Raw genomic sequence first — 72,089 nt, forward strand, 5'->3', positions numbered from 1 at the left:
ACTTCAATTTTACTGGATTCAAATTAAGCTTAGGTCTCAAAAAGCACATCTTTTTATCCGTTACAACACTGTATTTTTGCAGAAAACATAAATGAAATGCAAGAGGGTAATGAAGGTTACAGGTAGCTACTTTATACTACTTCCATAATATCTCACCTGTTTGAGAGGTCTAGAATCTTTCGTTGTGTGCGACACATAAAAATGTGTGGACAGTGACTATGAAGAACTTGCTTGCTCATTGTTGATTTGCTGCATATAAGTTACACATGCAAATGTCACTGTCCTCCCCACATAACGACATTCCATCGATACTAAGACTTTGTGTATGAGTCGAACATCGATCCTTGATACTGTAATTTCATGACAACATGGATGATACTAATCTTCGACAGTGCTAAGTGATTAACAAGTTGTTACGTGACTCTTATAGAAAATGTTTTCACTTTGGTTCTGCAGTTTGGTTTTTCAAGAATTAGTTAGCATAGTGTGCAAAACAACAAACGCTCACTCATATTTTAAAATTGAAGCGCTCGGACGCAGTAGTGGTCTTGACAACTTATACTGTATTAGAACTCAAAAGATCTGAAGATAGTCAATAACAGCCGAAACCTGCTATAGACCACAATACCCCAACTGTAACTTACAAATTTAATCAGCTATTAACACTGAACCCTCAAATATATTTCCGAGTTAATATGAAGACGTTTTAACTGTAACCTTCACCAAATGCCACTATATTATATTCTACTTTTCATTTGTCTATTTTTTGTCACTTACATGTTGCATCAATAATTTGAACAATTTATAGTATGCCTTACTTTAGCTGTTTCTGCATACCAATAAGTGCGCATAATAAATAGCATCTTGTTGAATAACAGGGATATGCTATGCTCTGTCACTACAAAAAAAGAAACTTTCTGAATTCTTTTGTGTAATAAAAGTTGCCAATAGAAAAGTTATTTTGCTAATCTAGATGATCTGCTGCAGAATATAATTCCATATAGTACTCAATGATAATAACCAGAGTTTGTTCACATTCTGGTGTGTTTGTTATAACACTTGCAATGATACAAAGTGCAAACGGGCCTACACAGGTGTACTTAAGAACTTTCAGAATCTTTTAGTACCTTAATTAAATTTTCATCGGTATGCAGTCCTAAATTGTTTGGATTATTGTGATATTCTTTAACTATTACTCACGTTCAAAATTTAGCGTTGGTGTTGTACACTATTATGTGCAGAATTATATTGCTGTAGTGAAATATAATATTAGTTTATTATTTTATTCATGGCTGTAATTTTCAGCTGTTTTATATATTTCTCAGAATAAAACTCACTCGTCAGAGACAAACATATCTTAACATGCCTTATCAGTTTTGAGAAATTAATTTATGATCTTCAGAAGCTTAGTATGGTTCTGGTAGATGTCAATTTCTTCTTCATAGAAGCATGATGCTACTCTGAAATGTACATAATCTATGACAGTATTGCAAACGCAGATTGACGATTTACCTGACCTGGATCACATACAAACTTGACATATTCATAGACGTGATTCAGTTATTGCACACTGTCAATACGAGTTTACAGTAATCATATACAAAATGCGAAGCTTGACGTACACATAAACGTGATCCAGTTACTGTAAATTGTAGTGTTTACAATAATGACATACAGTATTTAGATTTTTTGAGATATCATGGAATTATGGTTCTATGAAGAAGATATTGACATTTGCTGAACAAATACTAAGCTTTTGAACATGAAAAATTAGTTTTTCAAAACCGATTAGGTACACTAAAAGTAAATTTGCTACTGATGAATGAATTTTAATCTGAGAAATAGGATAATAGTCTTTTTAAAATCTTTCTGCTGTCGAAAACCACGATTTATTTTCTGGAAGAGTTTGAGAAAGATTGCATATGCTTACGTTAAGCGAGAAACACTTAGCAAAAAGAGAAAAATTGATCACGATACTTAGCAATTAGTAACAGAACTCATGGTTGTATCATTTATATGTAGTGGCACTTACATATATACACAACATTAAAAACTTATACTGAAGTAATTTCTTCATAAAGCAAATGGGTTTTTGTGTTAAACACTGATATATTACACATAAGTTACACGACACACAAGGTATTGGACCAAGATTATTGTCTCATTTATTTTCAGAAAGTCGATATCATTACCTACTATAGAACTGGGTGTACGTACATGTGTATGTTCCACGTTTCTCCTAAATAACTGGGTTGAATTCTACCAAGCTTGGTACACATATCCCTTACTGTCAGGCAACAACTGCTGTGGAGGTAAGAAACACCTATCTAACATATTTCAGGTGATATGACATCATAAACACTGAGATGTGAAAAAAGTAAGCCCATCGTACATGACATTTACATTTGTTACTTATGTGCTACTAACTGCGTTGGGAATAAGTTTCTCAGACAGTATCCACATTCCTTCACAAATGCACCTACAAAATTCTATTACAGTACCACACATGGTTCGGGCGATATCACGTCTTAAACAATGAGATGCGTGAAAAACTAATGCAGTGGCAAGACGTTTAATTTTATTACCCCTTTGCTGCTAACAGTGTTTGCAACATATTTCGGCAACACTATCCACACGCGCCGTTGAATATAGGTTCACATACATGTCACTGAATGACACGCTCTTCAAGAGATAGGACGTCATATGCAGTGAGATGCGCGAAAGAAATCCGCATCATGGATGAAGCTTTAATACATTTATTCTATAATACCGAGACACTCCTGCTGTCGAGTCAGCTTAACAAAATCCCTGGCACCTGACCGCGCTTTTGACAGCTTTCAGCTGCGAAGCATAAACGGCTGTGGGTGAAAAGAACATAATTGTCTGTGGAGCTATGAAGAGGAGTGGCCATAGGGAAGTTTAGAGAATCGCGCTGTAAAACGCGAAGCTGCTGCATCCAGCTTCATGGAAATGTCACTAGAATTATTGTTTATGATCAGGTTGTGAGATAAACAAACAATACAGAGAATTTATATTTTGCATACTATGTTTCTTAATTTGGATACTGTACTTATAGATTGGTACATTATGCTCATTTCCTTGTACGATTGTTCCATAAATTCATAGAAGTTATCATGAATAGATGGAAATGAAATCTTTTAGATATTAAGCTACAAACACAGTTCATTTTTTGTTTTCGTTTCTAGCAAAAAATTAGCAAATTGGATACCTTAGCAATGCCGGGCCTGTCAGTTGATAAGCAATAAATTTATGTATTATGAGGGCGAGTGACTTTTATTCTCTTTCACCGCTCGTGTCGTTTCACACGCTGTTTTTGATCTTGATATGTGTCTGTGAGCTGCTGATGATACACATATTTATTTCTAACGAGTCTCAGTGTTCTCTTCTGGTGGCACGTCTTTTACATTGTGAGTAGAACAGATAACAATTCAAGAAACCCTAATTAAATTTTCATTAGTTTTAATAATCAGCACTAGCGGCTGTAGTCATCCTGAATAACAAGTCACCCTGGTTCTGCCAACGGCCTTGGCAAAAAAGGCGGAAGAGCGCACAGAGATTCTGGGCACTATCTTGTCCTAAGGGTGGGAAACTGCCCCTAAAGGGGAAAGAATCAACGGCATAAGAATACAGAAGGGAATGGAAACCACTGCATTAAAGACACGTAACGTGTATCCACAGGAAATGTGGCTTGTAATTGAAAAAGTGTATTGTCGATCTCTCCATTGGCAAAAGATTCCGGAATAGTTCTCCGGGATGGGACCGCTAAGAGGAGGTGACCATGAAAGAAAGATTGAATAACTAAGAAAATGATAACGTCCTACAAGCATAACGTCCTACTAGCCAGGGAGTGGAATGTCAAAAACTTGAACTTGAGAGAGAAACTAGGAAAACTGAAAAGGGAAATGCAAAGGCTCAATCTAGGTATATTTGGGATCAGTGAAGTGAAATGAAGAGAAGATAAGGACTTCTGGTCAGCTGCAGAAAATGGTAGAATGGCAGTAGGATTCGTCATAAATAGGAAGGTAGGGCAAAGAGTGTATTACTGCGAACAGATCAGTGATAGCGTTGTTCTTATCAGAATCGAAAACGAAGGCAGCGACAGTAATGAGAAGTAGCAGAAATGAGGACAGCGGGAAACTTAACATTGATGTTCACGAAGTGCTTGGATTAAAAATGGTGTAAAAGGGGAATGCAATCTTTCGACTGTACTCTTCAATCTGTATACTGAAGAAGCAATGACGGAAATAAAAGAAAGTTCGGGAGTGGGATTAAAATTCAGGGTGAAAGTATTTCAGTAATACGATCCTATGATGACATTCATATCCTGGGTGAAATTGAAGAAGAATTAAACGATATGGTATGCTGAATGAACAGTTTAATGAGTACAGAATATAGCGTGAGAGTAAATCGAAGGAAGACGAAGGTAATGACAAGAAGCGGAAATGAGAACAGCGAGAAACTTAACATCACGATTGATGGTCCAGAAATAGATGAAGTTAAGGAATTCTGCTACCTAAGTAGAAACATAATCAATGACGTACGGAGTAAGAAGGAGATCAAAAGCAGACTAGGTATGGCAAAAAGGGTAATCCTGGCGAAGAGATGTGTACTACTATCAAACATAGCCCTTAATCTGGGGAAGAAATTTCTGAGAATGTACGTTTGGAATACAGCTTCGTACTGTAGTGATACATGGACTGTGGGAAAACGGGAACAGTAAAAAATCAAAGCATTTGAGATGTGGTACAGCAGCGAATGCTGAAAGTTAGGTTGCCTGGTAAGGTAAGGAATGAGGAGGTTCTGCTCAGAATCGGAGAAGAAAGAGAAGAAAGGAATGTATGGAAAGCGCTGACAAGGAGAAAGGACAGGATGATACGACATCTGTTAAGACATCAGGGAACGCCTTCCATGATACTAGAGGGAGCTGTAGAGGGCAAAAACTGTAAACGAAGACAGAGATTCGAATACATCGTGCAGATAACTGAGAACATAGATTGCAAGTGCTACTCTGAGGAGAAAAAATAGGAGATAGAGAAAGAGAGAGAGAGAGACAGAGAGAATGTCCACTTGGGGATTGCGGATGTAGAGTCATTGTCGGGGAAAATAAAACTCACACGAATAAATGTTTCAGTTTGGCTTTTATGTCAAAAGCAGTCGCGGCTTCCAAATGACAGTGAAGATACAAGTTTGAGAAACTGGTCCGATTTCCAGTCGCCCCAAATTGTTCCAGTAGGTCGTGGCGCAGCTGCCAGCACGTGCGCGGCAGAGAAGTGTGAGTCCCTCAGGCAGGGGCGGCCTAGTCGCCCATGTGGCCGTACAGCAGCACGTCGACGAGGGAGAGCGGGCAGGCCGGGTACAGCAGCTCGCAGTCGACGGCCTGCGTGGAGCGGCCGCGCCGCTGGGCACGCTCGTACGCGTGGTGCTCCTCCGGCTCCCAGGAGGCGGTGCGCGCTCCAGGCCACCTGTCGACAGCGACGCGCTGGTTACTTGCTGAACCTCCTGTCTAGAAACTACATTATAATGGTCAAGTGAGGTGCTTGTTTAACGCTTGTTGATTCTATAAAATTAAGAGGTGAATGCACCTTCTTCCTTAACCTTTTCGTGAGCCGTGGGAAACATGCTTCCACTACAATGAACTCGCTCTTAGACCCGTGGGATTCACAGTTCCCACCTCTGTACGATGCTACCACCTAGTGAGCAGTATAGGGTACTACTTCCAATCGGAAGTTCCCGCCGTTTTTGCTGTACCTTCGCGCAGAGGCATTGTATACCTGAGTGTTGCTCAGTAGAGGAGCGTTTCAGTGCTGTTTGCGTGACATTTTATGATTTTTTCCTCAAACCTATAGTGTCAGGTAAATACTTTTGATTTACCCAAATTTATGAAGGAAAACGTAAAATTGGATCCAGGAGAATTCCAGTTTGAAACAAAAGGAGCCATTGCTGCAGTAAAATGAATGGATAACAGTCCAGTCACTTTCCTGTCCTCAACTCATGACCCATGAGAAACAGCCACAGTGAAAAGGAAAAACAAGGATGGTACTAGTACAGAGATTTCTTGTCCTGAAGTTGTGGCAGAATACAACAAATTAATGGGTGGCGTCAAAAAGTTTGATCAATTACGAGAAAGGTATGCTATTGGCAGACGTTCTGTAAAATGGTGGCAGAGAAAATTTTATTTCCTGGTGGACGTTGCTGCAGTGAACAGTTTTATACTGTGGAAAATATGCAAAAGAGAAAGTGGACAGCATGATCAGCTCCCATACAGGATCCATCTAGCCAGACAATTGATCGCTGTCTTCTCATCCCAAAAAAGGCGTGGACAAAAACCTGTCTTTCTGGAAAAAAGGGGTAAAGGACCTGAAGATTTTCGCCATGTGGCTGCAGGGGAGCACCAACCCATTTTAGGAGAAACCTACTGGGCGTGCCGTTATTGTAGTACCAAAGCTGCGGAAAAGAGCACTCGCTGTGTTTGTACATATTGTCAAATACCACTTTGCATAGACCCATGTTTCCGAAAATTTCATGGCAAGTAATTGTGAACAAGCATTGTAACAAGAGAAGTAAATTTATCAAATAAATATGACATATATTGAAAAAAGTTGTTTTTGTCATTTAACTCCAAGGAAGGGCAGTGGGAAGAATACTTCCCACCTTGTTGTGTGACCTCACTTGCACACTTGGAGCAAATTTGATATTCTGTATAATAAATATACCTATCTGCTCTCCATTCATTAAAAGGTACTGCTCAATAATTTTGCCCACGAAAGGGTCAAAAGTTGTGACTCCTTCACAGTAGTGTCTCCACAGCTCTAGCAATTCCATGAGGCAAAAATGAACGCAGCTTTCCCCAATCTGTTGGAGCGGTAAATGTTAACAGGTCACCAGGCTTTTAAGTTGATTACATATTTCGTATTCGATCGTATAAAATATAGGTCACTCTTTTACTTGCAAGATGACACTGATTTAGTGGGTATCAGGATAGTCGGGTGAACATCGCAAACTAATAGGAAAGAAATAACAAGTAATCCAAATATTGATATATTTCAAGCAAAAAATGATATTCGGCAGAGTAAAGCCTTTTTATCAAGTGTTATCTCATTTTATTTTATTTTATTTATTTCGGATCATCGGTCTTCTGACAGATTTGCTGCAGCTCGCCAGGAATTCCTCTCCTGTGCCAACCTTTCCATCTCGGAGTAGTAATTGCAACCTACGTCCTCAGTTATTTCCTGGATTTACTCCAGTCTCTGTCTTCCTCTGCAGTTCGTACCCTCTACAGCTCCCTCTAGTACAATGGAAGTTATTTCCTGTTTCCTGATGTCTTAGCAGATGTCCCATCATTCTGTCCCTCCTTCTAGTCAGTGTTTTCAATATACTCGTCTCCTGCCCGATTCTGCAAGAAGCTCCCCATTCCTTAACTTATCTGTCCACCTGTTTTTCAAAACACCTGTGTAGCATCAAATCTGAAATGCTGCGGTTCTCTCCTTTTCCGGTTTCCGCACAGTCATTCTTTCACTACCATACAATTCTATGCTCCAAACACACATTCATAGGAATTTATTCGTAAACTTAAGGCCTACGTTTAATGCTAGCAGACTTCTCTGGGCTAGAAATGCTTCCCTTGCCAGTGACAGTCAGCTTTTGATGTCCTCCTTGAATCGTCCGTCATTGATTATTTTGCTGCCTAGGTAACAGAATTTCTTAACCTTATATACCGGGTGATCAAAAAGTCTGTATAAATTTGAAAACTTAATAAACCACCCAATAATGTAGACAGAGAGTTACAAATTGACACACATGCTTGGAATGACATGGTTTGTTAATAGAACTAGTAAAATAAACAAAAAAAGCCGAAGTATTGCTAGATACGTGAATGATCTCTTGCGGGCGTCGTTTGGTGATGATCGTGTGCTCAGCCGTCACTTTCGTCATGTTTGGCCTCCCAGGACCCCGGACCTCAGTCCGTGTGATTATTGGCTTTGGGGATACCTGAAGCCGCAAGTGTATCGTGATCGACCGACACCTCTAGCTGAAAGACAACATCCGACGCCAATGCCTCACCATAACTCCGGACATGGTTCACAGCGCTGTTCACAACATTATTCCCCGAATACAGCTATTGTTGAGGAATGATGGTGGACATGTTGAGCATTTCCTGTAAAGTACATCATATTTGCATTGTCTTACTTTGTTATGCTAATTATTGCTATTCTGATCAGATAAAGCACCATCTGTCAGACATTTTTTGAACGTTTGTATTTTTGTGGTTCTAATAAAACCCCATGTCATTTCAAGCATGTGTGTCAATTTGTACCTCTCTATCTACATTATTCCGCGATTTATTCAGTTTTCAAATTTATAATGACTTTTTGATCACCCGGTACTTCGTCAACACCAATTACGATGTTAAATTTCTCGCTACTTTCTTTTCTGCTGCTTCACGTACTTTCAATCCAGATTCGGTACTCATTATACTATGCAGTCCATTTGACAGATTCTCTAATTTTTCTTCGCTTTAACTGAGTAAGGGAATGTCATCAGCTAAACTTACATCTGATGTCTTTTCACCTTGGATTTTATTTCCACTCTTAAACCTTTCTTTTATTTCCATCATTGCTGCTTCTTTGTATAGATTGAAGAGCAGGGACGAAAGACTACGGCCCTGTCCTACACCCATTTTAAGCTAAGCACTTCGTTCTTGTTCATCGAATTTGATTGTTCGTTCTTAGATCTTGTACATACTGTGCATTACTCGTCTTTCCCCGTAGCTTACACCTATTTTTCTCAGAATTTCGAACATCTTGCCCAATTTCACATTGTCAAATGCTTCTTCTAGGTCGACAAATCGTGTCTTGTATTTTCTTGAGTCTTGCCTCCTTTATCAAGCGCAAGGTCAAATCCCACTTGCTGGTGCTTTTACCTTTCCTGAAGCTAAGCTGATCGTCATTTAACAGATCCTCAGTTTTATTTTCCATTCTTCTGTATTTTATTATTGACGACAGCTTGGATGAATAATCTGTTAAACATATTGTGCAGTAGTCATCGCACTAATTTGCCCTTACTATCTTCGGAATTGTGTGGATGGTAACTTTCAGAAATTGTGATGGTGCGTCGCCCGTCTCATATATAAAGCAAGCCAATTTGAATAGTCGTCCGTATAAACAGCAATTTCTTCTTCTGCCACGTCATTTGACAAGTCGCCTCCTTCTTAGAGACACCAATGTAATCTTTCCATCTGTTCGCTCGCTCCTCTTTGTTTAACAGTGGAATTCCCGTTGTACTCTTAATGTTACCGCCTTTGCCTTTCATTTCATCGAGAGTTTTTTTTGATTTTCTGTATGCTGAATCAGTACTTCGGACGATAATTCTTTTTCGATTTTTTTCATATTTTTCCTGCAGCTTCTGTGTAACTGGCGTTACACATTGATAAACGACACAGAGCACAGCATTTAAACCGCAGCTAGATATACGGAACTGCAATGAAGCCACAGAGAGATAGATAGTAATGAAATGAGATAGATCAAGGTGACAGATGGGAAGTGCCGGTAATCTTTACCACATGCTTGGTATTGTTGTTTTGCTGTCTCAGAGCAACATACCTCCGTTCGCTGCGTTAACATAGTGTGCGGGAGCGATATTGCTACGTACTGTTATAGGCAATAAGTAGCCAAACTGTTACTACCAGCGAGGGGCGTCTATGACGGTGACGAAAGAGCAGCTATTGATCTGTCTCGAAGCTCCAACTGATTGAGGATTAACTGATGACGACCAGACCTTCCACAGCATCACTGGTGGTACACTCCTGTTAGTTTACGACTTCGCAAATTAGAGTCGTTGAGAACTATGTGAGAGGGCAGGTGCCAAAGTATACTTTCTGAGACATAGCAGCTGGCCACGTCTTTTTTTGCCGACACAAATTTCCTGTTCCGCCTGAGACCCAGCAGTCAGAAAGACAGTTCTTACAATATTCCTACGCCTTCATCAGGAAGAAGAACGATTTTTTAAACCTGGAGTATTTTTTAACGGTTGCCGCCAATTTGAGTAAATTATAATCTCCTCTAAAAATGGTGGCACGCGAAATCTGTTTCCAGATTTCTGTTTCCTCATTTCTCGGAAATATCGTTAATGGCTTTACTTGCACCTGTATGTTCAAGGAAAGTAATATAAGTTAATTGTTTCAAATGGTTCAAATGGCTCTAAGCACTATGGGACTTAACATCTGAGGACATCAGTCCCCTAGACTTAGAATTACTTAAACCTAACTAACCTAAGGATATCATACACATCCATGCCCGATGTAGGAATCGAACCTGCGATCGTAGCAGCAGCGCGGTTCCGGACTGAAGATCCTAGAACCGCTCGGCCACAGCGGCCGGCAGTTAACTGGAAAATTATGGATACACAGGTGGGTTGTTCATTAGCAAAGGGTCCTTAATTCCTTAATGTGTAGCCTGGTTGATTGCTGATTAATTCCTACTGGACTCCTCCTTTCATTGTGGCGTTGTGAGACAGCCCACTTCTGCATCTCACGATGTGGCGACCCAGTTCAGTTACACAATGTACATTTTATCCTATTTTTGTTTATTGTATTGAAGTCATTTTATTTGAATTCTCTTGTTTGAGCCTTTCTTTCAAAACTATGGAGGCTGCAGAATAACGCCTGTTCGATTGATTTTTATGTTATTAAGTGGAATTTTATAGTTAATAACTATTTGCTAAACTGACGGCATGCATGCACAACCCTCAGCCTGATGCCGACCACCTAAATCCTATGCTACGATTAGTAGCAGAATGTGGTTGTCCGTTGTGTCGGCATGAGGGAATAGCCTGGTTGCGTTAGATTATGGATAAGAGATCATCTCTCGCTTTTCTGTGAGCTGTTCCTGTCATGACTTCTACGAACTTGTAGGGCGTGCCCTGTCTTCATGGGGAGTAGTTCATTTATGAGTTGTCAGTTCACTGCTAGGTTTCTGCAACTGCAGTAAAGAGCTATCCCAGGAGCTTAGACAGGCAATGAGTGAACCAGCGCTGTTGATGGTGGGAGAGCGCAACGACACAGCTAGTAAGACTTATTCTATTAGGTTAGTCACCCTTGATGGGGAGTTAGTGTTGCTATTCCTGTAAGGTGGAGTGCCTTGTCAGGACCTGGTTTGTATGTCGCTGGTTAGGGCCACTCAGTATGCGTTTTGCTATAAGGTTTTGAGGGTAGTTGCTGTCAGGAGAACGAAGCTTGTACCCTTAGTGAGATTGATTAGGATAGAGGTTTTTATTAGTAGTGAGTAAGTGCATCTTTAGTGTTGGCTAGCGAGATAGACCTTCCTAGGTATATGGTCAGGATTTGTTTCGTGCAGTGTGGCACCGTTTTCAGAGCTAGTTTCTTCAGGTATTCCTAATTGTTGCACGGTCACTGGTAAAATCGTTTTAAAGTACTTGTTTGTCAGTGGCTGTTGTTGCCATAGTATGTTTGGGTGGGCAGGGTACTGTTGGTGCCTGCATGATGGCATGACATTCTGTTGCCATGCTTGTTTGTCATTACTCTTGTTTCAACTGCAGTCTATATGAGTGTGTTGTCCTCATCAGCTGGAGGGCTGGAGACTGGTTTTGCGGGGAGGGTGGGCGGGAGGAGATATAAGCTTGAATTTGTAATATGTGTAGTTTCCTGACCCACCCGCCTGGCAGCTTCTTGCTGCTATAGCACTAGCGTTGGGTCATGGCGTGCTGCTGGCGGCGTTTTTCGTACTTCTGGAACCAATACGGGCCTTGGTGGAACAGTGAAATACAAGAAGAAGCAGTCACCTTCTCCCCTTCAAGCGTGATATATCTCCTGGAAGCCATCATCGTGAGTGTGGTTGGATAGCATGCAGTGCTTCGTCATCAGTTAGTGCAGGGTGGAATGTACTGAGGCCGGTGACCTGGATCTGGGGCTCAGACTGCACTTACTAGTGGACAGCAGAGTGGGAGTCTGGGGCTTTTGTAGCACATGGGGCGGAAGTAGCAGCTATGGACGAAGTGTTATTCAGCTGGTGGAAGGCTGTGCATAAGGATTTATCTGAAGAACCATGTATGGGAAGCCTTTACCAGCTGATGGTGCAGTCGATGGGACATCACTACCAGTCAGCATGGGGGATGGTTGCTGAGTGGATGCAAAAACCTAGTGGAGCAGTTGGTGTCATTGCCTGGGAAAGAGGGCAATGATCTCAGTGGTGGCGGACACAGAGGCTTCCGCTTGTCAAGAGGAGCACTACCTGTGTACTTCAGTAACAAATTTTTCAATGCTGGTTGGCTGAGTCATACAGTGCAGTGTAAAGTGCTAAGTACAAGCAGTGTTTTGCATGGATGTCCGTGGTTGGCGTGGTTCGAAGTGTGTCTGTAGTTTAGTGGCACACTATGCATCTGGGCTTTTTTTTTGTGGAATTAAGAGGCATTTTGATTTTGTTAAATTACGTGCCATGACAGCAATTTATACGTATTACGCTATTCAGCATGGCTGTATCCTTGATGGCCTTTCGGACAAAGGAAGTCACTCTATAATTTGTTTCGTGTTACTGATCAATTTGTTCCTTTTATTGTCCAAGAGTTTATCGTGATATAAGTGTGTGTTTGTGTGTGGGTATTTTTATAGGGTGCTTGATATGTAACTTGTCGTAATAACTAGTTGGTGATGTCAGTAGCTGTTGACCAATATTCAGTTATATGCTACATTGATGTTCTTCACAATGTCTGAGATTTGCTTTAGTGTGTCATGGATAATTGCAAAATCTATATATATTGTAGCCCCTGTCTGTGGCATAGGGCCATTAGCAGCAGTTATTAAGGTTGTTGGCCGATTTTGTGTGCTGAGAAAAGGTATGGTGTAGTGTCGCAGAATAGTAAAGAGTTGGAAAAGTGGAATATTGTCAAAGTCTCGTTGCCTATGCCGAGAGCCAGAGGCAGTAGGTAAGCCAAGAGGTAACAGGATTGCACATGTATCGGAATGTGTCGTCACGCAGGGACAGTGTCCTGGTTACACACAACAGGCGTGAGAGGATTGCTTAGCATGCACGTTTGTGTTTGATGGAGAGTTTCGTAGAGTGTAAGACAGAGGTATAGCGTCAGCTGTACTGCATTTCATAACTTCGCGTAAGTCTGCCGTAACAACATGTAACTGTGTCACAAGAACACCTAAGGGGCGAGTACGACAGATAAATCAGCAGTGTAAGTGGAACGAATGCGTTCATTACAAACGAGCATGACGTCAGGACGTTGCTCGTGCTTCCTTTAAATACGCCAGCTTTGATAGCAACAAGGCACTCACAGTTAGACTTGCAGATAGATGTGTACTGGGATGCTGCATAGCCCTCAGCTCGGTGGTCGACATGTTAATCTTTATTAAGGAGATGTTGCAGTAAGGGCGGCCCATCCAGCAGCAGACGTGAGGGGACAGTACCAGCTCTGGTCCTCTCTGCTGCCGCTGTCAGTCATCAACCCAGGATTAGCAGACATCGCGGCAGACTCGCTCGCCGCCAATGCTGACCACATCAGTGAGCCGTCGACGAGATCGTGTGGGGCCTAGGCCCTGTGCATCCGCTGTCACAACCGGGTGAGCCGACGGCGCTGGGGAACTGCAGCCCGTTCCGCCCGTCCACCGCGGACGAGCCACCAGGAGGAGCAGGGAAGAAGCCGGGGTGGGATAGCGTACACTCGGCACCACGAGTACGCTTCTCGTGCCGACAGCGACGGGACTCCAACCTGGAGCCTCCTATGCGCAGCGGCCTGCTGTCCGCCGCCGAGCCGGCTGGCCAGCTGGACGCCGCCAGCCACGTGCGGCCGAAGTAAGGGCATTCCACCACTACGTCACAGCACGAGGCGCTGCGCTAGTAAGACTGGAGCGGCCTGGAGCTGGTGTCATAGCTCCGAGTCAGCGAGGACTTGGGGAAGGTCGTTGATATCACCAAGCTCTGCCAGCCTGTGTTATGCGGGCCACATTGTACTCGGCAGGAATAAAGGTGTCATGAATTAATAATGTTTCTTTGGCATTTCTGACGCGTCCACAGTCATTTCCTAGGATCCTGACAACTGGAGAGGTCACTGCTCGGCTTCCAGTCCACCGTAGGCGACCGGGACCGCCATGGCGCCTACAATGGTACTAATCCTTTTTTTTTGTATTGTAGGCATTTTATTTGTATTCTCTCATTTGATTCCTGCTTTTAAAAACTGTATGAAGCTGCAGCTTAATTTCTATACTACTGTTGTTGTATTATTGATTCGCTAGTAGACATAATTGTATGTTTAGTAAATTAATGTTATTAAACTGAGCCCATGTCTGCTCAACCTCCAGGCTGACCCCACTTAATCCACATCCGGCGCAACAAGTCGCTATTTCTTCTCATGACTAATCAGACCAATGCATGGTGAACTCCATCTCCACAAACAAAATTTGGTACATTATTCGGAAAACTTTTATGTTTCATTTGCTATGTGGGACCTCTGGCCTTCATTGACTTGTTATGGATTACCTGAATTTTGTTTTATTGATTTCCGTCATTTATCTTTACATACTAATTGCACAGATAAAATCTGGACAACACTGCAAAATTCGAACGTAGGTGATGCCAGCGACATTTCGAAAATAAACTTGCTCCATTCAAATATTACCATATTGGACGAGGAACAGAACACCAGTGATGTCACAGCCAACAGCGGGCCTATGCAGTGACAAGGCGACAAGGCCACGGCGACACGGCAGCCATCGACCACTAGGAAGCTCGAGGGATTTTAACTACCCGATGTGCCTGGAGCCCGAGAAGATTTTATGACTTTCTTTCACTCACAGTACTTGCTATTGGCAACATTAAGCCCACTTCACTCTTCGCCCACGAGACTGCATTCAGTAATGGTCGTCTACAGCTCCGGTATGCAGCTCTTCTTTTGGTTAAGTGAATGCAGCTTCAATACTATGGTGAGTTATTGTCGCAGCGATAGCAACCACATTGTAGTACTTTTGGTTCCTTAACAAATTTGCGTTACTTTGAATTTTGTATTGTAAGTTTTAGTGATAGCATGTCACAGCCTTTTCCATTCCTGAGGAGGGTTTCCAGAGAAACAGCTGTAATTCGAATATAAAACCGGGTAATCTGTAATTGCCCGCCCGGTTTTCAGTGTGGTCTAATGCACGGCTTTCCGTTTTGGGAAGGAGCGCCTGGTCCACGGCACGAATCCGCCCGACGGGCTTGTGTCGAGGTCCGTTGAGCCGGCCGGTCTGTGGATGGTTTTTAGGCGGTTTTCCATTTGCCTCTGCGAATGCGGGCTGGTTCCCCTTCTTCCGCCTCAGCTACACTATGTCGGCGATCGTTGCGCAAACAAGTTCTGCACGTACGCCTACGCCACCATTACTCTACCACGCAAACATATGGGTTAGACTCGTCTAGTGTGAGACTTTCCCCAGGGGGAGGGGGGATCCACCGGGTGCCGAACCGCACAATAAACCTGAAATAATGGTTCGGTGTGGGGCGACGGAGGGGTGAAGTGGACTGCGTTGGTCGTCGTGGGGTTATGGACCACAGCGGCTATGGCGGGGACGGAGCCTCTCCGTCGTTTCTAGGCCCACGGTGAACATACAATACAAACTATAAATACATTACTACCCTACAAAGAGCTACCGGAGACGACAGGTCATTAAAACCACTATATTCAGCAAATATGTACGAGAAAGCTCCGAAATAATGTCGGTGGTATTGCCCGCTATATGGGTACAGACGGTTTTTAGTCAATGGATGCAGAAGATAGGTAACTGACTACAGAAAACAATATCAATCTGGATTTAAAATTCTTACGAACGAAGCAGGAATTTGTCCATTATTCCAAGTGTTTCAAGAAGTTTTGACTGGTCTATATGATTGAACTGTATGCACAAAATTGGTTCAAATGGCTCTGAGCACTATGGAACATAACATCTGTGGTCATCAGTCCCATAGAACGTAGAACTACTTAAACCTAACTAACCTAAGGACATCCCACACACCCATGCCCGAGGCAGGATTCGAACCTGCGACCGTAGCGGTTACGCGGTTCCAGACTGAAGCGCCTAGGACCGCACGGCCACAACGGCTGGCTGAACTGTATGGAACTGACTGTGTTACTCACCTGAAAATGGTGCTGACGATCTCCTCGCCAATAGTGTTCTCGCCCGGCACAAACCTCTGAGCGGCCTCACAGAGAGCTCGCAGCACGCATGAGTGTCCGTCGATACCGGCGCTGAAACCACATGCGTCGTGACTGTAGCTCTCAAGGTTGTGTCTATACGAAAGTCTCTCTCACTAACATATAACTACTGGTAACGAACTATGCATTTCATCCTTATCATAAACAGTATAGATGTCCTTCGTCGGTTGAAGTGTAGTCTACATCTGAGTTTTCCTCTGTTTTCTCTTAGCGTAGGCCATTTTCTGAAGATATTGTTCTCATCCTTTGTATGGCCGCTTTGCGACCTACATATTTACTAACTTTTGCTCTTTCTCTCTCCTCCTACATTCATTTTTCCTGTATTATTCCAGTCTTGATTCACAATATTTAACGGGGCTGAAGTCATGGAAGATCATCGTCTCTCACCTCTCTTGTCAAAAACATCTTCTGAATGTTCCTTTTGCAATATCACGACAACTCTGTTACCTCATTAACTATATAATAAAAATTAGAATTTTTTATTGTGAACGATATAAATGATTTTCCCCGAAACAGGAAATGTTATTATTCACGTGATTGTGATATCTAGGTCACAGCCCATCTGCACGCGTCTCTTTTCATGATTGAATTGCAGGAGGGTTACCGTTGCAGTAAATAAATGATGAAATATGACAGAAACTATGAATAAATTCATTGGAAGCAAAATATATCAACTATGGAAATTACTGGAGAGAGCATATTGATAGAACGCGAAAGAAGAAGGTCCAAAGAATAGTGTTCTACTATAGCCCTTAGGGAAAAAGTTGTCCGAAAGGAACAAGGATACGAGGGACAGATACGTTTTGAAGCCGGAAGAGGCAAAACTGCATCACCAATGGAGTGCAGAATATGAAGAATGAAGAGAAGAAGTTTGACTCTTACGTCGGCAGTCGGGTTGCGTTGTGTAAATTGCGCAACATTTCTTCGAGACTACGACTCGACGTCGTCACTGTTGGTCACCACCAGCAAGTGGGTAGGAAGCAGCAGTGGGCACCAGCAGTCAGGAGGTGATGAGCAACCACCACCTAACGAAGTAGAGCAATTGTCTCCAAGAAATATTGTGCAAATATATACAGCGCGTTCCGGCTGCGCACCCGAGACGTGTTCAACGAACAGGTCTAGATCTACGTATATACTACAAAAGCTGACGGTGACTTTGCCCCTAACCGTCATTTCCTTTCCTGTTCCACTTACAAATAGAGCGACGGAATATCGACTGCCTGTATCGCTCTGTAAGAGCCTTATTTTCTTTTATCTTCGTGCTCCTTACCCGAAATGTACATTGGCGGCGATGGAATCTTTTTACAGCCAGCTTCTAATGCTGCTTCTGTAAGGTTTCCCAATACTGTTCCTCGGAAAGAAAGTCGCCTTCCCTCCAGGTATTCGCATTGAGCTTCCGAAGCATCCATGTAGTACTTGCTTGTTGTTCGAGCCTATCCCTCAGAACCCCTTCGATGTCTTCCTTCAATATTGCCTGATGTGTACCTCAGATACTCGAACAATAGTATCCTATGTGCTGTCTACTTTACATATGAATCAGACTTTCCTAAAATTCTCCTAGCATAGCGAAGTCGACCATTCACCTTCTCGCTACAATCCCTAAATGCTTGTTCCATTTCATATCTCTTTGTAACGTTTCACCTACATATCTAATCGATGTGGCTGTGTAGAGCAGCACACTAATAATGCTGTATCCGAACATTACGCTTTAGTTTTTCTACTCACCCGCATTTACATAGGGTTTCTTACTTCAAACTTAGCTGCCAATCATCACACCAACTAGAAATTTTATCTAAGTCGTCTTGTACCCTCCTGCAGTCGTCTCAATGATGCCATCTTCCAGTACATCACAGCATCATTAGGAAACAGCCGCAGTTTACTGGCCACCCTGTCCGCCAGAACGTTCATGTATATAGAAAATGTAGATGCTTCAGTTGAGCTATAAGAATCACAACTATATTTTTTTCTGAAAACTCCCTACATACAGTAAGAAACAGGATGCAACCGGCCCTTCATCTACGTATTCATCTTTCTTTCATTCCTCTCAATTATTACTCGCTTCAACAAGATCTTCTTCTTCCTAAAGCCAGACATCTGTTTTCGCGATCACTTGCCTCCTCTGGAGAGCGAACAGCGATATTCACTTTTTTCCGATGACGCCCTAAAAATCAATATTTACGTTCTTAATAGGCTTGTCTAAAAAGTGATCAAGAAGTAAAATTGCGTAAAGCAACGGCGCATTCACATTCACGTGGCGAATACTGAATGTCATATATTTCTGTGACAGTCTTCTAAATCTTTGCCTTCACTCTGCCCTTTCATTGTTTGTCCTCCAATTTCCATCATCCCTTGAATGACAGCTCTTCCACCATTTCTCTGTATTCGGACCCAATGTATCTGAAAATTTCCATCTCATCTAGATTTTGTTGCTCAATTGTGGAACATTCCAAGCATGGACACTAATTGATAACTGTTTTTACTACATTCACGCCTTGTGTAAATGAACTGTGATATGCCCTACCTGAAAAGAGTGGTGCATATTCCGTATTGTACAAGAAGAAATCATAATATTATCAGCGTAGGATAAAGTCAAAGGTAAGATTTGACATTTTCGTTTGTTTGGCTTAGTGTATGCTGCTGTAAATATTTGTGGCAAGCTAACGTTTTGCAGTACCAGACACTGCTTACGAAAAACGACAAATCACTAATAAAGAACAGTCTTCTGCTTTCTCGTATTATAACATATGTAGTGTGAGCTGTACACATATTACATGCAATACCGAAAAGAAAAGAAAATTACCATTCTTCTACGAAACGAACTCTAGCATTTCTTATCTTTCCCAATTATAGGCGATAATACGTGCACCCGATAAAAATTAGAACCACTAGAGGCGATTAGATGTTGAGGAAGTGTTGGTGGCGAAAGAGAAACACGAAACAAGTGTAACAGGTTCATTTTCTGTGTCTACCGATTGTTCCCATAACCACATACATTCTTAAAAAAATAACAGCGCACTTCTAAGGAATTCTGGAGTTATCCGAGTGGAACCGAAATCAATAGATATGATGCAGATGTACAGACAGACAACCGTTAAAATTTCAGAATAAAAAATGAATAATTTATTGAAGAGAAAGAGCATAATAAACTCAGCGGATCAATAACAAGGTGGTCAACCTCTGGTCCTTATGCAAGCAGTTATTCGCCTTGGCATTGATTGCTAGTGTTGTTGAATGTCCTCCTGAGAGATATTGTGCCATATTGATCCAATTTGAGTGATACATCGTGGACATGCAGAGATGATTGAAGGGCCTTGCTCATAATGTTCCAAATGTTCTCAGCAGGGAAGAGATGCGGGCACCTTGTTGACTAATGTTGGGTGTAGGAAGCACGAATACAAGCGGTAGAAACTTTGGCGTGCGCAGGATGTTCATTATCTTGCTGAAATATAAGCCCATAGCCTTGAAGAGCAATAGAAAGGGACGTAAAATATCGACGACATACTGCTGTGCTGTATGAATACCGCTGATGACAGCCAAGGAATGACACCTCAGACCATCGCTCATGGTGGTCGGGCCTTGGAGTGAAGGACTGTTTGGTATCCCGCATCGCTGGATACCTGCGCGGTCTAGGGCGCCTTTTCACGGTTCGCGAGGCTCTTCTGGTCGGAGGTTCGAGTCCTTCCTCGGGCATAGGGGTGTGTGTGTTGTGCGTAACGTAAGTTAGTTTAGGTTAGATTAAGTAGTGTGTAAGCTAAGGGATCGATGACATCAACAGTTTGGTCCCATAAGACCTTACCAAAAAATTTTAAATTTGGTATCTACATCTACATCTACATACATACTCCGCAATCCACCATACGGTGCGTGGCGGAGGGTACCTCGTACCACAACTAGCATCATCTCTCCCTGTTCCACTCCCAAACAGAACGAAGGAAAAATGACTGCCCATATGCCTCTGTACGAGCCCTAATCTCTCTTACCTTATCTTTGTGGTCTTTCAGCGAAATTTAAGTTGGCGGCAGTAAAACTGTAATGCAGTCAGCCTCAAATGCTGGTTCTCTCAATTTCCTCAGTAACGATTCACGAAAAGAACGCCTCCTTTCCTCTAGAGACTCCCACCCGAGTTCCTGAAGCATTTGCGTAACACTCGCGTATTGATCAAACCTACCAGTAACAAATCTAGCACCCCCGCCTCTGAATTGCTTCTATGTCCTCCCTCAATCCGACCTGATAGGGATCCCAAACGCTCGAGCAGTACTCAAGAATAGGTCGTATTACTGTTTTATAAGCGGTCTCGTTTACAGATGAACCACATCTTCCCAAAATTCTACCAACGAACCGAAGACCCACTGTTGCTTCGCGCTTCTCGAGACACGTCTTCAGCCTGGAATCTCATTGACTGGAGTAGTGTTGCCTTCAGTGATGAGTCCCAGTGGGAACCGGTGAGCAGCGAAGATGTGTGTTAAGGCGTCCCAGACAGTGCTTGGATACCACTCTGACTTTCCCCCAACATAGCGCTCGACAACAAGGAGTGACAGTCTGGGATGCAGTTTCGTATCGTAGCAGAACCTCTTTGATTGTCATCCACAGCACCCTTACGGCGCAGCGGTACGTCGACGATATTCTAGGCCCCGTTTCATTGTCCTTAACAGGAAGCCATCCTGGCCTTACACTTGAATAATATAAAGCCCGACCACATACGGCGAGATTTTCTACTGCTTGTCTTCGTGCTTGCCAAACCGTACCTTGTCCAGTAAGGCTGCCGGATCCCTCCCCAATTAGGAACGTTCGGGTCATTATGGGCAGTGCCCTCGATACGTCTGGGGGTTTTGACGATCTAACGAACAGATGGACAGAATTTCGCACGATATCCCTCAGCAATACATACAGCAGATCTGTCAATTAATTCCATCCGAATAATTGCTCGCGTAAGAGCCAAAGGTGTACCAACGCGTTACTGACTTGCTCAATTTGAAAAGTTCCCCCTCTCTTTCTCTCTCTCTCCCTTGAATAAATCAACCAAGTTTTCTGAAATTGTAATCATTTGTTTGCCTGTACATGTAATGACATGACGAATTTCCGTCTAATTCAGGTGATTTTTATTTTGTATTTATACTAATATATTCACAAGGCCACTGCACAAAGCATGATTGATAATACGTCTTTCCTCTTTTCACTCTGTTCGTTTCATGGAATTCCCAAACTGAAATTAATGTAGAGTTATAATTATGTGAATATGTAGAAACTTGACAATAATGTAGAAACAGAGCTGCTGGTATTTCACAAAACACGAATTTATATTGTTTCAGTTTCACAGCCATCTGATATTCCTTCCGCTCTCTGTGTTATACGGAAGTAATGAATAAATATAAGTCACAGACGTAGCGCAAAGGTTAAACTGAAGTAAACTAACAATCAAGAAATTGGGTTTATGTGTAAAAATACGCTTTACATATGTCTTTGAGATACAGTGCCATTATTGATCTCTGTACCGTAAATATAACCCACTCACAGTTAAAATCTACAAATATTATTGCATAACCAGCTGCATTGATTATAAAATCTAAATCTTATATAGCGAAGGAGAGACTGTTGCATCTTGATAAGTTTTTCAGACTTCTGCCTCTAGCCAGTACTGTCGCAGCAGTTTAATATATTTTCTTATTCCATTTTGAGATAACAGTGTTCACTTCAGGTGTTCTGTAGTCTTATACAGCTTTTGCAAAAATCACACCGCATTAATAAATTAATAACTTTTTAACAAATGTGAAAAGTTTTCCAAAATACATCATGGAAAGGTAGCTATAAACAAAATATTCTGGTCAAATTTAAAAATGTTGCGGTCGAAATACTATATTGTATTCAGTGGTCTCAGTATTACTTCATTTTTGTGATACACGTCAGTAATCAGTAAGTGAAATAAAATTAAGCAGGAGTATTAGCAAAAACGAATTGGAAGTTAAAAACATTTTGAAAGAGGACTAACACAAATGTTCATTTTCGATACAAGGAAAATTATTAAGAGATTAAAAATCTCTGCTCAATTGCACAGATCACGTCTTCCACGGAAGAAAAGTTTTTCCGTTTCAAGGCACAAGATGCTGCACGACTGACGAATTATATACAGTATTTTAATCATCATGAAACTCTGTAACTGAAGAGCAAAATCCTCAAAACAGCTTCCATATATTGTACATCACTTAATAAGCAGAACTCGTAAAATTTACAAAGGGTGCACTAAACATAGCCTCACGTCTCACCACCACAAAGACAATAGAGAACGTCGGAAACTGCTAGTGGTGGTTCTACTGTGTGGTCCTTCATATGATTCTAAAATCAGCCAATGGATTGAAACACCGACCAGGTACACTATCTTTCAGGTACTACACTGTCCCCTAAAAATATTACATAATTAAGAACGAACCGTATCTCAAAGGAAAAGTTAGGAAACTTAAGGTTCACATTACCCTCAAGTGGAAAGTCACTCTGTTAAGGACAAGAAGTTAGTTTGAGTCTGGTCACATTCTTGATGTTTATTTCAAATCCGTTTGCAGTTCGAATCCACAGATAACCACAGTAAGCGATCGTGTTCTTGACAGAGGGGTAATTCAGATCCAAGCTGATGACAGATCTCAAGGCTTCACTCACAGGGCCATCACAGCAATGTGGGTCTGGTCCTCGGTCACTTCGTTATGCAGCTGTTACACACGTTAACCGGTATTTCCTTGTTGTTACATGTGGCATACTAAATTATTTCATCCCTGTGTTTGTTGTTTTCGACCCTGATTTCCTGCACATGTGCCGTAGCTAAGCAGCTGCATATGAACACAAAGGCCTCTTCACCGCTGTTTACAGTCAATGTTGTAATATGCCAATTCATGAATTGTAGTAGTTGCAGATTAGCTGTATATTCTAAGAGAATAATTAGATTTTTGTTTACCATCTCGGGTACTGACATTAAATAGAAGCAGAACAAGTGAAATTGTTATCAGTCATGTTAGGCGTCTAGTGGAGATAAGAAATATGGTTTAGTATTTTGTTGGTTGTCAAGGAAGACAAAAACCTTCAGGACCTAGGTACAGCATATGAAGCTGCAGTTGTCAACGAGCAATCGACTCATGGTTTCTGTGAGCAGCGATCTCAGAAGTAGTCTAACGGCTGTGGGATGGGAAAACATTTCCAATATCCAGTAATGGCACTTGCAGCATTGATCATAATGTCCTGATTTATTTGTGTACTGTACTTACTTGTAATTACTGTTTGGCGTGGAGTACGGTACGTATGAGAAATATTTTAAAGCGGTGAGCAAAATTATACTTCTCTAGCCTGACGCCTTTATGATATAGGAATAAGAAAATCCAGAATAAAAATATAAAATTAGTAGACATCGCAAAATAGTAATAGTAATAATGGAGCAAGGAGCTGAAACAGTCGCCAACAACTGCAGGAAGTCTTCACTCTTACGCCAAACGGGCGTCTATGGTTTTAATTTTTTCTTGAGAAAGTGACGGGAGATTGGAAAAAAGTGTGGAACTATTTTGCAGCATTGCGTTACAAAAAATGGTTCAAATGGCTCTGAGCACTATGGGACTTAACAGCTGTGGTCATCAGTCCCCTAGAACTTAGAACTACTTAAACCTAACTAACCTAAGGACATCACACACAGCCATGCCCGAGGCAGGATTCGAACCCTCGACCGTAGCAGTCGCGCGGTTCCGGACTGAGCGCCTAGAACCGCTCGACCACCGCGGCCGGCATTGCGTTACAGTTTAACCAAGAGATGAGGAACTGAAACAAAAATTTTGAAACCACTTTAGTTTATTCGTAAAGAAGTAATGGTGATCTTATACCGAAACTGAGGGACAAAGCTCAAATGTAAAAAAATTCGGAATGATACATTACAAATACCTGTTTCGGATAAATGAAAATGGGCTGTGGAAGAGATTTTTCGACGATGAGGACAGCCAGAAAAAGATTTCCCACGTGGAAACGGCTACATGAAATCAGAAGCAATGTGAAAGAAATGAAGATCGACCTCACTAAGGAAATTTAAAGAGGAATAAAAGTCAGTTGCAAAGTGATCGGAAGATCGGAATTGCCAGCTGATCTACTGAAAAACAATTGGAAGCAAATTTAATCCGGAATGTTTGTTCAGGTCTTCCACAGGAGCCTCAGATTTAAATCAGGCAATGATATTGCTGTGAACAGAGTAGCCTACTTTCAGGTACACAGTATTATATTTTATGCGACAGCTTTAACACAACAAGCGGCTTATAATGGACAGAGTGTTAATAGATGAGAGGTATCAGAAACTGGATGAGAGGTATCAGAATCGGATGCATCTGCTAAATTAGCCCCTCGTATGTAATATGGGGTGGAGTAAACTCATATAAAAATTACGAAAATTGTAAATTGATTGATGATCAAGTTATTAAATAATACGTGTCCTAGAAAGCGGACATTTAGATGCTGCTATCTACGGCTAGAGCAGATGACGGCTGATGTTCCGTTTGATCGTCCGCTGCGTCTGTATATAAATACCACCTGGGAGACAGGGACACACACACTTCGCACCCATCTCTCATAGGTCTGCGTCAGTGAAATCGTTTCCTGGATCGTTTACATTTCTAAACACAAACACTTCGCACCCAGCTATCAATCGGTCCGCTTCTATCAAACATGGACTTATGCGTTGCCTCTGATGTCGTCACAGTGAGGTTCTTACTAAACGCATGTTTTCGTTAATAACAGGAAATGAGCTCGCGGGTACTGCACACCGCCCTGGATCGCTTAGATTTTCTGAAATAAAGACACACTTCGCAACGAGCTATCACTTTGTCTGCGTGAGTCACGCGCCAGCTTAAGCGCTGCCTCGGGTGACGTCACAGCTTTTCTGCTACTAAACCCATGTTTTCGGAACAAACAGGAAGTGAACTGTACACCGTCCTGGATGGCTCAGACTTCGCGGAAGTGACTGTTTCTGTGCCGCCCGTAGTGTTAACGAAACTGCGCGTCAATGGTGAGATTATTTTCCACTGGGCTAGCAATTAACTTTGATTACTAAAAATCAGGGCAAACTATCATTTCATGCCGGCCGAAGTGGCCGTGCGGTTAAAGGCGCTGCAGTCTGGAACCGCAGGACCACTACGGTCGCAGGTTCGAATCCTGCCTCGGGCATGGATGTTTGTGATGTCCTTAGGTTTAACTAGTTCTAAGTTCTAGGGGACTAATGACCTCAGAAGTTGAGTCCCATAGTGCTCAGAGCCATTTGAACCATTTTTCTATCATTTCATGAGAACTTACGTTGAGGTCCCTTCTGACTGCTCATAGTGCTGTTTATGATAGAGACATTATTCTTCTTCTTATTATTATTATTATCTGGAGTATTACCGTGTTGTGCGTGTGAAATTTTATTAAATATGTGAATCAGCTAGAGCTCAAAACTTTAATTTATAATCATAGTTCCTGATTCTGCTGAGTGAATGGAGCGTAGAAACACCTCTTTTAGTGAGAATAAGAATCACGTGGACTAGCAGACTGGAAACTATGGTTCGCATGTTCTCCATCGCTTTCTGGCTGACCGCAAAAATAGTTTTCAGGCTCTTGTAAAAGACATAGACGAACGAATAAATTCAATAATTTCTTATTTTCGTTAAAATCAATACGCCACCCCACAAGCTGGAGTGTGTGTTACGTAGAGGAAGCCAGCAGGTGCGATTACTCTGTCGGAGAAAGCAAATCTTGACCACTAACGAAAGCGAGACAGGCCAGTGATTCCACATTGATCAGGTTTGTGTAGAAGGTTTTTCCGGCTTTTACTGCCAACCAACATCTATGATTTGCCATCCTTTGAGGCTGCGGTAAATCTACACAGCCTGGACAATTCTTATAATTTGTGTAACTTGGTGTTGGGCTTCTTTCTCAGACAGGAGTGACGGGGAGGACAGCATACAGCGTACACGAGACAGCTGCTTTTGCGGCTGTGGGGAGACGGCAGCAGCTTGATTTAGAACCAGAACTTGGTAAGTAGCATTAGTTTTATTTATAGCAACATGTGACAGTTGTTGGGTCAAGCATTTACATGCATCTTCTTGAAAAGTTCAGTGAAAACAATGTAAATAGTCAAAGATGCTTGTACATCTGATTACCTGTGTCATTGATTTTTAATATTATGGCGTCATAAATTAATTGTGCGGGGATTACGCAGAGCTGATGCTTAGCAAGTCCGTATTTGTTGTTAATTAAGTAATGCACTGCTTGTTGTATTAAACATTCCAACTTATCGTGTGGAACCCTAATCGGTCTGTTCGACCACAACATACAGGAACAGTAGGTGCACGCGCCCAGGTAAATGCAGTGTTCCTCGGCCTCCAGAAAACAATCTATGCACTTCTTATTACCGCCAAACGAACAAAATGTGAGCGTATATTAGACTCGACACTTGGTGAAGGGAGTGGCTATTGACCCTCAACATAAACGAATATAACGAGTTGCCAATATGTAGACAGGAATACCCTTTAATGTTTGACTGAAAAATTGCAGAACAAGCACTGGAAACAATTACTTCCTTATAACATTTGGAAGTAAGCAGTTGGAGTAATTTAAAGTGAAACGACCACATATGATTAATCAAGAGTAAGGCACATTCCACACTGTGATTCAGTGGAACAGTCATCAGGAAATGTAGTCCATCGGCAAAGGAAGTACCTGACGAAATTGTACTTGAATATTGCTCTTCGGTATGGAACCTGTATGCGCCAGGAGGAAATAAATAAGTTCCAGTGAATAGTAACACATTGCAAGTTCGTTAGGAAGCACGATAGTGGGAAGGAGATATGCAGCCAATTCAGGTGGCAAACGCTATAAGAAATGCGTTCTACATCGTGAACAGGTTTGCTGTTGAATATCAGCGAGCGCAAGTTCGTACAAGAGTCAAACAATGTACTACTTCCTGTTAAATATAGATGGCGAAAAGACGATCAACATAAAATTAGAGACATTTAATATGTAGTAAGAGTTTATTGTTTAAATATCGTGTTATGGTGCGTTAATATGTATGGGATAGCATGCCTGTCGAAAATTACCGTTGCGGAATGATGAGCCAAGTACCGTGTGGGTCGGGATTCGACACTAGACGCAGGTCAACGTGTCAGCCCAGCCTCAAGCTACGCCACCTCAAGTGGAAGACACACGAGCACGCGCCCTGTAGTACTGATCTCTCACCATGTGATAATCGCACCTTCGGTCCCGTCAAGAAGGCCTTGAATGGTCAATGATTCCTTTCGCAGCAGGTAGTAACGGACTTCATCACAGAGCAGGACACGGTACTTTATCTAACGGCTATCTTTAACGTGGTGAGTCGGTTGGATGATTTTCTCAATGCTCACGGAAGTTTTGACTGAATGCCTTACCGATTCTGGACAGCATGGTCTTCGAAAGAAACAATTTTAATTGCTTCTAATAGCAACACAGCTGAACCTCCACCACACACTGCATTCTCATATGCTCTAACATCTTGAATTTTATTAATATTTGCCAGAATTTTGCGGATATGTCCTGACAGCATTATACTGCTGTATTTCTGCCTTTAGGACAACTCGCCCTTTTATGACACATGCAGTATGACGTTACAATACTAATAAAGTTGCGATGACATGGATTTGGCATGTAGCTAGTATCTTTTTATTTTAATATCTCTTTCTGGTACTTGTTTAATATTTGAAGTGTCAACAATGGAGTATTTGTTGTTAATTATGAATTGCGGAAAAAACAGAACATCGACATATTTTGTGCAATATTTGATTAACAACAAGTATGTATTTGTTGTCAAATAATACATTGCAGAAATTGTTTAACCCGGGATATCGCTGTAATTCTTTAAACAGTTAATATTCGCTACGAGTATGTTTGCTGTTAAATAACGGACTGTGAAAATTTTGTAACATTGGGTTTACAGACATATCTCAGTATGGAGAGGAATGTATTTGGAGAACCACTAACGTTGCAAAATATTACCTTAAAGTCATAAACAGCAATTAATAAAGAGACGAAAGGTTAATTGTACTTTTTGGAGTCATCAGTCTTCTGACAGGTTTGATGCGACCCACCAAGAATTTATATCCTGAGCCAAACTTTTCACCTCAAAGTAACACTTGCAACCTACATTCTCAATTACTTGTTGGATGTATTCAAATCTCTGTCTTCTGCAATTTTTACGTTGTACAGCTCCCTCTAGCACCATGGACGTTATTCCCCGATATCTTAACAGATGTCCCATCATTGTCGGCGGTTTCCAAATGGTCCTTCTTTCGTCGCCGATTCTGTAGACAACCTGCTCATTCCTTATCTTTGTCTCTAACTAATTGTCAACATTGTTCTGTAGCTCCACATCTCAAATTGTTCGATTCTCTTTTGTCCAGGTTTTTCCACATACCATTTCTTGCTGCTATTCAATGCTGTGCTTCAAATACACATCCCCGGAAATGTATTCCTCAAATTAAGACCTATATTTTACACCTGTAAACTTCTCTTGGCCAGGAATGCCCTTTCTGCTGTTGCTAGTATACTTTTAATGCCCTTCAGTCACCGTGTTTTATGGGTTACTTTGCTGCCGAGGTAGCAGAATCATGTAACGTCTACTTGTTGATCACCAATTATGATGTTAAATTTCTCGCTGTCATCATTTCTGGCATTCCCCGTTACGATCTTATTTCTTCAAATTACTTTCAATCCATGATTGGCACTCATTATACTGTTACTTCCATTCAGTACACTCTTGCTCATTTTGGCTTAGGATCTCACTGTCATCAGAAAATCTTATCATTGGTTCCCTTTCACCCTGAATTTTAATCCCACCCTTGAATCTTCCTTTTATTTCCGTCATTGCTTCTTCGATGTACAGTTTGTAAAGTAGTGACAAAAGAGTACATCCCTTACATCCTTCTTAATCCGAGCACACCGTTTTTGGTCTTCCAGTCTTATTGTTCCCCCTAAATTCTTGTAAATCCGTCTTCCCCCATAGCTTACCCCTATTTTTTTTCCAGAATTTAGAACATCTTGCAGCATTTCACGTTGTCAGAAGCTTTCTCTAGATCAACAAATCCTAAGAACGTGCCTCGATTTTTGGTTCGTCTTGCTTCCATTATCAACCGCCATGTCATAACTGCTTTCCTGGTGCTTTTACTTTTCCTAAAGCCAAACTGATTGTCATCTAACAGGTACACAATTTTCTTTTCCATTCATCTGTATATCATTTTTGTTAGCAACTGGGATCCAGGAGCTATTAAGCTGATTGTGAGACAATTCTCGCATTTGTCGGCTCTTGTTGTCTTCAGAATGATGAAGAGGATGTTTTTCTGAATTTCTGTTGGTAAATCTCAAGTCTCTTACACTCTACTCATGAACGTGAGTAGTCACAGCACGTGATATAGCAGATAGCGTTGCTACCTCTGGATAAGGCGTCCTGAGTTCGGTTCTCGGCTGGGTTGAGGATTTTCTCTGCCCGGGGATCGTGTATTTTTGTTGTCCTCATCATTCCATCATCACTATGAAAGTGGCTAGATTGGACTGTTTACAGTTTGGGAAGGTGTACGGGCGCTGATGAACCCGCAGTTAAGGGCCCACAAAGTAAACAACAACATCATCATCATGAACGTGAGTAGACGTTTTCTTGCCACTTCCTCCAAATTGTTTTCTAAATTCCGATGGACTGTTAAGCAACTCTTCTAAATTCCGATGGACTGTTAAGCATCACTCTTTCATTCTAAGTATTCTAAAGTACTTCGAAGTTCTGATTCTAACACTGGAGCCTCTATCTCTGCCCCATGCACTATTGTTCCTTCCTCCATCACGTCATGAGAGAAATTATCCCCTTTACATGGACCTTCAGTGCACTCTTTCTGCCTGTCTGCTTTCAACTCTGCATTTAATAGTGGACTTACCATTGCCCTATTAATTTTACCACCCTTGCTTTTAATTTCACCGAAGGTTGATTTGACTTTCACGTATGGTGAGTCAGTCTTTTTGGCAATCATTTCTTTCTAGATATCTTCACATTTTTCGTGCAGAAATTTCGCCTTTTCTTCCCAGCCCCTCTTACTTTTTTGAGCCGTAATTGACTTGTATTTCTGTAATTCTATATTTTGCTACATCTATTTGTACTCCTCTTTCTCATCTATGAGCTTAAGTATATCTTCTGTTGTCCATTCTTTCTTCGCAGATACTTTCTCTGCAGCTTCACTTCTCTATCCAATTTCTATGACTGTCGTTTACAGAGATTTCCATTCCTTTCGAACTGCACTGCCTACCGAGCTACTCAGTATCAAAGTATCAATAGCCTCAGAGATATTTGAGCATATGTCTTCATTCCTTGCTCACTGACCCTTCCTGGCTAGCCTCTTGAACTTGAGACTACTCATTTATCACGAAGTTGTAATCTGAGTCTATATCTGTCCCCGGGTAAGCCTTACAACGCAATATCTGGTTTAGGAAGCTCTGCCTGACCGTAATTTAATAAAAGTGGAATCTTGCTCTACCTTCCGGGCTTCTCCATGTACACCTTCTCTTCTTGTGGTTCCTGAACAGAATAATTATAATTACTACCTCAGATTTATTGCAGAAGTCAATCAGTTTTTCGCCTCTCTCATTCCTACTGCCAAGCACATATTTTCTCATAAATCTTTCTTCCATTCCTTACCCTACAACCTTACTCCATCTCCCACGACTTTTAGTCTCTTGACGTTCTGAACTCCCCGTTCGGTACCCTCATATCTCATCGCCTCATCTTCTGTTCGCAGCGTCGGCATGTATAACTGAACTATGTTTGGGGGTGTCTGTCTGCTGTCGCTGCTGATGAGAACAACTATAACACTGCTCACAGTAACTCACTTTCTGCCCTACCACTGTATTCATAACGAACTTCTCATGTTCACCTCCCCCTTGGCAGTCCTCTCCTGGAAATCCGAATGGACAACTATTGCGGTATCTTTTGCCAGTGGAGAAATTATCGTGACACTTTATCAGTTACAGGCCACACGTCCTGGATACGCATCATGTGTTTTTAATGCAGTGATTTCCATTGCCTTCTGCATCATCAAGCCGTTCAACACTGCTGAATATTACGCCTCCCAAAGAAAGTTCCCTTAAGCAAGAACAAGAGAGGGCCTCTCTGTTCCAACCCTCTTTGACAAGACTGCTGGCAGAATGAAGATGACATCTAACTCCAAAAGACTTTGGCCATAATTTCTAATATCATTTACGGTAAAAATTTGAGCAGTTGTGAGATTCAAACCTGTGACTGAGGTCGTTTGATTATTAGTCAAATAGATTACCACAAGATCATGGGTGTAACTGCACTTACATACTACCTGGGAGTGGTGGTTTGTCCCTGATGCCTCATGATGATCCTTTCACTGTGCTGTACAGAACAAGAATGACACATCTCACGTATTTTCTCTAATTATAGAAGATGAGGACGGGCTAGCCAGAAGCTTATATGTCCATAGGGATGGGGCTGGGAGGAATGTCAGTGGAGAGAATAAGTAACCGGACATTCAAGGTTGATACCATCCAGAACTGACAGCGCCTCAAGTGCATGGGCTGGCTTTGGGGGAGGGGAGCGGTGGTACCTTCAATTCACTCCATATAAGTCCATAGGTAGGCCTCTCAGCAAAAATCTTTACTAGATGACTGCTGATACTCACGCGTCGTTTTTTTTCCAGAATCAAAGTGTTCAGCTCAAACTTTTCCCATACTGTTCTCATCTTAAAAACATTCTGGGGAAGGTGTTGAATCCTTGATTTGGAGATAATGCTGGATTGCGATTTGTGACACAAGAACGGTGACGCTTCATGGTTACACTCCCGCTACTTAACTCTGCCTAGTCAGAATGGACTTGTCATTTGCACGTCTCTTGTTTACAGTTATTACTTCAAGCTGCCATTGCAGTTTCTGCGCTGACATTGCTTGCTCTTCACTCTCGCAGACTTTGGACAGAGAGTGTATGTAATAATTTATTTTATTAATTAATATTATCTAGTATTAATGTTTTGTTATAGTGATTGTTAATTATTTTGAAAAGTTAGTTCATGAGCCCACTCAACTCGTATATAGCTCCGAAAGCATACTTGACCTCTCAGGAACAAATAACCCTGGACAAATAGGGAGTATCATGACGAATATAGGGATTAACGACCACAAGGCAGTTGCTGTTAGGCTGAATACCATAACAGCTATTACCATCACAAAGAAACGCAAAGTACATCTATTTAAAAAGCTGATAAAAATGCACTTCACGCGTACTTAAGAGACAGTCTCCATTCCCACCGATATGAACACGGAGGCGTACAAAAGATGTGGAATGATTCAGATATATATATATATATATATATATATATATATATATATATATATATATATATATATATAAATTAATAGATGATGGTACTGATCTCCCATGGTAAACAAAACGGGTCAGATCGCTGTTGCAGTAGCAATGAAAAAAGCATGCCAATTTTAAAAGAATACAAAATCCCCAAGACTGGCAAAGCTTTGCAGACGTTCGAGTACAGCGCGTACATCAATGGGATATACTTTTAATAATTTCCACAATGAAACTCTGTTTCGGAATCTGGCAGTAAACCCAAAAGGATTATGGTCATATATAAAGCATACCAGTGGCAAGACGCAATCAATACCTTCACTGCGCGATAACAACGTTGAAGTCACTGATGACATTGCCACTAAAGCAGGGTTATTAACCACGATTTTCCGAAACTCCTTCACCAAAGAAGACGAAGGAAATACTCTTGAATTCCAATCAAGAACAACTGCAAAGATGAGAAACTTGGAAGTAAATATCCTCGGTGTAGCAAAGCAGCTACATCACTTAACGAAGACAAGGCCTCCAGTCCAGATTGTATACCAGTCAGGTTCCTTTCAAAGTATGATGATACAATAGCTCCATATTTAGGAACTATATACAACCGCTCGCTCACAGAAAGTTCCGTACCTAAATACTGGAAAATTGCTCAAGTCCACCAATACTCAAAAAGGGAAATAGAAGTAATCCGCTGAATTACAGGCCCATATCACTAACGTCGATTTCCTGTAGAGTATTGGCACATATAGTGTGTTCGAACATTATAAATTACGTCGAAGAAAACGATTTATTGACACACAGTCAGTAAAGATTGAGAAAACATCGATATTGTGAGACACAACTAGCCCTTTATACTCATGAAATAATGAGTGCTACCGACAGAGGAGGTGAAATTGTTTCCATTTTTTTATATTTCCAGAAGGCTTTCGGCACCGTTCCGCACAAGCGTCTTCTAACAAAACTGAGTGCCTGTGGAATATCGCCTCAGTTATGCGACTGGATTCGGGATTTCCTGTCAGAATGGTCAGTTCGTAGTGATAATTTCGATTACGCGATAATTCACACAAACCTGGAGGTTGTAAATTCAACTAAATACTTAGGGATTAAATCACAAATAACCTAAATTGGAACGATCACCTAGATAACGTTGTGGGTAGAGCAAACCAAAGACTGCGATTCATTGGCAGAACACATAGAAGGTGCTAGAGGTATACGAAAGACACTGCCTACACCACGCTTGTCAACCCCATTCTGGAGTACTGGTGTGCGGTGTGGGATCCGCATCAGGTGGGACTGACGGATGAAATCTAAAAAATACGAAGGAGGGCGGCTCGTTTTTTGTTATCGCGAAGTAGGGGAGATAGTGCCACGGACATGATTTGAGTGGGAATAATTAAAACAAAGCCGTTTTTCGTTGCGACGGGATCTTCTCATGAAATTTCAATCACCAGTTCCCCCCCCCCCCCCCCTTCGATTGGGACAACATTCTGTTTGGCAACCACATACGTAGGGAGAAATGATCATCACGATAAAATAAGAGAAATCACGACTCGCACAGAAAAATTTAATTGTTCGTTTTTCCTGCTCGCCGTTAGAAAGTGGACAGATAGAGAGACAGCTTGAAGGTAGTTCATTGAACCCTCTGCCGGGCACGTTATTGTGAATAGCAGAGTAATTATGTAGTTGTAGATGTAGATGTTATTTAATAGGAATTGTGATATAGACCATAAGGTAGTTTTATCAGATATACATCTTTTCTTCAATCCAGGGTATTTCTGTGCTCATATTTTCTTCCTCCTCTTCCATCTCATTTTTGCATGCACTTGCATCCACTAAAACTCGCATCCCCTTACCCGTCCAAAGATCCATACCAACATGCACACATATGCACACTGTTTTCTCGATCTTTAGACTTATTACTTGCATTTTTTCTTCCGTTTATATTTTTTACCGATTAACGTTAAGGACGTTACTATTGCAGTGTCTAGGATAATATTTACCCCATCTTTGCACCTCAATATTTATGTTTAATATATTTTAGGGTACCCTCTTCAGAGCTGTTAGACATTACTGAATCCTCTTCGACGACTACAATCAGTTAAAGTCTGATGACAGATTTGTAAGCCGGAATAGTTAAGGAAGTAAAATAGAGCTGTAGAACATTCATAAACCATGCTTTAGATTTAAAACTTCCTCCTCACTACCTGCCAAGATTTAAGTTACCAGGAATTCTCAAGTTAACATCCCGTCACTCCAGTGATAAGGAAACGATGGGAAAGAATGGTGGCGGTATTATTTGCACTACGTGCAATTTTGCATTCTTCAGTCTCAATAGGTTACATGGGGAACAATGTTACCCCTCTACAGGCTAAAACACAAGCACATGGCAGGATCGGCAGTTCTCTCTCGTCGATGGATTCTACGTTCCGCTGATTGTCGTCGGGTACAACTGCTACCTGTCTGTTATGGACCTAGAATTCGGTATCTGTTTCTCTGTCTTAATATTGATTTAATGATTTTGCTTGGGCTCAAATTACCTGAAGTCGTAATATTCGCTCCCTACATTTTGAGCACTCAGCGTCGAGTTAGATTTTTGTATACTGACTAGCCTAACCGCATGAATCATGAACCTTGCCGTTGGTGGGGAGGCTTGCGTGCCTCAGCGATACAGATGGCCGTACCGTAGGTGCAACCACAACGGAGGGGTATCTGTTGATGCTGAGGGAATTAGATTAGGATATGAGACACTTAAAGTAGTAAAGGAGTTTTGCTATTTGGGGAGCAAAATAACTGATGATGGCCGAAGTTGAGAGGATATAAAATGTAGACTGGCAATGGCAAGGAAAGTGTTTCTGAAGAAGAGAAATTTGTTAACATCGAGTATTGATTTAAGTGTCAGAAAGTCGTTTCTGAAAGTAATTGTGTGGAGTGTAGCCATGTATGGAGGTGATACATGGATGATAAATAGTTTGGACAAGAAGATAATAGATGCTTTCGAAATGTGGTGCTACAGAAGAATGCTGAAGATGGATAGATCACATAACTAATGAGGAGGTATTGAATAGAATTGGGGAGAAGAGGAGTTTGTGGCACAACTTGACAAGAAGAAGGGATCGGTTGGTAGGGCATGTTCTGAGGCTTCAACGGATCACCAATTTAGTATTGGAGGGCAGTGTGGAGGGTAAAAATCGTAGAGGGAGACCAGGAGATGGATACACTAAGCAGATTCAGACGGATGTAGGTTGCAGTAAGTACTGGGAGATGAAGAAGCTTGCACAGGATAGAGTAGCATGGAGAGCTGCATCAAACCAGTCTCAGGACTGAAGACAACAACAACATACTGACTAGTCCGTGGCGTAGACATGCCCACTTTAATGTCAGCTACGACACCAAACTCACTATCAGCACCTCCTTCGAAGCAAAAGAGCCAACACCACCATCATCATATCATAAGATGTATATCATTTGTGTTAATAATCTTTTCATAATTTTCTAAAATGAGAAGCAGCGGCAGTCAGTATGTACTCTACAGCGGAACGAATAACGAATGAATTTAAAAAGTAAATAAATGAAAAGTTAGCAGTAGAATCAGAAGCAGTACGAGGCTTTGGATTGCCTTCCATCGGTGTCAGATGAGGTTACATTAACGGCGATTTGACTAGACTGACACTGAAACAGTAAGCGAATGCTTCGCAATACTGGAGAAAACGCTAGAAGTTAAAAAATAAAAATAACAGCAGGACATACATTATATTTATCGATACATTCCAAAGCTGGGGTAGCCACTTGACTCCAAAAACAGAGGAGGAACACCATGGATGTAGATAAAGAGTATCTACTATCTTCCGTCAAGTTCCAATAATTGGTAAAAATGTAACTCTTAGCCTACAAGTTTGATGTTCTATCGTTGCTAATGAAGTTTTGTCTCTACCATCGTGTACGTGGAAGAGCTTAAGTTTCACTCTTGTCACTCCAGTTTCGCAACTAAATGCATTTTTTGCTTTGTTCATGGAGTACCCATAAAGAAAATTAAGTGTTTTTGAACGTAAGGGTATGTAATACTTCCATAGTGAGAGTCGTGAGCACATCCCTAGGATATTTCCATCAAGCAACTGCTAGTAACTTCACGCGACTTAATATATTATATTATTCACATATGTTATATTATTGACTGGATTTTAGAAAAGCTGATTAGTCGCAAATGTGACCTAATTGAAGCAATGAAGGAGACATAAATCTCTACGACAAGCGGGGTGTGCTAATCTAAAGAAATAATTACACATGCTAATCTAAAGAAATAATTACACACACCTAGATCAAAGACGACTCCTCGTATCGCAGTGTAATGGATATTCTGTTGCCCTTGAAAAAGCTGTCAACGAAAAACCAGAAATTTAGGCATTCGATACTAACATTATTGCTGTGGCCACCTACCTTTCTATGACTTTTTCCATTGTCTTGTATAGATCCCTGCGGTGACGCCGAAAGATACCTGGTGCTGGCAACAGATACTTGTTTTTCTTCTTTTTAAGATACGTCTGCTCCACGAAGGTGCTGTTTGGGAGTTCGTAGGCTGCCGCCCACGCGAAGCCCTCTGTGTAAATGCTGTACTCCCCCGTGAGTGCTTGGACGGACAGACACCACGCTATCTGAAAAGAGAGAGAGAGCTCTGCAAATCTAGCTTATAGCTTCAACATGTCTTTAGCTGTTAGACGGCGTGAGAAACGAACATAATTTTGAATCAGGTTGAGACATCACAACCATATTCAAAAATTTTATTTATCCAGATGAATATCTATGTAATGACAAATTACACGTAATTACTGGCAATCCTTTATCTGCGAGAACTTTGTGACAGTTAATATTATCGTTTGTAAAAAAGGTGTTAATTGATTTATTATATGTACGACACATCAATAAGAAAAAGAGACATTCCTTCCGTATCGCCTGATCGACGCCTTTTGTCGCTGAGCTTTGTCGTTGAACGTGGGTTTCATTTTCAGGCGTAGATCAAATACACATTACGATGTCTAAAAATATTTCTTGCATTACGATTTCGTCTTTTTCATGAAAACTTTTCATTTCCAAATCACAATAAAATTTAAGTATTTACAGTGAAAGCGGAATATTTAAATAAGGAAGTTTTCGTTTGGTTCAAGACCATTTCAAACGCCATTTTGTGCATAATTTCCATTTACTTATTACGTTCATTAGAACCGGCACTCATTTATTTGCACGAAGTCCGATAAATTTCTGTGTACAATTCTTCTGAAAGAAAACTGCTTTTCTTTTCACGGTCACTCAAAATACCAAACGTATCATTTCCAAGCTAACTGTGGACAGTAGTTATTTTTCAGTATTACAGCAAATAAAAGTTAACATCACTCTCAGTCATTCTTGCATATGTTTAAGAAAGCGATTAAGAATAAATTGAATGTACATTTGGCTACTGATTTATTATAACGTAACCGCCAAAGTCACGGTTTCAGTCAATAGTTTTACGAACTTGCAGCAGGCTGCAGATGATAATTAGGTCCGAAACTTGTCTTATAATTGAAGTAAATTGTTGTAGTTCCATTGTAAGTGGCATTGGGAAGTATCTCTTTTTATTTCTTTACGGTGGCTGGTTTCGGAGACATGTGCCACAGTGATGTTCAATGCGGCACCATGTGAGACGCAACAACAGAATATACACCACTGTTATTTATATAGTGTTTACTGTTTTTGAGTCTGACATAGTGCCACATTCGTCATGACTGCAGGGGGAGTTTTGGTACAAGGGCTATCGCCTCATCTATTCGTCACACTCACGATACGGATGGTTTGAAAATGGACACAGGTGTCCAACACTACTAACCATCAAGAAATAAAAATTAAAAAATGTACTTCTCAAATGCAACTTACTACGGAGCTAAAACCATTTATTTCAAATAATTTTAGGTGATAATTCATGCTTTTGGTTACCAGATTCTTAATTTAAAATCACTCTCACAACAGTTATAGGCGTTAATTTGTAAGGCATGCTTCAGGTAAATTTCGATAGCTTTTTGGGAGTTCCTCATTGATCTTTTACATACAAAGAAATCTGGACACAGTGGCAACAAGGAGCATACGACAGATGTAATGACGCACATAGCGAAGAGTCCTGGGAGCACAATAACTGAAAGGCAGAAAAATAGCGTTTATTAATAACTATATTACTTGTCTAAACTATACGACTATTTTAACATGCGTAACCTATAGAAAAATGCATCGCAGAACTAATAGTTCCCTTGTAATTATAAGTAAATTAGCCTCTGCTCGCAAAGGTGATTTTTCATTTCTTTAGTGCACAACCGATATCAGAACTATCAGCACTCTCTTCAGATCCACCAGTTCAATTAGCAAAATATTCCAAAAGTACATTGCAACACTGCGTATTCAGCATAACAGCATTTATTGTATACTGTATGTCACAAGCTGCCGAACCCCTAGCTGTCGTGGGATCTAATTAAATTTTCTGTACTATTATATGAAGTTACAATTATTCATCATCACAGATAAAATATGAATATGGTAATTTTTTCTGTCTTACGTTCCTTAACGTGTCATTGTATAATGTTGGCTACTAATTATATTTGAATGTAATGTGGAGAACGAGTGTGCATGCCACGCTTCACAAACATCATCCATTTACTTCGTCATGAACAAACGTGTACGGTAACAAAGCAATAAGTGACTTTAAGAACCACCATTTCAGCCAGAGACCAATTTATTAATAACTATAAATCATCACATGGCTGTGTTCCCATTATCTACTGCTATGGAAAGTCAATTTGTTGTCTGTTTATCAGACAAAATGTAGAAAACGTCTCAGTCCTCTGATTAATGACAATTCTCAATTCTGATCACTCCACAGTTATTGTGCTTCCAATATTACTTGCGTTAAACAAACTACAAATCATATCATTTAATTCTTCTAAAACCTGTACGTCAGGTTTATATTTCTCAAACAGGTGGGATTTCCTAAAACGGTGGGTCACCCGTTTTATTCTATTATCATGATGGTTCGTTTAAGACATCATCACTTAGGCTGACCCGAAGAAAACAGTTTTTGAACAAATTATACTACGTGTAATAACTTATGTCTGTGAGGCATGGACATTAAGTGAGTTCCGGGCAAGTGAGTTCATTGCTATATTACTAATTGTAGCGCAGACAGAAATGGAGCTATCATTGTTGGGCTACACATAGAAAGACAGAAATAAAGCAGTAGATATGAGATGTAGAACGAAGTTCAGTGACATAATGAAAAGTATAAATACCTTGAAATGGCAGCGGGTTGGCGTGTCGCTCGAGGAGAGGACGGTAAACGGTCAGGACAAATACTAGATTTGATCTCAGTTTACCAAATAACACAGAGGGGAAGACAACCGGATATGTGGGACAGAAACATAAGAAAAACAGCTGGATCCAGTTGGCAACAGGAAGCTCAAAGTCACTAGAAATAGAATAAGAGTGTAGCGGCAGCTGCCGAGCCGAGAGGACCCGCAGCAGAACAGCAGCAGCACTTGCGTGATAAACTGTAAATTAATTTAGTCTTTGTTTTCTGTTGACATGCTTCTGCAAAGAAGTTAACTCTACGTGTGTATTTTACTGTGTAAACTAGTGCTTAGAGAATTAATCGAATTTTTTGTTTTTGCTTAAGTCTTGAGAATATTCTTGTGTAGGGCGTCTTCCTAGTGTAAATTTTCCGTGTAGAGAGATTTACTTCTGTTTAATAACTCGCGGTCTCAGAGTTCAGTGACAGATGTGCACACCAACTTTTAGTGTTACTTTCTTCTCCTTTGGTATATTTTCAAACTCAGTAGCGCAATTTGAGACCTTATATGTATTTTATACCCATTACGATATGGCTAGACACTCTGCTTCTTGTGAGCGAACGCAAGGAGAGTTGGCTGCTGTCCGTAAACAGCTGGAAGCTGCGATGGCTACCGTCGACAAGCTTCTAGCTAATGCTCGAAGTTGGGGTGACTTTCGGACGCCAGTGACGATACCTGTGACACATTTGGTGTTGGTTTCTGAGGCCATCCTAGGCTCCTTTCTCCGGCTCGCTGATTTTGTGAAGACAATTAGCAACGCACTCGGGGTGCAGGCTAAGCTGTCTATTTGCAGGATCGTTTCCAAATTTGATGGCGGTCCTCTGGTTTGGACAAGACTGGAAGGTCTGCGAATTTCTCGACCTCCGCTATGGGGTACAGAACTGTAGGGTTTCCCGTAATAGGTTAGGCGTGCACTACACGCAGGAAGCGGCTACTAGGGTAGCGGATGGTTCAAATGGCTCTAAGCACTAAGGGACTCAACATCTGAGGCCATCAGGCCCCTAGTCTTTGAACTACATAAACCTAACTTACCTAAGGACATCACGCACATCCATGCCCGAGGCAGGATTCGAACTTGCGACCGTAGCAGCAGCGCGGTTCCGGACTGAAGCGCCTAGAAACACTCGGCCACAGCGGCCGGCAGGGTAGCGGAGTACTTGTGGCGTCCACATGGGGCTTTTTCAGGTTAGAGGATCCCTCTCTTGGCAGCAAACACGATTTGCCTGTTAAATCAGCCACAGCGACCTAATAGAATCTTCGTCCTCGCAGATCAGAGATAGAAAACATTAATATGATTTAAAAACTGCATGAGCATCCAAGGGAAGGTCCCAGAATTAGTATCGCTTATTGAAGGTTATAATGCACGGATAGTACTGGGAACAGAAAGCTGGTTGAAGCTAGACGTCAGTGACAACGAAATCCTATGTTCCGACTGAATTGTTTGTCGTAAGGACAAAGGTGGCGGCGTGTTCTTGCAGTAAAAAATTCGACAAAATCTAGCGAGGTTATCACGCTTTCCGAATGTGAATTAATCTGGGTGAAACTGAGTATCAAAGAACGGTCAAAAATGGTGATCGGATGCTTTTATAGACCACCTGGGTCAGGTTCCGTAGTTGAAGGGTGCTTCAGACAGAGCTTGCAGAACATTATTAGTAATTTTCCTGATCATGCCGCTGTAATGTGGGGTGACTTCAACTTGGTAGGTATAGATTTGGAGTGTAATACCATCATAACTGGTGCCAGAGATAGGGAATCGTGTTCTGGATGTCTTGTCCGAAAATTACCTTGAGCGGATAGTTAGAGACCCAACTCGTGAGGGTAAGGTCTTAGACCTCCTGGCAAGAAACAGACCTGAACTTATCGAATCAATTAACGTAGAGGAAGATATCAGTGATCATAAGGGTGTGACAGCATCTATGATGACGGGTCCTACAAGGAATGTTAAGAAAGATAGGAAGATACATTTGCTCAGCAGGGCTGACACGATATAGGTTTCAGAATATATCAGCAGTCAGCATCAAATATTCGGTGACGAGGACGTAGATGTGGAGAACAAATAGAACAAATTCAAAGGTATCGTTCAATATGCCCTAGACAAGTATGGTCTGAGTTAAGTTTTAAGAGATGGGAAAGATCCACCTTGGTTTAATAGCCGTGTTAGAAAAGCGCTATGTAAACAAAAAGCACTTCATCTCAGATTCAAGAGAAGTAAAAACGTAGCTGACAAACAAAGGCTGAAGGAAGCTAAAATGAGCGTAAGGAGCGCAATGAGAGAAGCGTTCAACGATTTTGAAAGTAAGACGTTGTTAACCGACCTGAGTAACTGGGTCAAAATCTTCCAATCGTTTTCTCAGCGACCACACCGGCACCGAAACGGAAGATGACAGAGAGAAGGCCGAAAAACTGGATTCGGTCTTCCGAAGCTGTTTCACCGTGGAAGTTCGTAACAATGTTCCTCCTTTCAACTGTCGTGCGAACGTCCAAATGTTAGATTCTGAGATTAGCGGTCGCAGAATTGAAAAGCAGCTACAATCGCTTAGTAGTGGAAAGGCTTTAGGTCCAGATGAGATACCTGTAAAATTACGCGGAAGAACTCGCTCCCTTTCTAGCAGTAACTTACGGTAGATCGCTTTAGGAACAAAAGGTACCTAACGACTGGAAAAAAAGCGCAGGTCATTCCCGTTCTTAAGAAAGGCCGTAAGACAGATCCACACAATTGTAGACCTATATCGTTGACGTTAATTTGTTGTAGAATTATGGAACATGTTTTATGTTAAAGAATTATGACATTTTTGGAAAATGAACAGTTCAGTGTGCGGCCGCAGTTGGGTAAGTGGATTGCTGTAGCCAGTTGCGGGGTTGTGTAGCACTGAGGGCTACGGCGGAGACGAAAACCATACACAATACAATGAAGAAGTCACTTTGGACTTATGAAGCCACCGTTTACTATAATGTGAAGCACAGGCTATCAGCCAATTCCGTGAAATGTGGAAACACTGCAGAGAAGTATGATGACATCCTAAATTTGTCGACAGTGTATCCATGTTGTCAAGTTTTATACATTAAATCCAAAGAGGAAGGAGCAGACGGTCCCTTCTGCAATGTTATTTACGACGTTGTGGCATTCGTCTCCTTCTCGTAATTCAGTATCTGTCTGTAAACTAAAGAGCGACTACCACTTGCTGCGTGGAAGTAGCTTCTGCCGGACTGTCGAATGCGAGCGCTAAGGACCACTTTCCCGTCCAGTGCAATACTAGCGCAGTTATTTACGTAGATTTCGTTCGTGTGCTTCAATGTTATGGTACCTACAAATTTTTCTATTACGTATAATCTTAAAGAATTCGTTGGAAGACATATACTGCCCGGACGTCTCTGCCCACTGTATGTCCACTGCTTTAAAGGCACATTGCGTTATGGTGGTATACCATTATGAAACACTCTGAGGGTGAACACCCCCCCCCCCCTCTCTCCCCGCCGGCCGATGTGGCCGAGCGGTTCTAGGCGCTTCGGTCTGGAACCGCGCGACCGCTACGGTCGCAGGTTCGAATCCTGCCTCGGGCATGGATGTGTGTGATGTCCTTAGTTAGGTTTAAGTAGTTCTAAGTTCTAGGGGACTGATGACCTCAGATGTTAAGTCCCATAGTGCTCAGAGCCAATTTTTAACCCCCACGCCCCGTGATATAATTGGTTAGGGACATTCTCTGTCATTGGCATCATCCGGAGTGGAGGGGCATGAGATAAACACAATGATCGCCCAGCGAATGTCAGAGTTCCAGATGTTGGGTGCATTACATTGTATTGAAGTAATCTCTCAATTGCCATCGTTGTGCTCCTTTTCAGCCTCTAACTAAGAATCAGTCTCTTTCACTATGGAGAGCTGAGCCCGGGTCTTTGACTTTGCAGACACGACAGGTGTTCAGCAATGGAAGTGGAAAACACATTTCTGCAGTCCAGTCTGCCAATTTGCCTTCAAAACCAGTCGAGCTATACACAGAATTGTCGCAGCCGCAATTCTGCAGCAGAGACATGGCTGACACATGCATAACAAATACTGCTAGATTTGCAAACACATTAAATAATAACTTAGTCTCTGCCGTCGACAAAGTTAAGGAGGTAGTTCGTTTATGACACTTCGAGAATGTCTACAACTGAAGTACGTCTTTAGCCACCAGTATGAAGTGCTTCGTCACTTTATTACAACAAATGGTATAAATTGCAACGCATTTTCCACAAACCCTCAAAGTGCTGTTGTTTTGAAGCAGCATTTATTAACCGAATATAAGTTACATGAAAAACTTCTTTAATTTTTCCGTTATAATGGCTGTTAGCCATATTTGATTACAGTAGAACGCCTGAGACTAGAATTCCTAGTTTCTAAAAATAAATTGGTGTTGTTAATAAACCGTAATGAACGACTTTGAATATATACGTTAACTGTCTTTAGTGCTGACTCGGGTTTTCTTGCGAAGCAGCGAGCCTTCTCACACTCGGTGTTGATGAAGGCGTATTAGGAAAATTAGTTAATATAGCTTTTCATCAATTCTCGAAACTAACTCTTTCATACACAGGCCAATACCAGGTATAGAAGTATGAAACCGGAGTTTCCCTGTAGATGGTGCTAGTCGTCAGGGTAAAGCCAGTGAGACCGAATTTGTAGCGCTATCTGCTAACTGCCACGGCTGACGTCGAATGTCAGCACACAGTGATGGAAGTTCCATGCATCGGCATCTGTTTCAAACGCATAAACATGCCAATTTTTGTGCCTACGAACTACGATTTACAAACAGCATTGGTTTTCTGTTGTCATTTGAATGACAAAGAATCGCATCGAATGCTTGTCGAACTTTTCGACAAACATGCTCTTGGGAAAACACAGTCTTTCGACTGGTTCAAAAGATTCAGAAGTGGTGACTGTGACGGGAGAAACGACGAGTGCAGGAAACCACCGAAAAAGTTCGAAGACAACGGATTACAGGGTTTATTGGATGAAGATGATATTCAAACTCAACGGGCACTCGCATAACAACTGAATGTTACGCAGGAAGCCGTTTCTCTTCGGTTGAAAGCTATGGAAATGGTGCATAAAGTGGGAAAATTGGTTCCGCATGAACTGAGTGAAAGACAGAAAGCAAATCGAAAGACCTCTTGTGAAATGCTGCTCGCCAGGTACAAAAGAAGGTCCTTTCTACATTGCGTAGGTGACAGTTGATTAAAAATGGATCCTAAGCGTTCTAAATCATGGGTGAATCCAGGCAAACCATCGACATCTACTGCAAGACCAAATCGCATAGGAAAGAAGACAATGCTCTGTGTTGGTGGAATCAGAAGGATAGAATCTATTATGATCTGCTAAAAGCTGGTGAAACCGTTAACTTTGATCGCTACCAACTGCAAATGATCGATTTAAATCGACCATTACTGTGAGAAACGAGCGGAATATGCAAAAAGCAGCACAAAGTCTTATTACACCACGACAACGCCCCATCACACACAGCAAAACAGGTCAGGGGAACGATCGAGGCGTTCACTTGGGAAATATTAGGGCATGCAGCTTATTCTAGACTTGGCTCCGTCCGATTATCGTCTATTTGCATCACTGGGATACACTCTCGCTGAACAACGTTGCAGTTAGTACGAAAATGTACGAAAATTGCGCGCTGACTGGTTAGCTTCAAAAGAAGACATTTTTGGAGTGACATACATAGCCTGCCGGAGAGGTGGGTGAAAGGTATAAACAGCAATGGGACGGCCGCGGTGACCGAGCGGTTCTAGGCGCTTCAGTCCGGAACCGCGCGACTGCTACGGTCGCAGGTTCGAATCCTACCTCGGGCATGGATGTGTGTAATGTCCTTCGGTTAGTTAGGTTTAACTGGTTCTAAGTTCTAGGGGACTGATGACCTCAGATGTTAAGTCCTACAGTGCTCAGAGCGATTTGAACCAAACACCAATGGAGATTATTTTGAATAAAATATAGTCGATCAGTTTCAAACAACAGATGTGTCATTATTGCAACCTAATTCCGTTTTCTTACTTCTACACCTGCTACACTCCAGTGCCGAATTTTACACATTTATAAACAATTAACTTCGATGTTAACGCATCCTGCAATAAAGAAAATGGTTAACCTCCAGTTCTCGCTAACTGAATGGAATGGTATGGTTTTGAAACGTCACGTTCGCCTCACGTATTGTGAACTGTACTATCAGGACGGTTTACAGACACCTCTTTCCGTCCTCGATACAGCTCGTAAGTCGAAATGTCACATCTGCGCAATGTTTTGTGAGATGAGTATTAGCTGCTGCTGTCTGGCCATCAGAAAACCAGCAGACCTGCATTCTGCTATCACTGACTCGCCGCACAACTACACTGTGCAGCATAGTGTGGCAGTTCCACAGCCAAGTATGTGACGCGAGCTTGCCTTCTGCAGCAGCAGCTAGCACAATTTACTTCAATTGAGGAATACAATGTTTCAAATCTCTGTCCGACCATATAGATTTTGGTTCCCTGTGGTTTCCCTATATCAGTCCAGACAAGTGCCAGGATTATTAGTTTGTGAAGCACACTGCCGATATCCTTCCCCATCCTTTCCTACATAGAGCTTCATGCTCTGTCTCTAAATAACCTCGTAATCGATGGTACGTCAAACTCCCATATTCCAGAACACTGATGGAAGAACACAAAAGTTCTTGGCTCAGCCAGCAAAATTCTTAGAAATCCTGTATTCTACTAGCGCAGTCTTCTGGACGGTTATCGATCAAACGTACCGCTAGTCCACACCGGCCCTCACGGAGCAGCGATGTCTACGGGTGTAGTGGGATTCATTAGAGCAAAGCCAATCAGTGGCTGCCAACACCTGACACATCGGACGGTCTCTGAGGGTCCTTAGTTCAACTGCGGCCGACTCAATGTCTCCGGAAGCCGGCCCGTATTGCAAACCACATGCAGCAGACCATTTCACCATTTGGACGTAATGTAGTCATGAATGACGCTAGCTCCACCATGGCAGCAACCACTGTATTGATATATGGAATAATCAGACATTAAATAAAGTACAAATTTCTCTAGAATTATTAACTCATCTCTAGTCGAGGGACTGGATAACTCACACCGCATACACCACAACAGACAACATTGGCTACTAAGTTTCAGAATAAAGACTGTACTGAGTGAACACTAATAATTATTTAAACTAAAATCTTTTCTTGTATCTCGACTTTAAACCGAACTAAAAGTGAGAAACAGTTTATCAGAGCCCCATACAAATTTCTAACACAATACACATAGCCATGGTAATTTGTGCGTGTGAGTTTTTAATGGATACGAAATTATTTTTAGAATTTAAAACGAAAAACTTGGGCTGCATGGAGTAGATAGTAAGAAGGTGACCGACCTATTCAAGCATCCATTAGGTACTGCAAGCACCAAAGATTTTTCACAGCTACTCAAAATTCACAAGCAGAAAGTTTCGAGACTGTCAGAGCTGGGTAAAGAATATATACAAGTCTAGGGGAAATTATTTTATGCCATTTAGTCCATTTTAAGTAGGCGTCGTTAGAAAAAGGTTTTATTTAAAAATTATTTTCTGATTTTTAGTCTTGTATGTGTCAAATATTTAATCGATTTCAAATACTTCCATGAGATTACAACAGATACATGTGGTAAATTTCAGGATTATTTCAGTTTATTTTCGTCTGAGGCAACCAATATACTGTGTGCTCGCACAATCCTCTCACGAGAAGACCTCGAACGAGAGACTCGGACTCACAATGTCTTAACAGCAACTGTTCTTACCACGAAACATTCGCAAGTGTAACAGAAAAAAGAGTAAACACTGATGGTACAAAAAGTATCCTACGTCACACAAGAGAGACGAGAGCGATTTAATATTGCACTGATATCGCGTTCTGAGCTATATTGAAAGTATGAAGGCTCTAAGTCATTTACAAAATGATTGTGGAAACAAAGCTCCTTTCGCCAGACACCACAGAAGAAAGCGAGTTAATGCTGAATTGTTGTCCACTTCTACGTTGAGAGTTTCAGGTCTACGACACGTCGGAATATGATAATGGCAAACAAAGTACCCACCGCCACACACCAAGAAAGAAAGCAAGCTGATATTGAATTGGCATCCTTTTCTGAGCTATTTTCAGAGTTTCAGGTTTCCTACTTATCGAAAAACTTATTTTAAAATCAACTGCAAAATTTGCGCCAAGCGGAGAAGATAGCGACCTAATAATGCGTTTTAAAAAGGCACTTACCCTCGGATGAAGCGGTTCGCCTGTTTGTGATAAATCCTCACAAGGATTGTATACTTTTCACTGTGATAAGGAATTCCGTTTTTATTGTTTATTACGTGCATTCATATCTATTACAATGGATTGCACCTAACTATAAAAATTTCTTCCGTGTGAATTTTTGACCAAATATCGCCAATCGCAACCTTTCACGTACATGGAGCTTGCACATGTTCACGTTCTGATTGCTCGAAGATCTCAAGGTACGCATTTTGAGCATTGTTAAGATGATATATTTTTCTTGGTTTGGCCCATATAAAAATCACACAGAATATGGAACACATTTTCGAAAATTATGCATATCGGCAGTTTACATCTCTTAACATTCAGGAGAAGGTCTCTCTTGTTACACAGAAATAGGCAGTTGAAACAGATTAAAGTACTTCCAAATGTTTTAGTCCAATAAGTGTTTAGCATCGTTATTTCGTCGTGGCTATCGCACACCTGCACTGTCATGCTATTACTCACCACCAAAGCTACTAGTATAGTACAGAGAGTACTTAGCTGCAGGTCAGTAACAATGACAATGACTTACCGACCAGGTGCTGCCTTCAGGGAAGACTGCATATCGTCTGTGACGAGACAACCTCCTCTCGCTAGAAGCAGCAGGACCTACAGTCAGCGACAGCAGCGCTGCCGCGGTGGTGAAGATAATCCATCGCAACACACACATCTTCGGCCTGAAGGAAAGAAAAATGCTTCTGTGAGGATTAACAACATATTTCCATGGATATTATTAAAGCGTGGCACAATATCTTACATACAAAAATTATTTCCTGAATGACATCTTCGCTAACGATACATAGTTGCAAAAGAGTTTTATTTATCTACTGTTGGATATAGTTTGTAACAAACCCTTTATAAAAAAAACCCTAAAATTTTTATATTTAATAGTATTTACACACAGATGATACGCATGTAGTACTTGAAGGGAGAACAATGAACATTAGGAAAGTTCCGTCATATTTAATGCTGTACAGTCACTAACATATGCTGTAGAAGGAGCTGACTGAACTCAAATTACCTGAACGTTTCTGTTGGAATATAGTTCTTGCACACATTTTTAACCTCCTAGAAAACTTGAGATGTACCGCACATTAGAGTTTATATCAATCTCTGAGACAATTTAAAGAAGTAATAATGAATATGTATTAATTTAGTATAGTAGTCTTCATGTAATGCCTATCTACTACTGACTTTATTCAGTATTCATTGTACTATTCAACTCACATAAAAATTTTAGGGGTAGTTTTCCCATTATCATGTATTTTATTGATTTTCTTTTTGTTCTTGAGGGCTGCCTATGTGAGGAACAGAATAATATAACATCAAGACTGTCTAATTTGAACTATAAAAAGTTGGAACGATAAACCAATGAAATATATCCATTACAAAATCGAAAGTAACTATGAATCCAAGTGAAATTCCTCTATTAACGACTTATAACACATATTAACAGAATCTTCCGTCAGTTCTTGGTAGAACAACATTATAATAAATGAAAAGCACCATTTTGCTTTTGTTCAACAATATTACTTTTAGTGTTAACCGGTTTTCGGCTTACAAGGCCATCTTCAGTCATTTACCGAGTATTATCACCAGAGAAGTTAAATGTTAGCAAACAACACTGCAAGAGAATTAACACATATAGACTGAAGTAGAAACATACAGTAAGTAACATCTTTGCAATGAAAAAGTAAAAACTAAACAGTACATAGATAACAATGGAGTAGACAGGAAAACCTTTAGCACAAAATAGGAATAGCATGCCTTTAGTGCACTAAACCAAATTCGTGTGGAACATCCCACGGTCTGTTGACTTTCACACCCACTAGTCCTTAAAAAAGAAATTACAACGCCAAGGTATCATTGCCACAACATCCGATAAAGGCAACAGTATTGTGCTTTTGAACAAATGTGATTATGTGGATAAAGTTAATGATTTCCTGAATACCACAGGCTTCCAAGTCCTTCCTAAAGACCCAACTAAATTGTTCAAAGAGGATGTTAAATATGCAATCAATTCATGCAAAATCATATTCTGTGAATTTCAAGCAAAACTGTTAACTAATATGAACTCGGTGCCTCCTAGAATGTATGGGCTTCCTAAACTGCATAAACAAGATGTTCCTATTCGTCCAGCTGTATCATCATTCACTGCTCCATCTTACAAACTAGCCAGTAAACTGGATGTCCTAATTAAGAGCAAGGCTAAATTCAAACCAAAGCATGGTATTTCAGACTCTGTGGACCTAGTAAACAAGTTAAAAAAAAAAAGGATATCTGTCTCACACAGTGATCAATTAGTGTCCTTTGATGTCAGCAGTTTGTTTTCTAACATACCCATAGTAGAATGCATTGATATTCTGACAGAGCTGAAACACAAGTCTAATGTCAGTCCTGTGGAATTGAATGACTTGAGACTGGCCACACAGACATCTCTAGCACATAACTATTTCCAGTTCCAAGGGACCCTTTATAAACAATTAGATGGTTTAGCTATGGGTTCCCCTCTTAGTCCACTGTTAGCTGAAATATTTATGGACCATTTTGAAAAAAAGTTTCTAAAAACAGAACGTTTGAGTGCAAACATCAAATACTGGTTTAGATATGTGGATTATGTCCTGTGTATGTGGACTGGTACTAAAAGACAACTCAACACATTCTTGAAAAACCTAAATAGTCAACATAAAAATAGCCAGATCACTATGGAGATTGGCAACAAATCCATAAACTTCTTAGATCTTACCATTGACATCAGTACACACACACACACACACATATAATTTCAAAAGTTACAGAAAAACAACAACGACAGACACAGTATTACCTTCTTGCTCACAACACCCCATAGCTCACAAACATGCACCTTTCCACTCAATGGTACACCGTCTCATATCTATCCCCATGTCCAGAGATGATTTTAAAGCAGAGTTAGATTCAATAACACTTATTGCCACAGCTAATGGCTACAACCCAGTTCCTATTGACCACATCTTGCACAGGAAACAAAAACGCAAAATTAAGCCCCTCCTCTATGCCCCACCTGCTTCCCCATCCACTGTCTGCAAGAAATGGTGTACACTACCATTTCTAGGTCAGGTATCACAGATTGTAGACAAAGCACTGAAATCCTGCAAGTATAGGCTTTCCTACTATGTCAGGAACATGACAGCCCAGTGTGTTTTTAATACAAAGACAAGATCCAGTTATTAGCCAACAGTGGGGTATACAAAATCACCTGTTCTGGTTGTGACAAATTTTACATTGGTCAGTCAGGCAGAGGCATATCAACTAGGCTGGCTGAACATGAACGCAGCTGGATGTTGCAGAATTCAGACTCTGCATTCACTGAGCATGTACTGAGTGAGAGTCACAACTACCAGCCAGTGTCCAATGTACTTCACTTACCAAACAAAGGCCAGAAACGCAACCTGCTGGAAGCCCTGGAAATTAACAAACATCTTACTCACAGTCCAGGTCTCATCCTAAATGACCAGACACAGCTCAACACTTCCCCTTTCATAAACTTCATATAATCATCTTTGTTGTTCACTACTTTCCACACTCTCTCTCTTCCTACATATTCCCATTTTTTCCTGTATTCATTAAGTTGTTTTGTTTTGTTGAAGTTGTTTTTGTATTCCACAAAGACTTTAGTTTCAATAGTTAAGGCTTTCTTTTAACTGTTACTTGTATTACTGTCCATGTTAACACCCCTTGTAGTTGTCTCATCAAATACTGTTCATATTTTACTTTGCTCATTTATTTAATGAAATCTGTTACACAGCCACTGCTTTGATTATAATGTTAATGTTAAAATGCAATACCACCACACTCTCAAACTGTAAGTTCCCTCAAACAGCTCCTTTTTCCTGGATTTATTTATTTCTGTTTATCTTATTAATATTGCTTAATTTTCTTATCTATTGTGTATTTACATTGATAACTGTCTCTTCTTTTAATTAGTTGTGTATCATTCTCCATGTTTCATACCTCCTGATGCAGCCTCGTCTAGTACTAATTTTATTAGTTTTGTTTATTAATAGAAACTGTTATGTAGGCATGCTGTTCCTATTTTGTGCTAAAGGTTTTCCTGTCTTCTCCATTGTTATTTATGTAATGTTCAGTTTTTACTTTTTCATTGCAAAGATGTTACTTACTGTATGTTTCTACTTCAGTCTAGATGTGTTAATTCTCTTCCAATGTTGTTTCCTACCATTTAATTTCTTTGGTGATAGTACTCAGTAAATGTCTGATGATGGACTTGTAAGCCGAAAACCAGTTAACAATAAAAGTAATATTGTAGAACAAAAGCAAACTGGTGCTTTTCATTTATTACTTATAACACAGTAAGTTTTTAATAACATGGCGTATTTATTTTTTTGCAAATATTAATTTTTGCTAATGGTGTATGAATATGGTATACTTTGTGTATCGGTATTAATCATACCTGTATCTTGAATAGTTTGATGATAGTATTTTCTACTAATCAATTCATAACACAACAAGATAGTGCTGTAATACTCCTGTGGACAATAGAAGTAATTTGTCATGAAAAATACTTTAACTGGAGTATGAAAACCAGCTGTTTATCCCTAGCTCTTGTAATACCCTACTGGAAATGCGTGATGCATTGCACCAAGACCTTTTAAAACAGTAATCAAAGACGTCTTGTCAACATATGAATCATTACTTTCAGTTGGATTCAATGAATGAATATAGCTGTTTCCCTTCAAACAACGTCATATCACCAACAACAAATCTCTTAAGGAATGACGTTTATTGTGAGGTTGGTGTAGCATTGTCAGGCTTATTGAACGGATATCGTAGAAATGTTGGTGGAAACTGTTTTTGAACGAATCTACTTCTCAAACTTCGTTCACATAGTCTAAAATAAATGTAATATGTTATATATGTAAAGCAGCTTGTATGTTTGTGTGCACAACTGGGGTCATCTCGCGAACCCCTGAATCAATTGTACCAAACTTCAGCACAGAAACGACATCTTGAGTATCGGAACTGTGAGGTTTATAATATCCTAGCTCCAATAGGAGTGGTCACACATACGGAAACAAGTTTCTTTAAGTACCTGGCGTACAGGCTGCCCTGAAGCAAGGCAATATTGTGTGGAAACTCTGTTACTCTACCAAAGCAACCAATTTCACAGGGCAGATAATGTGTCAGATGGAAAAAACTGTATTCTGGGTCCTGAAACATAGGACGCCCTGCACAAGAGGCTTGTTCTGTTGTAGTAGTAAAAGCCTGTTTTAATGACGTACTTCACGTAGAGACCTGTAAGTCAGTGGCAAATAAATGATTTTCAAGCGCCTGACGTAAAACGTGCTGTGAATGATAGGTGTGATGTGGGAGTAATACCAACTCACTTTACAGAACTGTATTGCAGGGGCTACATATTCCGATGAGTATGGCCAGTTATAGGTTGAAGTGGGCAGAGGAGTTGATGGACAGCGTGATGGGGTGGAGGAAATGGACAGAGAGAGGGGAGGAGGGTAAATGTGTGAGGCAAATGCATGGTGTATAGGGGTAGTGGGCAAGTGGTAAGGAAAGAGGGGGAGGCAGAGTTGAGAAGAGAGAAAGCGAGGAGGATATGGTCACAGTGAAGTGGAAGAAGATATAGTCAGAGAGAGGGGGTGGAGGAAATGATCCAAGAGATGAAGAAGCAGAGAGAGTGGGGGAAAGAGATGTACTAATATGGCAGGATGGGGTGGACTGACAGACGGGGGGGGGGGGGGGAAGAGGTGGAAACAAGTGGGGGAGGAGGGAGTGAGTACAAATATGTGAGTGAAGCCATGGGGAAAGGCTAGTTTCCAGTAAAACTTCTTGCAACATCTTCAGTCATGTGCAACATCATAACTGCCCATCTGATGCTTTTACCTTCCCTGAAGCCAAAGTGTTCATCGTCTAAGAGATTCTTAATTTTCCTCTCCATTCTTCTAAGTATTATTCTTGATGGCAGCTTAAATGCATGAGCTGTTAAGCTTACTGTACGACAGATATTTCTCCCAGTTTTCTCTTGTACTGTGTGAATATTATTTTTTTCCGAAATTCATTTAGCTCCGAACAGCCCAATCACTTCGGCAGTTCGGTAGCGCTCGCTAGGTCGCTAGGGTCCTTCGCTTCCTGTGTGCCTTGTATACAAACGGATGTGCTTCACAGGAAACGGGATCCCCTAATGACGTCTCTGTGAGCCCTCCTGTCGGTGTGACGAGAAGGAGGGCTGCCGCTGGCAACGGGACGGCAGTCAACCCGACCACTTAGCTGGCACCGGCTAAGCGGCACTAATAGCCGCAACCGCTCTGTGTACAGTAGACGTCCTGGCTCACAGTGACAAGCGGCCGTCTTCCAGTTCGTGGCTATTGAGATACCTCACAGTGTCTTTATATACTGTGCACCGGAAATCCACTGACAAAGTTTCGGATCTGATCCTAGAGCTTTATCTGTATTTAAATACACATCCAGCAAAACACACTAAAGCGCATGCCATTCCCATTACAGAAGTTACCAGGGCTTCTTCATGTTCAGTTCAAGTATTTATTTTCGGAAGCGGTTCTACAGTTTTATCTACATTTAATTCCACACTCAGCAGACCACTTTGAAGTGCATGTCAGATGGTATTTCCTATTGTAACAGTTGTCAGGTATTCTTCCCCTTCAGTTCAAGTATGGCGCTTGGGAAGAATGACTGCTAGAGTGCCTCTGTGCGCTCTGTCTTCTCTTCTTCCCTTCCTTCCTTCCTTCATTGGATAGTCTGTTTCCTTCAGTTCGTCAGACCCGTTTTGATGGTGTCACGTTATCCTTTCCATAGACACATAATAATTTCTTTTCTTTATACGAGCAGGTCACAGAGTTCTCTTCTGTTCATCTATCCTGTCTATGTGTTCGTTTCATTCGTTCTTCCTCTTACGCACTCACTAATGGAGTCCAGTTTATAACGCACCGTCAAGTGAGGGCTTGACTGATGTTAGAAAGTTTATATGCAACTTTCTTCCATTTGTCTCGCTTTCAGTTGACCATGCTTTACAAAATGTACTCCATTAGAGAGTACGTAAGAGAAAGCACTGCAGAATAAATGGCAAACACAAATGGTGACTTTATTAATATTTTATTCACACTTATTTTGGCCATAGACCATGTTAGTGGTCCTACCCACCATAAAAAATCAAAAATCGCGTCATATTCAGAAAGGAGATGATTTAAACAGTCACACGAGTGTTTCGAAAGTACAACAAAAAAAATACATTAACTTGCAAAATTAGTGTGCAGTCAACATTTCAAGTCAAAACTAAGAATATCATTCATTTAGAATATTACAAGTATGATATCTATGTGAAGAGCAACTAACTGAAGACCACCAACACGAGACATACACTGCCATTACGAGACCAGAAGTCATAGTAAACAATCCAAATGTCAACGATTACAAAAATATTACAACCATTGGTGAAGGTAATGCTAATTGAACGTCTTATAGTAAATATGTATACTAACCAATATTTTCAAGAAGACAAAGTAGTAAACATTTAAAATTACTTTATGGATGGTTTTTTCTTTTTCTTTCATACTTAATTACTATAGGGTAACAGTATTCCTTATCACTGTAAAGACTGAAGAGTAACACATTTCCAATAAAATATAACAAAGCTATCAGAATGGGGTTAATGCCACACTGCACATATCCAGTTCATGCTAATATACACAGGTAAAAGGAACTGACCCAATTTAGAGACTGATAGGGGAAAAATACAACGTAGTAGTACACTAATTTTTAAACCCAATTGCTGAAACACCTTCAACAAAGGCAACCAGCATTATTCATAGTCACAGTAATGTGAAACGATAACAACAGGTATGACCAGTTAGTGGACTATCACATGGAATAATTAGAGAACAATTCTTCAAAAGTGATCTGCAAATAGGGTATCAAATTAACAAAGAGTATACACCCACATAACCATAAATAAGAACTTCGAAGAATATTTGTGTCAAGAGTGCCTTGCCAACAATGCCATTTGTCACCTAAAATGTGTAATAACGATGCACAAATACAATTTTACCTGAAGATATAAAAATATTACGATAGTATAGTCAATGAGCTTAGGACTGCCACATAGTTTAATTTATCAATTAATGCTGACATACGAAGCCAGAAAATAAATGACATACTCATAGATCAATAAAATTTGTTTCTAATTGTTTCTAACACAGAAAAACTCTAGGAGTTATCACCTTTAAGAAATAAACATGGTGCAGTTCTGGAATTATACTTAACCCGTTCATGGATTTGGTAGTAAACTGTAATTAACTATACCACAGGTAATATTAAGATGAGTTGCTCAGAGTTTTGAACAACTACCCAGTTGTCTTTGGTAATGTGTCCTGTATTCATTTTTGTATAAACTTAAGGCAGTTTTGTCAGCAAGTGGTCAGTCACATTTTAACATGTTTTATATTGAATTCTGTATACACGTATGATAGTTTTGTCGACAAGTGGCCTGTCACTTTTTGTTGCATGTTTTGTTTTCATTGCGTCCGAACTGAGTACAATTTTCTGAATATTTAAGAGTTATATTGTTATTCTTAAAAATATTTAGAGCTTTAGATTCAAAAGCATTGAGAAATTTTAGATTATTTAGTTACCGTTTAAAAGTGCTTCGTAACGTAATTACATGTGGTAATAATGCATGTTCCTGCATAATACTACATTCAGGGCACACGTATTTACTTTAGATTCCATGTATCGCGCTAGAAAGTATATAACTAATTAATTGTAACTTCTTAGTTTCATGTAACTTCAGTAAGTGCAATAGAATACATTTTCTTAAATATTTATTCCTACAGGGGGAGAAATACCGGTGATAAGAATCACGATATCAGTTACAAATACTTTTGAGGACAGGCAATATCACATTTACAGAATCCAGAAAATTAATGGTTTCACACTGCGGAAGAAAATCGACATTAAAATAGTAAACAGTTGCTGTGGAATGTTTTCTTTTTCCTTCTCCTGAATGGTTTATCAGTCGTGAAACGTCCCATTTTAGAAAAGAGCGCTTCAGTTTTATCATTCAGATACCCTGCCACTTTTATCTTTTTCGTTACTTGTTCTGTAACTGCCTTCTCGACATTTCTATCGCCGAACAGTTAAGTGACATGGTATTTAAACATCGTTACCTGTTGAAAATCCTTTCCATCTCGAAAACAACTGATTTTGGCCATATTTAGGTTTTTCGCTGGCATATTAAATACATGTAAATGTTTCTGTACGCTCTGTTATTAGCCTAATCTTGTCCTTACGATCATTGCGGTGGCAATAGGCATTCTATGCAGTACAATCCTAGAGAGTTTATTCCTACATTCATGACTTAATGCTTAATCTTGAAGCACTGTAAGCAGGCTTTCTCAATATCACAGGATCTTGAAGGATCTGGCAGTTCTCTATCTTCAATATCTCGGTCACTGTTTCCCACCAATCAAAAAACTTCTGTGACTATTCATACTGCTCTTCAGTATCCCCTGTTGGCACTGCTAGGTACTGCTCTTCCACATCTGAGTAACATTCTTCGATGTATGGCGCGAGTGGTTTGTAAGCAATCTCTAATCGATGGGATTTTTCCGTTAGTCTACCAAGGAACTGAAGGCTAGCACCTATTTTACCTACGACTGAACGTGTGTGATCACTACATTTCATGTACCAGCAAATTGTTGCACATAGGCATGCGTGTGAGTTGACCGAATCCAGTCGTCACTCAGTGATGTTGTTGTCTTTGTATACCAAGTCTTTTCGTTTCAAGAAATGAACAATTGTGCATTTCTTACAATTTAAAGAAGTGGACATTTTTAGGAGCGCAGTGAAATCTCAACACGATCCGAGTGAATATCTGTGCAGCTTTCTTCAGACAGTACTTTATTACAGATAATCGTATCAACAACGGGTGTGGTTTCTATTTTTACGTTCTACGACGTCATTAACATACAGTATGAACAGCAAGAGTCCCAATACATTTCCCTGGGCACCCTCCGAGTTATTTCTACATCTTGGATGACTCTGTATCCAGGATAACACTTTGCGCCATCATACCAAGATATCGTCAATCAAGTCTCAGTTATCGGTTGATAACCTCATACGATCGTTGTTTCGATAATATCCGTGTTGCTGAGACAGATGCTTTTTGGAAGCCTAGATGCGTGGCTTTCTGTATGTAATGTGAGAAAAGTGCGAGCAGTGTTCCATATGATCGCTGTTTTCGGTATCTATTCTGGCTGGCACGTAGGAGATTATTCTGTTCGAAAAACATCGTCGAGTTAGAGTTAACAAAGTATTTTAAGATTCTACAACAAAGAAATGTCTATTACATTGAACGGTAGTCATGGAGATCATTTCTGCTACACTTATTATAGACAGATGTGACCTGTGCACTGTTTCAGCTAATAGACAACGTATTTTTTGTCTCTAGGGATACAAAGTGCATTATGGTTTAAAGATTGAAATTGACCATTTTAGTCCATGCGAACTGTCGTTTCCGGGTAGTGGTTATAGAGTAATAATCAAATTATGAATTATTGCTTCTGTCATAATATCTTTACGTCAGTGGATAAATTTGCAACATGCCCTCATTCTAACTCGGGAGGAATTGTGATATTTTTTGTGTCTGGGTACCGATGAAGTAGTACTATGATGCGGTTGCCGTCGATGTGGGAGCAGAGCACTGTGACACCACTGTTCCGCTCTTTCCTTCATTCAGTGAACCTGTACATGAGACCAACTTCCCTCACCAGTAAACATCTTTACAGTGCTGTACATCACTCTTAACGTACGATTAACAACGCCAAAACATGAAAGCCTGGACGGTACTCTACTTCATGCAAACTTGAGGAAGAAGATTAAAATGGGCATTTCTGTTGCCAACTTCAAGTAATGTGACTGACAGGACTTAGTTTGTTCCCGGGTAATACACACAGCTTATGACGTCTACATTTCCAGTTTTTTGTAATACATTGTAATACAGGTATAAAGTTCATAGTGGCAACAAATCAAAGAAAATGCAATTACTCTACAATGCGCGACCGAAGAGAACAGAGTTCCTAATACGAAAATACACTCCTGGAAATGGAAAAAAGAACACATTGACACCGGTGTGTCAGACCCACCATACTTGCTCCGGACACTGCGAGAGGGCTGTACAAGCAATGATCACACGCACGGCACAGCGGACACACCAGGAACCGCGGTGTTGGCCGTCGAATGGCACTAGCTGCGCAGCATTTGTGCACCGCCGCCGTCAGTGTCAGCCAGTTTGCCGTGGCATACGGAGCTCCATCGCAGTCTTTAACACTGGTAGCATGCCGCGACAGCGTGGACGTGAACCGTATGTGCAGTTAACGGACTTTGAGCGAGGGCGTATAGTGGGCATGCGGGAGGCCGGGTGGACGCACCGCCGAATTGCTCAACACGTGGGGTGTGAGGTCTCCACAGTACATCGATGTTGTCGCCAGTGGTCGGCGGAAGGTGCACGTGCCCGTCGACCTGGGACCGGACCGCAGCGACGCACGGATGCACGCCAAGACCGTAGGAACCTACGCAGTGCCGTAGGGGACCGCACCGCCACTTCCCAGCAAATTAGGGACACTGTTGCTCCTGGGGTATCGGCGAGGACCATTCGCAACCGTCTCCATGAAGCCGGGCTACGGTCCCGCACACCGTTAGGCCGTCTTCCGCTCACGCCCCAACATCGTGCAGTCCGCCTCCAGTGGTGTCGCTACAGGCGTGAATGGAGGGACGAATGGAGACGTGTCGTCTTTAGCGATGAGAGTCGCTTCTGCCTTAGTGCCAATGATGGTCGTATGCGTGTTTGGCGCCGTGCAGGTGAGCGCCACAATCAGGACTGCATACGACCGAGGCACACAGGGCCAACACCCGGCATCATGGTGTGGGGAGCGATCTCCTACACTGGCCGTACACTACTGGTGATCGTCGAGGGGACACTGAATAGTGCACGGTACATCCAAACCGTCATCGAACCCATCGTTCTACCATTCCTAGACCGGCAAGGGAACTTGCTGTTCCAACAGGACAATGCACGTCCGCATGTATCCCGTGCCACCCAACGTGCTCTAGAAGGTGTAAGTCAACTACCCTGGCCAGCAAGATCTCCGGATCTGTCCCCCATTGAGCATGTTTGGGACAGGATGAAGCGTCGTCTCACGCGGTCTGCACGTCCAGCACGAACGCTGGTCCAACTGAGGCGCCAGGTGGAAATGGCATGGCAAGCCGTTCCACAGGACTACATCCAGCATCTCTACGATCGTCTCCATGGGAAAATAGCAGCCTGCATTGCTGCGAAAGGTGGATATACACTGTACTAGTGCCGACATTGTGCATGCTCTGTTGCCTGTGTCTATGTGCCTGTGGTTCTGTCAGTGTGATCATGTGATGTATCTGACCCCAGGAATGTGTCAATAAAGTTTCCCCTTCCTGGGACAATGAATTCACGGTGTTCTTATTTCAGTTTCCAGGAGTGTACTTAGGAAGTATATCTGAACAGCTTCCGAAAATTTATCGATTGTTACAGGTTTTACCTTGTAGACAGTTCTCGTAACATGCATTTGAAACGATGAAAGTAACATCAGACGCATCTACTCAAACGATTTCTTCTATGATTATGGCTCAAGTAATCGATTCTTGCCAGTTGCAAACAATGAAAAACACTTAATCAGGAATGATATACCACACAGCTAACGTAAATGTTTATAATTGTTGAAAAAATTAGCAACCAGTTGCACAAAATAAATTTTATGAGGCAGTACCGTATTAGAGCTAATTACGTCACTTCAAAAAACTCAAACAGCCGATGAAAAATGACTATGTGACTCAAATTGGTTTGTTAACGTTCCTCCACTCGCTTTTCCTCCCCCCCCCCCCCCCCCACCACCACCTCACACACACATTCCTCAATCTCTCAATCTTATGTCACTTTGGTTTATATCTTCACGCCATGACCCTCTATTACCTTCTCCTGTCACAACAACTTTTTAGTTAAACCGTCCCATTTCAGTAGATTACAATTTGTCTTTGTTATTCTACACTAGATGCGTTCATCATGTAAACATAATTTATGGAACAGCCATTGAGCCGCTAAAATATGAATATTCACATAATTTCATTACTGTTACTAAAATTACGTCACCTGTTCGTGCAGCCCCTTCACCTGTGTGCTTATAAAGTCAATCTTTGTGTACATTTGGAAATCAGTTACCCAGCAATGGTTATAAATATCAGTTAGTAATAACTCATAGTCGTCTTTGCAATATTTGACCCACTCATTTTTCTTTCCTATTTGTTCACTGCCAGCATCATTTCCACGTGAAATCTAAGATCTGTATATGGTTGTTATGTGTGCTTATGTACACCTTATGAGTCAAAAAATTATCCGTTGGTATTAGTAAATTTCATATTTCCTGCCAGTACTAAGTTTGTAATCTTTGTGAATGTAGTTTGACGCCACCATGTAATGCCTGCCCTCTGATGTCCAACTATGTCTTCTGTCTCCCTCCGTCTTTCTTCGATAGCTGGTAGTGTCTTAGTTTACGTTACATATACGTCTTGTGACGCTCGTATCCTGTGACTCTCTGTGGACTTCGGTTGGTTTCCATGTATTGAATTTTGTACTCTGTTAGTGTCTGTAATATTTTTTCAGATTGTGTGTACAAATTTGTTCTCAATTTACTTCATCTGCTACATTTGAAATTCTGGAAACAAATCCGGATCGCGTCCAGTGAGCAGTTGGAGAAAGAAAGTAATTTTTCACCTGCTGTATGTTTTGAAGCGATTTATTCACCTCCAATACAGCACTACATTTTAATACGACCATGGTCGCTTCTCTGATACGAAGTTTCCTGTCTCAACTATAAAATAAATTTTAATTTATTTCCGGGTTTCAGGCACCTAGTGCGGTTCTTTAGAAGATTAGAATTATCGTATATTAGCGAGAGTCGAAAATAAGCACTGTTTGCGGCATGGCACTGTAGTTATTTCCGTCTATGTCCTCGCCAAATCTTCTGGAGAATTGCAGTAGGAACCTGGATATTAAATTTATTTTGTGCAACAGGTTGCTGATTTTTAAATAAATATATTACAGTTTCGGAAGATAGTTTGAGTAGCAAATCTTTATCTCCTTCGTTGTAATATAAACTGCAACTGCGTCTTAGTGAGAGGAAGATAAGGATGATAGATGCAGATGGGACATTTTTGACGTACATCGAACTCATCTCGGCAACTGCGATAAAATGGGTGCGCTGTCACTACGATGAAAGATACAGGTCTCTCTGTAACTCATTGCTGGTAACGACGAACATACTCATCACGCTCCAAGTAAAATGAACTCACAGTTTTTTATTTCGGCACTGCTTTAGAGCTTGGAAGGAGAAATGTCCATTTCTCCGCAATATCCTTTCTTGCTGGCGTGCCAATCCCGCAAGATATGTAGGTGAAATTCTGTGGCGTTTAGATGTTAGAGAAGTATTCGCGCCGACAGCTTACCTGGACAGCTCGCTCCGTAGAGTACTTGCTTCTCAAAGGAAAAGCGCTGAGGTTCGAGTTCCAGCACGATCCAGACCTGCTAGCAAGTTTCAAATCAGTGCGCACTTCGATGCAGATTGAAAATTCTTCCTGACTCGTTACAGTCTCTGGTTTCCTCGTTTCGAGGGTTGTTGAATGGCGTTAAAAACAGTATATCGTCATATTAATAACCAACCACATTTTTCCTACATATCGTATATAGGAGTTAAGGGTAGTGCCATATAATACACTTTCGTTTCCCTCTGCAGAAGCTCTTTTACCGAAAACTAAGTTTAGATGCTTTAAAGCATGAAATAAAACGGAAATTACATCTTACGCGACTCACGTTGTACGGTGTGTTGGAATTCTCCAAAAGTAGAAAGCGACTGAGCAGAAATATTTTCTCAGAAAAGCTGAAAAGTGTTTGCCAGTTTGCCTTGAGACGTTGTCCAGCGATTCACAGCGACATGTTATCCAGAGACGTTAACAGCTGACTGAGCAGAAATCTTTTCTCAGAAAAGCTGAAAAGAGTTTGCCAGTTTACCTTGAGACATTGCCCTGCGATTCACAGCGACATGTTATCCAGTGACGTTAACACCACTTGCCCACTCACCTTTCAGAATGAGTCGATTTTAACGTACGACGTGTAACTCACTCGGCGAACGACAGGCGAGCACTGGTCGTACAACACGGCTGCGTGCGACTCTCACGTAGCTCTGCCCGCCACGTGCCCCAGAAAACTCAGCAGCGGTTTCGTTCTTCGCCAGGTAATGAGGCCAGCACGGGGCTTTAACGGGACTTGCTTCCCTCTTCGCCATAGAAACTCATTCCCATTCAGAGTGGTAAAACTCAACAGACACGCATTGTCCTATTAAATTTGCAAGTAAACTCTACGTAATTTTCATTACATTCATAATTACCTCCTTCACTCTAGTCAGTTTTCTGATTTACTTTATTCTTTTTCTATTTCCCACCATGCATCTCTTCCTTGCTGTCGTCCAGCTAGCAGTTCCTGAACGAATTTCTCCTCATGGTCCGTGACTCACTGCTATAAGTACAAAGGGCGATCTAAAACGTATTCGAAGGCCGTACAGTCCGGAGTTGCGGAATTGTCATGCCATTCAGGCAAAATCACCGTCAGCATTGAGGCAACCACCTTAGCGGTCGACGATATCAGTGTAGCAAAATACCGTGTCCTTCCGTGCGCAGAAGTTCGTGACAGCCTGCTGCAGTTCCTCTTCCGACAGGAATCGTCAACCCTTCAAGGACATTTGTAAGGGACCAAATGAGAGATAATCGCGAGGTTGAGAGATCAGGAGAACTTCAGCTGGGGTAACTTTCTACAACGGTGGTTTCCGAAAGACTATACACAATCTTCAATCTCAGACATATGTCTTCCGGTGTTTTCCCTTAGGCACCCAAGAGAAGAATAAGTACAATTTGCTGCTTTTTGGACGCATTAGTAATAATATCGCAATTGCACGGACACGAGAACGACAGAATGCCACACTAACCAGTCAACATGTCGGTGCTTATATGCACGCACTGTAGTCGCTCTACGTTGCACACAATATAGTCGCGCTACGATACGTAAGTTCTGCAGCAACGACATCAGTACGACACTTTTTGAAACACTGCGCAATTCTGAAAGCGTCAGTAATGATACACGATGAGCGAAAGTTTCTCTAAAAATGTACAGAAATGAGACTGCAGTTCTAAGACTCGAAGCATATGAAGCAAGAAATGAATGGAGAGTAGTGACAGACAAAGAAGTGAGACAGAGTTATTGTCTATTCACCATCTTTTTCACTCTGTACATAAAGCAAGTAGCATAGGAAACAAAAGAAATCGTTGGATCTCCGGAATACTTGCTTGTCGATGAAACCTACCACGCCAGCTACAGTCTGGAACCCCGCGACCGCTACGGTCGCAGGTTCGAATCCTGCCTCGGGCATGGATGTGTGTGTTGTCCTTAGGTTAGATAGGTTTAAATAGTTCTAAGTTCTAGGGGACTGATGACCTCAGAAGTTAAGTCCCATAGTGCTCATAGCCAAACCTACCGCTAACAAGTGTAGCGTCTCCGAATTAATTCCTTGACTTCCTTTATTCTGACACATAGGGAACTCAAAAACTCGACCAGTACTCACGAATGGGTCGCGCTAGTGTTCTACGAGGTCTCTCAAACCTTTTGAGTCAAACTGAAACAGGTGTTAATGGTTCCACGACCGATAATACTGAGATTGAAAACCATTCATTAGAAGGGCATATTTATTTTGTTATGGACATATACAGCGTACACTGCATAACAACAACGAAGCTCATAGTAATTGTTCGAAGTGACGACCACCAGTCTCAACGCATGTATGGCAACGGTGAACGACGTTCTGCCGCATTCTTTCAATGATCTCTGGTGCCCTGGTGTCTGTTGTACCAGGAAACAGGCAGCGTGGACCCTTGCAACCAGATGTTCATCCGTTTCTACCGCAGTTTCGTATAGCAACATCTTGATTAACCCCAGAGGGGAAAGTCCACAGGTGTGAGATCCGTCGATCGCGCTGGCACAGGACGTGCCCTTCCAGGCCAACGACGACGGTCCGTATTGTTCAGGTGCTCGGGGATATTAACATAGAAATGGGCTGCTGCACAGTCGTGTTGAAACCAGATCGTTTCGCAGACAATATGGGGTACACACAGTCTTAAAATCCTGTGGCAGCACATTTCGCAAGAACGAGGTAACATGGACTAATCAAACAGGGAGGCAGCAAATAAGATCCTATTAGGTGACGTTGAACAATGCCAGTATCGTTGCTGGTCGCTGCCAGTGTAGGAGGCATGGAAATTGTCGTCACTCCACACATCAGCACAGGTGAATGAGGGCTCATACGCAAACAATGCAAGCTGTACAAGTTCCGCACTACGATGGATAATCCGTTGACAGAAGTGAACGAATGGCTCAAAATCCGGTGTTCGAAGTGCTTGCACAAGTTTTTTACAATACGGGTGTAATAGCTGTCCCAGTAGTACACTACACAATGTATCCCTCGAAGTGTGCGTTTCAAGGGCAAGTTGACGAGTTCGTATTGCTGGATGGCCGGCCACGAGATTCAGTACCATCTCCTCAAAGTCTGGTGTTCGGACATGTGTCTGGCGGGAACCTTATCCGGATCTTTGTGGCGTGAAAGATCCCGTATCTAAATTGGTATGCATGGAGATAAACTTCTTTCAGTTGGGAAGACGCCTCTTGGGGAAGCTTTCTTTGTGCATTTGTACTGCCGCATCGTACATTAAATGCCTGTCTGCCAATTCTCGTGACAAGTAAAGTTCCATTTTGTCTACGTGTCATGCACTGTACCCAGTAATCCACCTCACCATGGATACATTGCAAGCCGCCTGGTGCAATGGACAAATGGCGCCAGGGAAAGTAGCGTGCGTGTGGCACATGTGAATGCGACTGTTCGATGCGTGCGGTCGTCACATGACACATGTGCTACTAGGTAAGCTCAGTATAGTATGTCTGTTTGGTGGTCAGGTGTGTATGCGGTCTGTCACCTGCTGCCTGTTCCAATGTACAGCACATAGCCGGCATCTTAGCGAGAGTGCGGCGGAACTGCACACACCGTTGCGATACATGGATTAAGACTGGCGGTCACCGCTTTGAGCAATTACTATGAGCTGAGTTCTTGTTATGCAGCGTACGCTGTATAGGCTCGTAACGCAATACATATGCGCTGGAGAACATTGGTTCCCTTTCTCAATATAATCGGTTGCGGAGCTACTATCACCCGATTCAGTTTCACCCAAAACGTTTGAGACAACCTGTACACTCTGTGTCCTTTACGAATGACCCAGAGGTCTCTCAGAATTTTCCCAGTGAAGTCGACCATCCTCCTTCCCTACAACAGCTCTTAAATACTCGATCCAATTCGTATCTTTTGCAGTTTTTTTCGTACATATTTAATTGATGTGACTATGTCATGCAGCACATTACTAATATTGCATTCGTACGGTACTGGACTGTTTCTCCCGTTCAACTGCTTTAACTTGCGCTTTTCTGCAGCCACAGCTAGGTGCCATTCGTCTTACCAGCGAGAATATTTGTCTAAGTCATGTTGTACCCACCTGTAGTCGCTCAACGACGACACCTTCCCATATACCATAGCATCATCAGCAAGCAGTCACAGCTTCCTGCTTATCCTCTCTGTCAGATCTTTTCTTTATGGCCACATAGGATTATCTGAGCCTCTCCTGACGGTACACCTGTTGTTGGTGAACAATCTCTGTCGAGACTATGCATTGAGTTCTGTTACTATTACTAACGTATACTGGAACCTTCTACTTATTTTTGGGGGTACCGTGTCAAATTCTTTTAGGAAATCTAGGGTTATGGTACCTGCCTGTTACCCTTCATCCATGCACCGCGGCATATCATGTGAGAAAAGGGTAAATTGATTTTCACGAGTGATGCTTTCCGAATCCAACGAAGAGCTGCGGGTTTCGTCACGTGATCGTTCAGTTAGTACAAGAGCGTTACAGAGATGCTCAAAAGATTCCAGTCCCAGACGCTACAAGATAGGCGTTGTACATCACGTAATGGCTTTCAAATTTCAAAAGACCACTTTCCGAAGCAGATGGAGAATATATTACTTCGTCCAACGTATCTCTCGCGAAATGACCACAACAAGAAAATTCGAGAAATTGTATTTAATATAGAGGCTTACTGGCAATTATTCTTCCCAAGCGTCATTCGCGGGTAGAACAGAGAATGGGGGATCGCTTAGAGGTACCACAGTACGCTGCGCCACACACCGTTAGGTGGATTGCGGATTATCATGTAGATAGATAGAAAAACAGATCTCCAACTAGGTACAAGATTACAGCAGTCGTTTTTTCCGCAGAAAACAACGGACATTACATATTTTCGTCAAAACGGCGGTAGATACATGAAGCTTTGTAAAGTTTGTCTCATGCTGTACTCTGGTATGTGGATTCCCTGTATACTTTTCAATGAGGTACATTATTGATCATACAAAGTGAAATAATTAAGCCCTATTTTGGAAGTGTTTAATGATTTACATTCTTCCGTCTGAAGCATGCAATTGTTCAGGGCGACAGTCATACAGGGTGAGTCACTTACTATTGCCACCAAGAATAACTCTGAAAGTATGAGAGAAGCTTAAAAGTTTGTGGGACAAATGTTGAGTGGGGTAACGTTGGCTTTTTGTTGCTAGGTGGGATCGCTTCAGAGATATGAAGGTAATTTTTTTTTCCTCTAGTGTGGTACTTATTTTCTTATAGCGGCATCGAGGTGAATCCAATGATGTGTAACAGTAACGTCTTTGAAGGTCAACGAAGGTTAAAAAGTTGGCATGAACGTCCTTTTACAAAACGTGTACAAAGTGATGAACATTTGTATCATTGCAGTGCTGCAATTTTCTTATCATGGATTGAGAGGTATTCGTTATCACTTTGGCACTTATCTAAGCACATGCTCTGACATCTCTCTCTCGTATATCGTGCAAATAATGAAATTCGCTGAATACGGAGTATCCATCTAACGTGCCATTGATAAGAAAACACCATTAGATGGTTTCACAATACAACTCTAATAGGAATGGTAAGACTAGTATCGTCAAATTAAGCGAATGTGAATGATGTATTCCTTCGAGGAACAAGTCGATATGCTTCTCATTTACGGAGAATGCCAACGAAATTCAGTGAGAGCTAGACAAAGATGTCCTCAAGGTGCTCACTCTACACGTTGTACATTTACGTCTGTGTATGATAAATTGAGTCAACTGGATCTTTAACGCATTGGAAACAAATCAGGCAAAGGAAAGTTACAAACAAAAACGGAATTTGGTACTTTTGTCACCGTGGATCGAGATCCTTGTGTCAGTTCGCGTCAGATCACAAGGGAATCTGCCATGAGACAGAGTAGTGTTGTTCATGTTCTGCATCACCATAAATATCATCCTTACCAGATCAGTCTCTATCAAGAATTAACTGGTACGGATGGTATGCGTCGCATTGAATTCTGCCGACACGTTCAACTTCAGATTCAGTGGGATGACACATTTAATAATTTGATTCCATTTACTGACGAGGCTACATTCACCAACCATGGACATGTTAATTAACATGACATGCATTATTGGGCAACTGAAAATCCATGTTGGCCGCACCAAGTTGCACACGAAAACTGTGGTCGGTGAATGTATGGTGTGGGATTCTGGAGCTCAGAATTATGGGCCCTTGTTTCATCAAAGGAAATCTTAATGGTAGGAAGTACACCACATTCCTGCAAGAAACATTAGATTTGTTATTGGAAGAAATAGCTTTAGGAACAAGGAAAAGAATGTGGTGTCAACACGATGGGTGTTCGGCACATTTTTCGCTGATGGCTAGAAATGAGTTGCAGAGTCAATTCCCATATCGTTGGATTGGACACGGAGATGTGTCGTGGCCGGCTCGTTCGTCAGACTTCACGCCTCTAGATTTTTTCTTCTTGGGATTCGTAAAAGACATTGTTTATAAAGACGTTTCAACTACCCCTGAAGATATGCGAGAGAGAAGTGTTAGGTCATGTGCTTCGATAAGTCCCAATGTGATAAGTAATACCACTCAGTCCATGATAAGAAGGTTGCAGCATTGCACTGATACTGTGGTCTGTTTCTACACCTTCAGTTAAAGGACGTCATGCCACCTTTGTGAGCTTCAAAAATTCAAATTGCTCTGAGGACTATTGGACTTAACATCTATGGTCATCAGTCCCCTAGAACTTAGAACTACTTAAACCTAACTAACCTAAGGACATCACACAACACCCAGTCATCACTAGGCAGAGAAAATCCCTGACCCCGCCGGGAATCGAACCCGGGAACCCGGGCGTGGGAAGCGAGAACGCTACCGCACGACCACGAGCTGCGGACTTGTGACCTTCGTTGACCTTCTAAGACCTTACTGTTACATATCATTGGATTTGTCTTGATAGCCGCTATGAGGAACGAAGAATCAAACCATAGCATCCCATTAAAAAAAAATTGTCCTTCATATCTGTGAAGCGATCCCACCTAGCAACAAAGAGCCAACGTTGTCCCAAGCAATTTTTGGTCCATAGACTTTTCAGCACCTATCTTACTTTCGGAGTTATTCTTGGTGGCAAAATTTAGTGACACACCCTGAATATGGGAAATACAATACATAGTTGAAGTTTGACGTAAGATTGAAATAATTTTTGATGTCAAATGTGGAATTAATTGCATATCTTGCTCAGATCAAATACTGTGATCTGCTGATCAGACAGAGAAATGGAAGAAATTTGACAAAATCAGTAGCGTGCGTCGTTAGTCCCTTTTAACATACTAGTTCCTTCTGGAATACATGTCGAACTCTTTGAGTATGGTTCTCATACAAGAGACTTTGATTGTAAGAGACGTCTCTCTCAAGTTAAGACCTATTTTAAACTTCAACAGACTTCTTCCGGCACGAAATTCCCTATAATACTGTGTTGATCTACTTCTTATGAACTCGTTCGTCAATCGTTATTTTGTAGCCTATGTAGAAGACCTCGTTCATTTTTTCTCCAGGCTACCACCCAATTTTAATATTAAATTTATTATTAATCTAATTTTTGCTTCTGCCTAATACTTTCGTCTTCCAGTAAACTGTTCATTCAATTCATTACCCTCTCGCACTCACAGGGAATCATATAAGCGATAGAATAACACAAAGTATCTGTAATACATCCGTTACTAGAGTGAAAGGGTATGAAAATGTTCACTTTACAGGTGAAAACCTCAGTAACGATAGATAAAAACGCACAATGTGGAAAGACAACAACCAGTAGGAGCAATGGTTGCGAAAGCTCTCATGAAAATTTATGACGGACTTATTGGTTACAGCATGTTATGTGAACATGTATTTCTTTCTTGGTCTGACATTAAGACTAAACATGGAGTTGAAAGCTCAGCTCATTCATCTGCTGGTAATAGACTAAATAACGCACGCGGCAATAGAACTACAAAAAAGCTGTCTTTGTAACTTACCTCTAACGTAACAGTGTTTTGTCAGCTTTCATTGTCATGACTTTCCGCTGCAATTAGTGGTACGATGTACACCGTGCCACTCGCTGTACGTGATTTTGATTGCTGTCACTCAATAGAATTTATTCCGAAAATAAATTTAACCAGTTTAATTGGACTCAAGGCTGCTGTGCTATTTCCTGAGATTGATTTTTACTTTTTCAGCTGTTAATAGAAATTTCGTGAGTACAACAGTGAATTCTCTTTTAACTGCGAAATATGCATTACGTAGCTTGAAAAAGTCGACGGTAAATGTGACGACTTCTCAATATATGTGTAAGGGCGCTCAAACAGTTTCCGTTAGAAGGCCGTACGGCCTGTAATTGGTATGCAAATTAGGAAAAACCACCGTGCGCTTTGAAGCAATTATCCCACCGATGCAACAGGTTAATGATCTCCGTTTGCTGAAACACCGTATACTGCTGCATGAAGCACACCATAACCGCCTGCTACACATCTTCGTCCGACAGGAAACGTCGACCCTTGCTGGTCATTTTTAAGTGACCGAAGGCATTAAGGGCAGAGATAAGAACTATTATGTTTCGGCATTAGCGCTATGGACTCGTTCGTTATCACACATTCTTCATTGTCATATGGACGTCTGTCGGTGTCGCCCATAGATCTGCATTTATCACACGTACGTCGGAAAGACACGAATGCAACACTGAACCGTTGCCCATGTGTCCATACTTATATTCCCTCATTGGAGTCTCTCTGTCTTGCATATATGCTGCAGCAACATCCTTAAACCGAAACTTTTTGGTCGCACCTTATAACAACTAGTGATTCCATACGCTCTCCGAGTGAAGAACGTACATTACTTATAGTTTCTTAAGCACCATTGCCTAGAGTGTATCAGGTTATGAATATGCGTGTAAAATCATTTTGGGCATTAGGCTGCATCATTTTGAAATCAAAAACAGCTATTAAAACTATGTTTCGTCTGTCATTGCAGCTATCTCCTTCATCATCGCTAAAGTGTTGATGCCTGGCGATGATCGTCGCTTTATACTGTTCTGTTTCGGTTGTCACGTTACAATCTATATCACTATACTGCAGAATAACGGTAAACTTCAAAATACAGACGCCTCTACATGGATGACTGTAGAGCAGGATATTTACTTCTCCTAATCTTGGAAAAGACTGGCCGGTAAAAAACATATGTCTGCGTTTTTCT

At 41.3% G+C, this 72,089-nt stretch overlaps 1 protein-coding gene across 1 annotated transcript; it reads right to left on the reverse strand.

The window, feature by feature from the left end:
* Positions 1-5,317: 5,317 nt before the first annotated feature.
* On the reverse strand, positions 5,318-48,927 carry LOC124623013. The gene is made up of 4 exons (XM_047148803.1): positions 48,790-48,927; positions 37,034-37,248; positions 16,144-16,254; positions 5,318-5,483 (listed from the first exon to the last, which is right to left on the reverse strand). Exons 1-4 carry the CDS (start codon positions 48,925-48,927, stop codon positions 5,318-5,320), a joined length of 630 nt encoding a protein of 209 aa, XP_047004759.1.
* Positions 48,928-72,089: the final 23,162 nt, after the last annotated feature.

Source organism: Schistocerca americana, chromosome 7 (genome assembly GCF_021461395.2).
Source record: "Schistocerca americana isolate TAMUIC-IGC-003095 chromosome 7, iqSchAmer2.1, whole genome shotgun sequence".
NCBI classification, from domain to species: domain Eukaryota; kingdom Metazoa; phylum Arthropoda; class Insecta; order Orthoptera; family Acrididae; genus Schistocerca; species Schistocerca americana.

What these genes read in the sequence shown, in the direction of transcription:
- LOC124623013 (XM_047148803.1), bottom strand. Translation starts at nt 48,927, where the DNA reads ATGTGTGTGTTGCGATGGATTATCTTCACCACCGCGGCAGCGCTGCTG. An exon ending in ATGGAAAAAGTCATAGAAAG is followed by an intron (nt 16,255 to 37,033) that starts GTAGGTGGCCAC and finishes ATGTGGTTTCAG; the next exon opens with CGCCGGTATCGACGGACACT. An exon ending in ATCGTCAGCACCATTTTCAG is followed by an intron (nt 5,484 to 16,143) that starts GTGAGTAACACA and finishes CGCTGTCGACAG; the next exon opens with GTGGCCTGGAGCGCGCACCG.